We start from the raw sequence: 72,089 nt of genomic DNA on the forward strand, positions 1-72,089 counted from the left end.
AACCACCGCACACCCTTATTGCGATGGTCACTTCACAAGTATAATTGCTTGTGGGGTGTGGAGGGTAAGGGCTGGGGTTCAAGTTTCTAGGAGGGAGATTTATACATATATACACTTAAATTATGTTAGAGTAAAATTTTTATCTTGTATATATAAAAAAAAAAGTTTATATACCTAGGGTCTAAAGGGTATATTGGTAAAATATCATTTAATTAAATGGGTTAGATGGGTAAGATAGGTTCCATGAATTAGACACTAATGCTACTTGTTTATTAAACGGGTCAGTCATGTCAATCCAAATATGACACAAACCCATTAAATCTCAACCCATAATCTACTAATTTTGTATTGAGTTGCGTCGTGTTCACAGGTCATGTTAAATTTTGCCACCCCTAGTTCCTATTATTTGTAAATAAATATCTATCCCAATTCCCAACTAATATTTTGATTTTGACAATGATTTTGGATGGTACGGTAAACATTGCAACTTAAAACATTAGTATTACTATTTTTATGTGTGTTCTAATAAGTATTACTGTTTACTAAAAAAAAATATGGATGTTTATCCCACAATGGTTTTGTGTATCTAGTGTTTGCTGTTTATAATCCTAGTCTACAACTATAAAGGCCCTTTTGTAGTTATACTCTGATTATGTAATGTATTATAAACTCAGTGTAAAACATTAGTATTACTATTTTCGTGTGTGTTCTAATAAGTATTACTGTTTACTTTAAAAAAAAAAAAAATCTCAAATTAAGATATTGATTGCAAAAATTAATAGTTTAGCATGCATATTAAATGATCCATAGTTTCGGGCAGATAGTTATAATACACCATTTTTTATAACCATGAAATCTCTACTATTAGAGGTTGCTGTTCATAACATATGAATGACAACTATGAATGGTTTTTATTTTAACAACCATTAGGCTTCGATTGGAAGACTTAACAATAATATACCTACAAGATGTTTGTAAAAAATAATATACCTAAAATAATGGCAATGCGTAATGGAAGGAGTATGTTTCGGATGATGATTTTGCATGACCATTGGGAATAACCATTGGGATTGCACGGATAAGACGTGTTGCTAACTATAAATTTTTTAGATAGATACAACATGTTGTAAATTTCGCAGTTCAAAGTGCTAGCACTTTGTGCATGGAGAGGTGCCAATTAAGTTATAAACTAGGAAGTACAGACACTTGATTTAAGGTGCTGTACCCATGTCAACACTTGACATTTCTTGGACACTGCTAGCTGTGTCATTTTAAAAAAAAAAAAAAAATGTAGGACATAGTTGGGATACAAAAACAAGAGGAATCGAATACCTCTTCACAAAACAAAGAGAACATTCACGCTTTGAATAACAATATTGCATTTCTTTATTTTTTATTTGTATTATAATTGATGAACATCATTTAATAGTAATAAATATGCTTTATATCAATTATTACTCATATTTTATAAAAACAATAAATGATTTTTTTAGATAGTTACAATATGTAACTAATCTTGCAGTTCAAACCTTTTCGCCCTAGCACTTTGTGCATGGAGAGGTGCCAATTAAGGTACAAGTTAGGAATCACAGATACTTTATTTGAGGTGCCGTACCTATGTTGGACACTTGACGCTTCTTAGACACTTCTACATGCGTATTCTAGCTATGTCATTTTTAAAAAATTAAAAAAATGCAGGATAGTTGGGATACGAGAACAAGAAGAATCAAATACCTCTTCACAAAACAAAGAGAACATTCACACTCTGAATAATAATATTGCATTTTTGAAAATTAATAAATATCTTTATTTTTTATTTGTATTATAATTGATGAACATCATTTAATAGTAATAAATATGCTTTATTATCAATTATTACTTATATTTTATAAAAAAAGTAAATGATTTCTTTTTGGTGTACTCCAAATTTATTTATTTTGGATAGTTACACTATGCTGTTAATTTCGCAATTCAAACCCTTTTGCCTTGGCACTTTGTGCATGGAGAGTTGTCAATTAAGTTACAAACTAAGAAATACAAACACTTTATTTGAGGTGTCGTACCCATGTTAGACACTTCTACATATGTGTCTCAGCTGTGTCATTTTTTTAACAATTTAAAAAAATGCAGGACATATTTGGGATATGAGAACAAGAGGAATTGAATACTGTAAGGTTGAACTTATTCAACCATCTAATTGGCTTTATTCCGTGCCAAATTTGCTTGTAATTCAGCATTTAGTAACCCTGTATTTAGGTGGGTTTGATGTAAGGGTAGTGAGTGAGATAGAGTGAAGATTGCTCAAGAGTGTGCAAGAAAACAGAGACTCGCGGTTGGGACTCGCGGGTGACTCGCGGCTGCAAGCCGCCAGAAGCAGCATACGTGCCAAGCATGCTGGAAGATGAACAGTCATGCTAGCTGGAGCACTACAAGACAAAACAGGACAACTGGCCATATGGTTATCTCGCGACTGGATCTTGCGACTTAGTCAAGCCGCGAGGTCAAGCCGCGAGCCACCCCTGTTTTTGTAAAACCTGACGTTTCACATTCCTCTCCCACTCCAGTATAAATACCCCTTTTACCCACGATTGAAAGAGAGCTTCCAGAGAGAATTTTGAGAGAGAAACTCTAAAGAAAAACCAGATTGTTTCACCTACAATCTCTACCTTAGAGACTCTTCAAATTCCTTAACTCTCTTCCTCTCCATTGTCAAATCCTTAAGAGGTATTATATCAAACCTGGTTCTCACCATCATCATCACTGTGAGACAGTTGTTTGGATTTCTGGGAAGCAGTTAGGAAGGAACCAATTTTTATTGGTTGATGCTATGGTCTAGTAGCGGAATCCGGGAAGCTAGAAAAGAAAAAGGTTCGGCGCAACCTCGTTGGAGCAAGAAGCTTGGAGGGCTTAGGTGCACTGGGTAGATTAGGCTTGGAGGGTCTATTGTTGTCCTTGTATCCCAACTGTATTTTCTAGTGGATTGTTTACTACTTGGAGGGCGGCAGAGAGGTTTTACGCCGAGGGCTTCGGTTTCCTCTTCGATAACACATCACGTGTTGTCTTTGCGTTTGCATCTTCCTTCCTCTCTATCTTTGCTTTTTTATTATCTGCTGTGGATTTTATTTTGTTATGGCTTAGATAGTTTTTAACCAATTTCATATTATAGCATATGTTAAGTTTCCGCACACTAATTGTTTGACATATTGCTTGAATTGGTTAAGTTGTAATTTGGGGGTCTAAACGTTCAAAGGTGTTTTTTACACGTTTTTGAACATTCAATTGGTATCAGAGCGGGTACATTGCTATTGGTTTCATTACCATTGTGTGATCCTTGACTCCCTTTTGAGATGGATAGGTCTCAATCCCTAAATGCACCTCCATATTTTGATGGTAGTAATTATGCTTTTTGGAAGGTTCGCATGAGAGCTTTTTTGTGTTCTATTGATGAATCCGTTTGGGATGCTGTTGAGATATGTTGGACCAAACCTGAGGCAGCCAAATCCACATGGGATAAGGCAGCACTTGCTGCATCTAATGTTAACAGTAAAGCACTCAATGCTATTTTCTGTGGTGTGTCTCCAGATGAATTTCACAGGATTTCTCATATTACCGTTGCCAAAGAAGCATGAGAGATTTTGGAAACCACCTATGAAGGCACGAAGAAAGTGAAAGACACCAAGTTACAAATGCTGACCACTCAGTTTGAGGAGCTCAAAATGAGTGAGGATGAGTCTTTTGACTCTTTCTATGGGAAGCTAAATGAAGTGGTTGTCAGCAAGTTCAACTTGGGGGAGAAAACGGAGGACTCAAAGATTGTAAGGAAGATCCTTCGATCATTGCCGGAAAGTTTTCGTGCTAAAGTGACATCAATTGAAGAGAGCAAGGACCTTGATGACATCAAAGTACAGGAGCTGGTTGGTTCTCTGCAGACTTATGAGATGTCGCTGCCCAATCAACGGAAGAGTAAATCTCTTGTTCTTAAGACCATTAATGAGAAGGTGGAAGATCAAGACTCATCGGAAGAAGATGTGGTTGACAAAGATGTTGCTTACCTTGTCAAAAATTTCAGAAAGTTCTTGAAATTCAAAAATAATGGCAAATTTGATGATAAAAGAAAATTCCAAAGTTCAGGAAGGGAGAAAAGGGGTTTCAAAAAGAAAGATGGAAAAGAATCTCAACCTACACAAGGTGTCACTTGTTTCGAATGTAACGGGCATGGACACTTTAAGAAGGAATGTCCAAATTATTTGAAATTGAAAGGTAAAGTGTATGCCACGACCTTGAGTGACTCGGATTCGTCTAACTCAGAATCTGAAGAGAGCTGCGATGGAGAGGGGAACTATTCGGCTTTTATGACTATTGCTCATGTTGAGTTTTCAGATGAGTTGAATTTGCTTGTACGAGACCTTGGAGAACATAGTGATGATGAATCACTAGGAATTGTTGAAGAATCAGATGCTGAAGAGGAAGAAAGCACAACAAATCTTCAAGAGAATTATAACTCACTCTTGGAGAAGTCGGGTGAGTACACAAGGGTGGCCAAGACTGTTGTGAGAAAAATGAAGAAGGCTGAGGAGGACTACAAAAGTCTCCTAATCCGATATAGGGAGGCCAAATGTGAGATAGAAACCCTGAATGGTGAGTTGTCCGAAGCTTACACAAAAGTAAGATTTCTTGAGAATGAGGTTGTGCAAGCAAATGCTAAAGTAGAGAGGGTCACCACCAAGAAGCTAGATGATGTTATCTCATCTCAAAAGAGCTTTTCAGACAAATCCGGATTGGGATATATCGGAGGAAGTAGTTCATCTGGAAATGTCACTAAAGAAGTGAAGTTTGTAAAGGCCAAAGATCCAGTTGTAGCTAACCTTACTGGTGAGAAGCTCGAGGTGGAGGAGAAGAAGAATGTGGTGAACCAACGGATGTTAAATCCCCGTAATCAGTCTGCAGGTCTGAATCTCGTGCCAAGTCACGTCCACGACCACAAAGAGGTCCTAGAGGAACTTATGTGTGCCATTATTGCGGACTTCAAGGGCATACTCGACCAAATTGCCAAAAGCTGAGAGTAAAGAACAGTGCAACTCCTCAAAGGTCAGGAGGACCCAGAAATGATAGGAGAATTTGGGCAGGTGATCAATCTAGAGATCAAAATGAAGATCCCGGAATGATGAACGTGATGAAGATGATTGGTGCATTCACCAACTGCTTGGAAAGCTTCTCACGAAGGTTTGAAAGCCCTAACTCTCGTACCCAATCCTATATGGAAATCACCCCAAACGCAAGTGACGTGTGGGTGAAAAAGGGTACTCATGCATAAGCATTACAACATGTCCATGCATTAATACTTCCTATGCTTTGTGACAATGTTTGTTTGTTTTGCTTGCTGTTTTTTATGTTGGTTGTTTGCTTGTCTTCTTGTGAATATCTTTAATTTTGTCTTATCAATCTTTTTGTTTCTTGTGTCAAAAATCCAAAAATCACATAAAAAATTAGAAAATCAAAAAGCTTGATTGACTTTGTTGAGTTTTTGTCTCAAAACTTGTTTTGCCTTGTACCTTTGTGCTAATGGCTTTGTGCATTTTCGAGCATTGCTTGTTTTCATGCACTCATATCACTGTGGGAAAAATTTTGAAATCGGTGTGATTGTTGTAAATAGATCTTCAAACTTGTCATGAATGATTAGTGAATGGTTTTGTTGATCTTGAGACATGCATAGACTTGTGTCTATATATCTTCCCACTCTTTATTTGTGTTTTTGCTAAAAAGAGCTCACCAAATGTAAATCTCCAAATGAAAAGAGATATTGAGCTGCAAAAGCCTGTCGCACATTCTAGTATTCGACTAGGAAAAAGGGTAAGCGACCTTATATTAAAGTGAATGTTTATTCAAAAAGGGCAAAGGCCTGTTCTTTAAAGTGAAATGTCAAATATCACTCTCACAATGAGAGGTGATTGCCTCAAAAGATCAAAAAGATCAAATGTTATGATTGAAAATGGAGTCAAATGTAAAGCTCCAAATCATGTTATCAAGTTTTGTGGGAGGTCATATATACATATTTCTATAATTGAGATGGGTCACATGATCTAGTGCTAATTGTGTATGCCTTGGTTGAATTGATCATTGAAGTTTCACATTAGACGAATGACTATCTCATTGTTGATATCCACACACAACACACAAGTTTATGTTCAATAAATGCCATATTCATTTGTGTGATTGTACTTGATGAAATGTGTTTTCACATGCTCAATCTTTGTTAATTCAAGCACAAAAAGATTTTTGAGTATTTTAAGTGTTTTTGGAAAGTATTTTGTTTGAAAAATCTGAAAATTTCAAAAATCCAGTTTTGCCCTGTTTTGGCGGCTCAGTCGTGGGTATGACAAGTCGCGAGCCGCAGTCGCATCTTCGCTGGTCATTTTTGGCGACTTGTTCGCGAGTGGAAGGTCCAGTTGCGAGGTTCACTCAGAGATTTTCGCGGCTCAGCTCGCGACTCACTCGCGGGTAGACCTTCCAGTCGCGAAAAACACTTAGAAAAATTTCTCAAATTTTTGTTCTTGAGTGCTTTGGCGGCTTGAGCTGGCGACTGTGTGGCGACTTAATCAAGTCGCAAAATTCGCGTGTTTGGCAGAAACAGGAGCAGTTTTTAAACATTTTTCAGTTTTCCCTCGAACATTTGTAACTGTTCATCTTCTCTCTAAACTTCCTCCTTTCAAAACACTTCGTGAATCCATTTCCAACCCTCATTGGTGCCTCATTTCTTATCCAAATCATCAAGAAAAGGTATGGGCTTTGCTTTCTCAATCTCATTTTCCTTTTCCTGGATATTTTTGTTAATGCTTGGATTGATGTTGTGTTCGAAATACTTCTCTCTTTGTGTAATGGGTATGGCGTGTCTTGTTTGATATTGTTCTCATCTGTTTTCGTGTTGAGCGGTCACAATGTGTTTTTCATTGTTCTGGTTTTTGCCTATTGTTGAGTATGAAAATCTTTTCTTAAATGGGTTTGGTGTTTATTTGACTTACACATTTCACTTGCCTGAGTATTGATGTTGGTTTTCAGTATTGGTTACTGAGTTTTATGATAACATTATGTGTGTCTCTCAACCATGTGCTCTAGTGTGGATGATTTGTTCTTCATGCTGAAATATTTTCCCATCTTCATATCTCTTGTGGAGTACTTTATGTTATCTGCTCTAAATGATCGAATACTGTATCTGTTTGCATATCATGGTCATGATAAACTGTCTCACTGACAGTTGTTAGTTGTTTTATCCATATATATCTTTGTGCACTATCACCATATTGCTGCACCTATCATTTTGTGCTCCTTTGTATTGTTGATAGTTTGGTTGGGACAGCACTATCTTCAGTTTGTGTTTATATATTGAAATTTTGTTTACACTGAATCTTGTTGACAGTTATCTTGTATGGTATTGTTGTTTGGTTCTTTGCTGTGGGCCTGTTCTCTTGCAGATGTCTCGTCGATCTTCCAGGGGTAAAGACATTGTTGCTAACGAACCAGCAACACCAGTTGCTAAAAGGACTCGACTATCATCTCAGGCATCTCAAGATCCCAATGAGGATAGGTTCAGACTTCCGCTTAACTCACACGTCTACTCAAACGTGTTTGACAAGTCAACCACTATAGTGGAACGGGTGGTAGAATTCAACACCTTAGGGACCACTTTCATCCCTCGAATCTTTGAGAAATGAGATTGGGCAAACTTGTTCGGGAACTTTGATGATCCAATGGATGAGCTGGTCAAAGAATGCTTCTCCAATGCAACTGATCTTGGACCTGAACTCGTTTTCTGGGTCAGAGGAACAGAGTTTAGTGTTACCCCAGACTCCATCGCAGATCTTCTCAGCATCACCAATTCAGTATTTAGTAACCCTGTATTTAGGTGGGTTTGATGTAAGGGTAGTGAGTGAGATAGAGTGAAGTTTGCTCAAGAGTGTGCAAGAAAACAGAGACTCGCGGCTGGGACTCGCGGGTGACTCGCGACTGCAAGCCACTAGACGCAGCACACGTGCCAAGCATGCTGGAAGATGAACAGTCATGCTAGCTGGAGCACTACAAGACAAAACAGGACAACTGGCCATACGGTTATCTCGCGACTGGATCTCGCGACTTAGTCAAGCCGCGAGGTCAAGCCGCGAGCCACCCCTGTTTTGTAAAACCTGACGTTTCACATTCCTCTCCCACTCTAGTATAAATACCCCTATTACCCACAATTGAAAGAGAGCTTCCAGAGAGAATTTTGAGAGAGAAACCCTAAAGAAAAATAAGATTGATTCACACACAATCTATACCTTAGAGACTCTTCAAATTCCTCAACTCTCTTCCTCTGCATTGTCAAATCCTTGAGAGGCATTATACCAAACCTGGTTCTCACCATCATCATCACTGTGAGACAGTTGTTTGGGTTTCTGGGAAGCAGTTAGGAAGGAACCAATCTTCATTGGTTGATGCTACGGTCTAGTAGCGGAATCCGGGAAGCTAGAAAAGAAAAAGGTTCGGCGCAACCTCGTTGGAGCAAGAAGCTTGGAGGGCTTAGGTGCACTGGGTAGATTAGGCTTGGAGGGTCTATTGCTGTCCTTGTATCCCAACTGTATTTTCTAGTGGATTGATTACCGCTTGGAGGGCGGCGGAGAGGTTTTACGCCGAGGGCTTCGGTTTCCTCTTCGATAACACATCGCGTGTTGTCTTTGTGTTTGCATCTTCCTTCCTCTCTATCTTTGCCTATTTATTATCTGCTGTGGTTTTATTTTGTTATGGCTTAGATAGTTTTTAACCAATTTCATATTATAGCATATGTTAAGTTTCCGCACACTAGTTGTTTGACATATTGCTTAAATTGGTTAAGTTGTATTTTGGGGGTCTAAACGTTCAAAGGTGTTTTTACACGTTTTTGAACTTTCAATATCTTTGAGATGTTGCCAGCCCAAACACTTAACACACCTATACTGAGTGTAAAGTGAGATTTTGGTATTGCTGGGTAGTATTGTAAGGTGCTATTCATTGGCGGATACAATCTGGTTGAATTGTGGGATCCAAAAAGTTAGAGAAGATATGGTTTCAAGAAGTCAATTGGTAGCAGAAGCTTGGAGGGTTCAAGTACAGGGGGTAGACTAGGCTTGAAGGGTTTTTTGTTATTCATGTACTCCAACTTATTCTCTAGTGGATTGATTTCTACTTGGAGGATCGCGGAGAGGTTTTTCGCCGAGTTCTTCGGTTTTCTCTTCGATAACATGTCTCGGTATTATCTTGTGTTTGTTTGCATCTTTCTTCCCTACCCTTTAAGCTTTCATTTTATTGTTGATAATAGATGAATATGGCTTAGGGTAGAGTTATCAGTTTATTGCGCTTATTTACTCTTGTTCCGCACTTAGTTTAAGTTAGAGTAAAAGCAATCTAGCTGTAGCTTTTAATTGGGAGTCTGAACAAGCTCTTATGTATTAACAAAATCCAAGCTTTCAATTGGTATCAGAGCGGGTACACTTGTTTTGGTTTCATTACCTAAGTGTGATCCTTAACCCCTTGTGTTTATTGCCATGGATAGTGCTTTGTATGCTTTTATAGATGTTTTGAATGTTGTTAAGTGTAACATGCCATGTGTTTGTGAAAATGCCTCTATGAGTGTTAATCCTCATGATTGTGATCACATGTTACATGAAGATCTATGGGTGTTGTTAATATTTCAAATGTCAAACTTTTGAAGAAAAAGTTTAAGAAGCTTCATGAGAATTTGAGCAAGTGTACTAGTGAAAAGGATGATTTGATTACTAAGCTCAATGAATCCAACAAATTAGTTGAGAAGTATAAGAAATTTGTTGACAATTCTTTTGAAAAGATAAAAGGGTTTGAATTTTTTTAATATGGACTTAGATGCTAAACTTGTTTTATCTAACAAACTTGTTAATGATCTTAAATGTGAAAATGAATCTCTTAAGATGCATGCCAAGTGTTTGTTTGCTGAACATATCACTAAAAAGGAAGAAAACCTTTGTTGCAATCATGTTGTATTGCCCAATTTTGTGCCTATTGTGAGTTCTACCTCTAAAGACAGATTGGTGTACATTCCTCCACACAAAAGAAACCAAAAAGTGGAGAGAAAAGCTCTTAAGCCTAAGAGCATCTCCAGCAGTGTATGTATCCGGGTATGTTAGCTAAAATTTGGAGAGTCTGTGCACTATTCATGCTCTAGTAGATTCAGTAAACCTGGATTTTTTTTTTGGCTCATGAACAGTAGCCCATCAGGTCTGATGGGCTACGGTACATTAGCAATCGAATTTCTTGGATTAAAAAAATTATACCAGCTATTATTATATCAATTCTTTCTCTCTCCTCCGGATTTTTTTTTTCTCTCATTCTCTCTGTTTCTCACATAATCCAAACACAAAACAAAAAACACAAAACAAAATCCAATTCTTAAAATAAAGTTGAATTAGAACAAGCAAATATGAAAAAAAAAAAAAAAAGCCGATCTGACATTGTTTCTCACATAATCCAAACACAAAACACAAAACAAATTCTAATTCTTATAAAATAAAGTTGAATCAGAACAAGCAAATATGAAAAAAAAAAAAAGAAGAAGAAAAGAACAAGCTGATCTGACCCAGCCTAGTGGTGGGGAGGAGGACGAGCAGCGGTGGGACGGCGGACGTGGTAGTGCATGGTGAATGCTGATCTCCGACAGCATGGTGAACCTCGATCTCTGACGGCATGGTGAACGCCGATCTCCCAGTCTTTCTCCTCTCTCTCTGTCTCTGTCTCTCTCTTTTCTCTAATGAGAAAAGAAAATGATGTTGCTGGAAGGTTCTGTGGAGGAGAAAAAGAAATAAAAGAAGGGGATAGAGAACACGTGTGTGGAGGAGAATGAAATGAAAGAATAAAAAATAATATAAAGAATAAAAAATCCTAATTGAGAAATTCTACCACAATATTTTCAGAATATTTTCACAATAAATTTTAAATAACAAATTGTTATTAGTTAATATTGGCGAGAAAAAAAAATAATTTCAGTGGTGAGTTCAAATTAGAACTAGTAACAACTTTCCACATAAATTTTTTTATGAAAGTATTTTGAAAAATATTGTAAATATAACACTTTTCATTAAAAAATATAATTGTTGGGAATAAATATAGGAAGAATAAATTATAATAAAGAATGAATGAAGAAATAATATTTATATGAGATAGAGAATGAGATAGAGAATTTGTTGGAAGTATATTTGGAAAAGTGGGTATGTAAAAGCTAAATGTCACTGTTAATTCTCCAAAAAGTACAAAAATTTGCTGAAGCTACTGGAGATGCTCTAAGCCTTCATTTAGGTCTCATCCTAGGGTTTTGAATGGATCAAATTATCCAATTGCAAAATTTAAATAATAAAATTAATCTTTTTGGTTTCAAAATGACAAATGCAATAAGGATATCTAACTCATATCAACAAAATCCACAGTTGTCTTTTCTTATAAAAAAACTAGTCACTAACCCATGCGATGCACGGGATAATCAGTTAAATAACTATTACAAATGGTTTAAAAAAAAAAAAAAAAACATATTCTTTGATTACAAATGTAGGATATTCCACATAACACATAAAGGCCACACCTTGGTTGCTTTATGGCAATGAAAACATTATTACCAACATTCCAATAGCTCATAAGTCATAGCTTTAAACACAGATTTGGGCACAAGATGACAGTAGGACCTATAAAGTAAGTATTATTAAGTTATTAATATGTAAAGGGAATAATTTATAACAATAATAGTTTTATACTGATTTTTTTTTTCTTTTGGTTTAGCAATTATTAGTATAATGTAATTGGTTTAAATTTCTTTATTAGTTCTATCATTTCAGTCAAAAAAAAAAAAAAAAAAGCTTTATTAGTTGATTTAAATTTCTTTATTAGATAAGAAAAGAAAAGCGAGAGTTATATATTAATCTAAACTCTGTGATTGGTTTTATATAGAATAGTGATTTTAAATTTCTTTATTAGATAAGAAAAGAGAGAGTTATGTATTAATCCAAACTTTGTGTTCAGGTTAAACTTATCTAATACAGTATACTTTAAAATTGGATAGATTGGATTGTTATAAAAAATTTAAAGTTATTTTGTTAAATTTATTTTGGTAATAGGTGGGATAAGAATAAGATGATCCCAGAAAAAAGGTGGAGTAAAATTGAAAGCAAATTTTTACATTGCAAATACTTTGAAGAGATAAGCATAAGTTTAAACGTGATAACTGATAAGCTTGAATAGAACAAAATTTAAAATAATAACAATAGTATAAGCCTTAATATTGTTCACATTTTTTCTTTTCCGGTACAATTCCAGCAACAAATGAAGCATCAAATTAATAACCTTTCCACACATTTTTTACTATTTAGTTTGATCCTAAAAAAAGGTGGAGTAACATTGAGAGCAAATTTTTACATTGCAAATACTTTGAAGGGATAAGCATAAGTTTAAACATGATAACTGATAAGCTTACCAAGCATAAAATATAAAATAAGAACAATAGTAAAAGCCTTAATATTGTTCACATTTATTTCTTTTTCAGTACAATTCCAGCAACAATGAAGCATCAAATTAATAAGGTTAACAGTTTTATTGATCAGTATAGGGCTAAACTTGTTGCAACGTAGTTTGATCAGGTCAGTGACCTTGTTCATGATAAGAATGGCTACTATCCGAAGCCAAAATAAAATAAACTCATCATTGCATCATCACATCATGTTCACAATAAAAATTACTACTACCCTAAGCTAAAATAAAGATACTGATCACCTATCATGACATTATCATAAAGATGAGGATGATGTCATGCATTTTGAAATGAAAGGGGAAAGACTTTCCAAGCACAACAGATAAGTGAATAGAAGGAAAAAAGAATAATTGTTTATAATTTTTTTTCTACATCAAATAGGGAAATAAACACCAAACATCAAATTTATTTTAGAAAACAACAAAACCTTTTGCATCAAATAGGGAAATTAACACCAAACAACAAATTTATTTTAGAAAACAACAAAAGTAATGTGAAAAATGTTAAGGAAACTTATATATGTTATTAAAAAAAAAAAAAAAAAAAACACAACAGCAACAACAACAACAACAACAACAACTCACATAAACAAAGAGGGAAAGGCTTACCTAACACCAATATGCAGGATTTGTTACAGAAAGAAGACTCTCATTGGAGTTCTCTTTGAGAAATCTTCTCTTAAGGTATTCTTTACTTGATATTCAAGATGCAGAACTTACATGAGGTTTGTTTGAAGCAGCAACAGTAATAGCAAAATTTCAAAATTGTCTAAATGCTTATATAACTTAATAAGGATAACAATATGTTTAAGTGCTTACATGCCAGATTGGTATAGCTTATTTTTTAGCTTTTGGAAAATGGGATTATTTCAAAAGGCTGTTCCTAAAGAAAAAGTATTCTGAAAAGGTTACCGCACAGGCACATGGCTTAATAATGATAAGAATATATCTAAGCATATCAAAAAGTGGTAGACCCTCTGACCTCATTGATCATTTGAATATCCAATATATATTATATGTCGCTCTCATTTAAATTCACACAATCACCATTGCAACTTTCTTTGGCTGACTACAAAGGCAAGAAACATAACTTTGATTTAGAGTGATTTAATTCAAATTAAAAGATGATCAATATGCTAGCTTAGATATGTGTAGTAGAATGAATAGAACAAATGAAGCAAGATGAGACGTGGCATACCTTATGGAGTTCATCTAATATAAGTATCAACTGGTCGAATGAGATTCTTGAATTATCATTAACAAAATCATCCTTTGGGTTCCCAGGTGCGTCCTTGATAAAATGTTGAAATGCACATCTTTAATTTGAATACAAATAGAAATCTAAAAACATTAAGATTAGAAGATTGCATTTTCCTTTGCCTATTCTGAGACCTAACAGAACAAATAAATTTCTACCGCAAACCTTAACAATAAATGTAGAAGGTTTACAAATTAGTGTATATGTGATTTGATAGACCTACTACGAGGTATTCATTTAGTTTTCATGTTTTTGTTTCAGGTGCTAATGAAGATAAGTTAAAGAAAGTGAAGCATGCGGTTCAGTATGGAGTTTCATCATGTATTACTTGGCTGTAGAGACTTATTTTCTTTAGTGAACCGTGAAGATCCAAAAAATGTCCCTATTTTAGAGTTTCCTTCATCACTCAGCTATACAGAAACTTGCTTACAAAATGGTTTCTAAAAATAAATAAATAAATTGTTGACTGAATTATACCCTCATATTCAAATTCAACTCCAGCTTCATTACCTGCATCAAAACCAATCTTGGCTCAATAGATAGATAACATAATATATTACACATTGACTGAAGGAACTTTTTGAAAGTTCAAATAGTGTATAAAACACCCTTGAACGTTTAGACCCCCAATAACAAAAATACCAATTTAAGCTTTATGACAAACAATAAGTGTGCAGAAAATGAACACAAGCTATAAACAGAATTGGTAAATAATCTAAGCCAATTAAAATCACATCCACAGCAGAAAATAAAAGGCAAAGATTAAGGGAAGAGAGATGCAAACACAAGGACAACACAATGATGTGTTATCAAAGAGGAAACTGAAGCCCTCGGCGTAAAACCTCTCCGCCGCCCTCCAAGCAGTAAGTAATTCACTAGAAAATGTAGTTGGGCTACATGAACAGCAATAGACCCTCCAAGCCTAATCTACCCAGTGTACCTAAGCCCTCCAAGCTTCTTGCTCTAACGAGGTTGCGCGGAAACTATTTTTTTTCTAGCTTCCCGGATTCCGCTACTTGACCATAGCATCAACCAATGTGAAATTGGTTCCTTCCTAACTGCTTCCCAGTACACCAAACAACCCTCTCACAGAAATGGATATGGTGAGAAATGGTTTTGGTAAAAGGCCTCTCAAGGATTTAACAACGGAGAGGAAGAGAGTAAAGGAATTTGAAGAGTCTCTTATGTGAAGATTGTGGATGAATCAATCTTGTTTTACTTTAGGGTTTCTCTCTCAAAATTCTCTCTGGAAGCTCTCTTTCTTTCATGGGTATAAGGGGTATTAATACTTGGGTGAGAATAGAACGTGAAGAGTTAGGTTTTTTAAAATAGGGCTAGCTCGTGGCTTAACTGAGTCGCGAGATCCAGCCGTGAGATAATTGAACGGCTAGTTGTCCTATTTTGTCCTGTAGTGCTCCAGCTAGCATGACTCTTCAACTTCTGGCATGCCTGGCATGTGCGTAGCTTTTGTCGGCTTGAAGCTGTGAGTCACCCACGAGATCCAGTCGCGAGTCTCTGTTTTTCTTATACACTCTTGAGCATTTTTTCACACTATCTCACTCACTACCCTTACAAAAATCTCACCTAAATACAGGGTTACTAATTGCTAAAATACAAGCAAATTTGGCACGGAATAAAGCCAACAAGATGGTTGATTAAATTCAACTTTACAATCTCTCCCTTTGGCTATTTTGTGACAAAATCCTAAATAGACTCTAGACTTAACATGTGAGTTAGGAACAGTTGAACATAACTCACTCACACCTAACTCTAGAAACTGTGAAGCTCTTGAATCATATGAACATGAATCTCTTGAAACACAACAATACACCATGATCATTGTATGCAGAAAAACATGAAATGTATATGAAGCAGGCATGATGTGATCAAGCAAAGAGGGAGTTAAGAAACAAACCATGGCTTGATCAAACAATTCATCACTACAAGGTAGTGACCACAATGCTCATTCACACTTGGAATGAACACTTGGACATACAAACTAACAAGAACAATGCAAGTCACTTGTATGCCCAACACTCAATCATTGCATAATACACTAAGTATATGCATCTAGGAACAATCCTACAAGGGCACAACAGTGACAGTACTTAAAAAGAAAATGCATGACATTTAGTTAGAAGTACTGATTTAACAAAGCATAAAGACTGCATAAAGCATGGTACAAACCATAAAGCCTACAGATAATGAAAACAAACCCTAAAAGCTTACAAAAGCAACATGGGTACAAAAAACATTATATACTGAAAAACATCATCAATATATAAAAAGTAAACCATCCATGAGTTATGAGTTAGAACCAAACATAAACCATAACCACAGTGTATCAAATCTATGGTAACAACAATTATCCAAACCATAATACTATAACCATAAACATTAACCAAGTAAACAAGATAAACACAGTTTTTGACTGCTCCCCTTCAAATTAGTACTCCCCCTAAGGGCTACTTTAAAAAAAACTTCTCCCCCTTTTTGACCAAAATGGCCAAAGGGTCACTACTCATGATGTGTGGTGATGTTGTCAAATTTTGCTGTGAGTACATTAAGTTGGTCCTGCATGGCTGCTATCCTCTCAGATTGCTCGGTCTGGACCTCTCTGTGCCCATCAAGTCTATCCAGGATGACCTGAAATGCATCTGGAGGTATATCTGAAGAAGTTGATGCTCTAGTCCTTTTGCCTCTCCTTTTGGGTGTTGAAGTTGATGCCTGACCTGCTGCCTCTGCCTCAGTCTCCATTGGGACACCCTCTCCTTCATCACCTTCATCTTCTTCACCTGGAAGACGAACACTTATCCTTTTGAAGGTTTGCTTGTTAATTGCTGAAGGTGTAGACATGGGACTGTTGTCTCGAGGGATTACAACACCCTTCTTTCTGAAAATCCTCATGAGTAGGCTAGGAAAGATCAGTTTAGGCCTAAAAGTGGTTCTAGTTTCATCCACAATAGCATCAAATATGTGGGAGCTGATATCAATGAATGCCTTTTCCTTGAGCTCCATCAGAAAAATAGCTCTGGCATTGTTAATTGTAGTCAACTTCTTTATAGGATACAGGTTAAACATCATGATAATAGTGAGACACCTCATGTCCACTGGAAAGGCTGTGGTATTAAGATATTTCCCTTCTGTCTGTCCACCAATCCTCTGCTGTACAGTTTCTATAGAAAGCATCCTATCCTTATAGTTGATGAACTCATGATCTTCTAACCCCTCAAAACCTAGCACATCATCAATGTCATATGCATCTAAGGTGAATTCTGTTCCTCTAACCCAGTAGCTCAACTCTTAACTCCTTAATTAGGGGTTTACACACAACTGGTAAATCACTTAGCAACTTTTCCCATCCTCTCCCCTCAAAACAACTAGGGATAAAGGTGTCTCTCAAATCCTCCAAATCCACATACCTTTCTTGTATGATTCCTGCCTTTAAGAAAAAATTCTTGTATCTCTAAAAATGGGAAATAAACCTAAACAGATTATGGTCCATTTTCATTCTTTTATCTGCTTTCTTGGCAGGTGTTTTCTTCTTTGGGGATGAAGGAGCCATCTGCAGACAAGTAGAAAAGGCCACAACAACAAAGCACAGTACATGTATATTAAAAAAATTAGTACTCTGTTAGTGTCATAAAGAGATAAGAGTAGAGCAACAAGACCAAAAATGACTTAAAGTCAAGTAAAGAAGTGAAAGTTCAAATATGTGTATAAACACCCTTGAACGTTTAGACCCCCAATTTACAAATTATCCAATTCAAGCTATATGTCAAACAACTAGTGTGCAGAAAATGAACATAAGCTATAATATAGAATTGAAAAAACTATCTAAGCCAAATTAAAATCACAACCCACAGCAGATAATAAAAAGGAAAAGATAAAAGGGAAGGAAGATGCAAACACAAAGACAACACGCGATGTGTTAACGAAGAGGAAACCGAAGCCCTCGGCGTAAAGCCTTTCCGCCACCCTCCAAGCGGTAAACAATCCACTAGAAAATGTAGTTGGGATACAAGGATAGCAATAGACCCTCCAAGCCTAATCTACCCAGTGCACCTAAGCCCTCCAAGCTTCTTGCTCCAACGAGGTTGCGCCGAACCTTTTTCTTTTCTAGCTTCCCGGATTCCGTTACTAGACCATATCATCAACCAATGTAGATTGGTTCCTTCCTAACTGCTCCCCAGAACACCAAGCAGCCCTCTCACAGTGATGAATATGGTGAGAACAAGGTTTTGGTAAAATGCCTCTTAAGGATTTGACAATGGAGAGGAAGAGAGTTAAGGAATTTGAAGAGATTCTAATGTATAGATTGTTGGTGAATTAATCTTGTTTTTCTCTAGGGTTTCTCTCTCAAAATTCTCTCTGGAAGCTCTTTTTCATTTGTGGGTATAAGGGGTATTTATACTAAGGTGAGAGGAGAATGTGAAACGTCAAGTTTTTCAAAACAGGGGTGGCTCGTGGCTTGGCCTCGCGACTTGACTAAGTCGCGAGATCCAGTCGCGAGATAACCGTATGGCCAGTTGTCCTGTTTTGTCCCGTAGTGCTCCAGCTAGCATGACTGTTCACCTTCTGGCATGCTTGGCACGTGTGCTGCGTCTGGCGGCTTGCAGCCATGAGCCACCCTCGAGATCAAGCCGCGAGTCTCTGTTTTCTTACACACTCTTGAGCAATCAACACTCTATCTCACTCACTACTCTTACAACAAAACCCACCTAACTACAGGGTTATTAAATACTGAAATACAAGCAAATTTGGCACGGAATAAAGCCAATAAAATGGTTGATTAAATTCAACCTTACAATCTTCCCCTTTGGCTATTCCGTGACAAAACCCTAAAACAGACTTTAGACTTAACGTGTGAGTTGGAAACAGTTGAGCAAAACTCACTCACACCTAACTCTAGAAGCTGTGAAGCACTTGAATCATAAGAACATGAAACTCCTGAAACACAACAATACACCATGATCATTGTATGCAGAAAAGTATGAAATGCATATGAAACAGGCTTAAGGTGATCAAGCAAAGATGAAGTGAAGTTTCAAATCATGGCTTGATCAACCAAGTAATCACCACAAGGTAGTGATCACAGTGCTTATTCACACTTGGAATGAACACTTGAATATACAAGTTAACAAGAACAAAGCAAGTTACATGTATGCCCAACACTCAACCAATGCATAATACACTAAGTATATGCATCTAGGAACAATCCTACAAGGGCACAAGAGTGACAGTACTTAAAACAAAATGCAAGACATTTAGATAGAAGTACTGATTAGAACAAAGCATAAAAGGCTGCATAAAGCATGGTCCAAACCATAAAGCCTACAAATATACATAAAACATAACCCTAAAAGCTTACAAAAGCAACATGGGTACAAACACAACATAACAACTTGATATAACAACTTAGACTGAAGAAGAATGCAGAAACACTCCCCCTTAGGTAATATCCTCCCCCTTTGATCAGGCTATCACTCCCCCTTTTTGTCATGGAATAGGCCATACATTCTCTTCTAGCCTTCGCTGAATCTGATCCAATTGAGTTTGAAGTGAGGTAAACTTCATATCCCATCGAGTGCTATGATGGTGTAGAGTAGATGTGAGTCCAGACATCTTTGTATTCCACTCGTGTACAGAGGATACAATGTGATCAAGTTTTTCATCAAGGGAGAGAGTGCTGAAATGAGGGCCACTGTGAGATGTGGAAGTTTCCGGTTTGGCTCTCTTCCGGCTATGACCAATGCTTGCGTTGAGTGTACGCATGTTGATTGGACTCGGTTTTGGGCAAGGAGATTCATCTGCCGTTGGATAAATTCCTTTGAGCTTCAAGATCCTTGAAATGAGACAGCAGAAGGGAATACATGTTCGAGACTCAGTTTGTAGAACCGTTTTGCGCAGAACATGAAAGATATGAGCACAGATGTCAATTTCTACATCAGAGATTAGGTCATGAGGAAACAAAGCACGTCTGAGGTTCATATATCCAGTGCTTGATAAGGGGTACAAATTGTGAAACATCACAATTGTAAGCACTCTCAATTTTGCAGGAAGAGGGGAAACATTGACGGAGTTTCCATTGGATGAGAATTCCAAGTCTTGTCCCAAACCCTCCTTAAGAAGTTCCTCATCTGGACAAAGATCATCATAAACCGGTGAGTGTCGAAGCATTGGTCGGTTGATGTGAAGGATCTCTGCCAAATATGCAGGAGAGACTGAAAAACTCTTTTTCCTAACCCAGCACTTAAGTTCATCTTCTTCCACAATTGCGTTGGCATAAAATTCCTTTACCAAATCTTCATACGCATCATCCAGATCAGAGAGAAGGTAATTCCAATCCTTGTGAGCAAACCATTTCGGAATGTCAATGTCATGAAGTGATGATTGATCAACAGGTCTTTCTAGTAATAGTGTAGCATTTTGGAAATAATTCTCATGAGACTGAAAGGCAGCATAGGATCTGAATTTGTTGGGATCAAATCTTTTTTATGAAGAACAAGTCCCTTTTGTTTGAGGTGAGTAGTCATCAACATCAATGACATGTTCCTTCCCTTTTGAACTGCCTCCTTTCACAGCTGCTTTCTTGAATGGTGACATTCCCAGTCTGAATCATGAATAGAGGAAAAGAAAGAACACAATCCAACAAACATTATTAGCAGTGGGTTAGTGTCAATTTAGGGATAATGAAGAAACCCTAAAAGCTAGATGGAAATGTCCAGAAAATAACAATGAGGGTCAAAAATGACCCAAATGTAGCTACACATTAGAGTGGGTCAGATTAAAACCACACAAAAATGAGAACATCATACACTCAAGTGATCAAACACAGGTAAGAGAAATATAAATACCAAGGAGAACACAAAAACATGAGGAAAAGGCAAAATAAAGAGTAGAGAACAAGACCCATACCTTTCCTTGAAGATAGATTGAATGGTAACAAAATGTTGAAAGAATTTGAAGATTACCACAGTGATGATGCATAAGTGAAAGTAAGATCAAAAAATGAATAGACATAAAGTGCAAGACAGGCAAATGAGAACCCCTTTTTGAGAAAAGTGTTGAAAATGAGCTCATTCTGCAAAACACACAATTTTCACGACTTAAGTGAGTCGCCAGATCAAGCTGCCAAAACACTCAAAAAGAAAATTTTGAAAAATTTTCTAAGTGTTTTTCGCGATTGGAAGGTCTACCCGCGAGAGAGTCACAAGCTGAGCAGCGAAAATCTCTGAGTAACCCTCGTGACTAGACCTTCCACTCGCAAACAATTCGCCAAAATAGACTCGCGAACTCGCGACTGAGGCCCGCGACTGAGTCACCAAAACAGGGCAAAAATGAATTTTTGAAATTTTCAGATTTTAAGAACAGAATACTTTCCAAAAACACCTAAAACATTCAAAAATCTTTTTGTGCTTGACTCAACAAAGATTGAGCATGTGAAAACACATTTCAATAAGTACAATCACACAAATGAATATGGAATTTTTGAACATAAACTTGTGTGTTGTGTGTGGATATCAACAATGAGATAGTCCTTAGTCTAATGTGAAGCTTCAATGATCAATTCAACCAAGGCATACACAATTAGCACTAGATCAAGTGACCCATCTCAATTATAGAAATATGTATATATGACCTCCCACAAAACTTGATAACATATCTTGGAGCTTTACATTTGACTCCACTTTCAATCATAACATTTGATCTTTTTGATCCTTTCGAGAAAATCACCTCTCATTGTGAGAGTGATAATTGATATTTCACCTTGATGAGATAGCCTTTGGCTTTTTGAATAAACATTCACTTTAATCTTTGGTCGCTTACCCTTTTTTCTAGTCAAATACTAGTATGTGCGACAGGCTTTTGCAGCTCAATATCTCTTTTCATTTGGAGATTTACAATTGGTGAGCTCTTTTTAGTAAAACAACACAAATAAAGAGTGGGAAGATATATAGACACAAGTCTATGCATGTCTCAAGATCAACATAACCATTCGCTAATCATTCATGACAAGTTTGAAGATCTATTTACAACAATCACATAGATTTCAAGATTTCTCCCACAGTGATAAGAGTGCAAAGAAACAAGCTGTGCAAAGAAACAAGCTATGCTCGAAAATGCACAAACCCATTAGCACAAAGGTACAATGCAAAACAAGTTTTGAGACAAAACTTAACAATGTCAATCAAACTTTTTGATTTTCTAATTTTTATGTGATTTTTGGATTTTTGACATAAAAGAAGAAAAAGATTGATCAAGAATAAAAAGAACAAAAGTATGCACAAATAGACAAACAAACAAAATCATGCTACACAAAAATCCAACAAAGTAGTGTGTGCCCCAACACAAACAAACTTATCATATTATAAATATGTGAAGCACACATCACATAAGAGAGTCAAGGAATTGTACCAACACCAATGGTCTTACGGAGTGATTCAAACCATGGACCATCGAGAGGCTTGGTGAAGATGTCCGCCTTTTGATTGTCGGTGTGTATGAACTCAAGACACATAACTCTTTCCTCTACCAAATCTCGAATGAAATGGTAACGTATCTCTATGTGTTTAGATTTTGAATGCTGCACAGGATTCTTGGAAAGATTGATGGCACTGGTGTTGTCGCAAAAAACACACATCGTCTCTTGAGGAATTCCATAATCATGAAGTAATTTCTTCATCCAAAGAAGCTGAGTGCAACAACTTCCAGCGGCGATGTATTCTGCTTCAGCAGTAGATAGAGACACGGAATTTTGTTTCTTTCTCATCCACGAGACAAGATTGTTACCAAGGTAGAAGCAACCTCCTAAAGTACTCTTCCGATCGTCTACACTACCAGCCCAGTCAGCATCTGAATACTCGGCAAGACAAGCATTTGAGTCTTTTGAATACCACAGACCATAGTTTGAAGTTCTATTAACATATCCAATGATTTGTTTAACTACAGTTAGGTGAGATTCCTTTGGATTAGCTTGATATCTGGCACAAACACCAACACTGAATGCAATGTCTGGTCTACTAGCTGTAAGATAGAGTAAACTCCCAATGATACTCCTATATAAGGTAGGACTTACTTCTACTCCAGAAGAATCAACATTCAGTTTAGTAGATGAGCTCATGGGAGTGAAGGCATGTTTTTTGGAGTCTAGTCCAAACTTCTTGACAATGTTTCTAGCATACTTCTATTGTGAAACAAATATACCCTCCTTCTGTTGTTTGACTTGAAGGCCTAAGAAAAATGTGAGTTCCCCCACCATACTCATCTCAAATTCCTTCTTCATCTCCTCAGAAAATTCAATAGCACGATCTTCAATGGTAGCCCTAAACACTATGTCATCAACATAAACTTGTGCTACAAGGAGATAATCTTCATCATTTTTGACAAACAAAGTTCGGTCGACATATACCCTTTTGAATCCTCTATCTAGGAGGTAATGTGTAAGCCGATCATACCAAGCTCTAGGTGCTTGTTTTAAACCATAAAGGGTTTTCTTCAATCTCAACACATGATCAGGAAAGTAAGGATCTTCAAATCCTTTTGGTTGCTCAACAAACACTTCTTCGTTCAGGTATCCATTCAAAAACGCACATTTTACATCCATTTGATAGAGTTTGAAGTTCATAGTGCATGCAATGGACATGAGAATTCGAATGGATTCAAGTCTTGCCACAGGAGCGAAGGATTCATCAAAGTCTACTCCTTCTACTTGAGTGTATCCTTGGGCTACTAACCGAGATTTGTTTCAAATTATCTCTCCATCTTCATTGGTTTTGTTTTTGAAAATCCATTTTGTGCCTATGACATGAATATTTTCAGGCCTTGGAGCAAGTTCCCACACATCATTCCTCACAAACTAATTCAGCTCTTCATGCATTGACTCAACCTAATTCTCATCTTGAAGGGCCTCTTCTACCCTTTTTGGCTCAAATTGAGCAAGGTAGCAATGATATGTTACATGATTGGCCAACAGGATGTTTCCTTTTCTGAGGCGAAGACCTTCATCTAGAGAGCCTATGATGTTGCTTTCCGGATGGTTCTTAATTACTCTTGAAGATGGCTTCTTTGATGTGGAGACTTCATCACTTCAAGAGATGGGAGGATGGACTTTCGGAGGAGTAAGAGGACTTGATGTTCTAAACATCGATCTCATTTCCATTCTTGGGTTGATGGGAGTCGATTCTTCTTCTGGTGTAGGTTTTTCAACTTCTATATCAAGAGCCTCGGCCTCAACATCGGGTTCTTTGGTGCTCGGCCCTTCTCCATCATCAATCATCTCCACCTTAGATAAGGCATCATCAATCTTGACATTAATGGACTCCATCACTGTTTTAGTTCTCTTGTTAAAAACTCTATACGCCCGACTCGTATTAGAGTACCCAAGAAAAATACCCTCATCACTTCTCGCATCAAACTTCCCAAGATTCTCCCGATCATTTAGGATATAACATTTGCTTCCAAACACCCGAAAATACTTCACTCTAGGCTTCTTTCCATTCCAAATCTCATAGGCGGTCTTCTTTGTTCCTACTCGGAAAAATATTCTATTGCCAATGTGACACGAGGTGTTGATAGCCTCTCCCCAAAACTTTTGAGGTATTTGCTTGTTAAGCAACATGACTCTCGCCATTTCTTGAATCACCCGATTTTTTCTCTCTACCACTCCATTTTGTTGTGGATTTTTGGGGGCTGAAAATTCCCTTTTGATTCCATTCTTTTCACAGAAAGACTCGAATCTTGCATTCTCAAATTCTCTCCCATGATCACTTCTTATTTTGGCAATAGGGACCCCTCTCTCGTTTTGTAATTTCTTGCACAGAATTTCCAACCTCTCACATGCTTCTGATTTTTCTCTAAGAAATTCAACCCAAGTGTATCTTGAGTAATCATCCACAATGACCATAATGTATCTCTTTCCTCCTAGACTTTCAGTTCTAGTAGGCCCCATTAGATCAACATGAAGTAACTCCAAACACCGAGAAGTAGCAATCACATTCACCTTGTGATGACTTGCCTTTGTTTGCTTTCCCATTTGGCATGCACCACAAATAGTCTTCTTCACCTTTCCAAACTTAGGAAGTCCCTCAACTGCTTCAAGTTTGGACACTTTAGCTACTTGTTTGAAATTCGCATGCCTAAATCTGTGATACCAAAGTTCCAACATAACAACACGAGCAGTTCTACATGAAATGGGTGTCGTGGGAACTACTCCATAACAGTTGTCTGTAGTCTGATTTCCCTCCAAGACCTGAATCCCTTCTTCATTGATGATCAAACATCCCTTCTTAGAGAATTGTACCAGGAAATCATCATCACAAATTTGAGTGATGCTCAGCAGATTTGCCTTCAGCCCTTTTATGTATAACACATCTTTCAACAGTGGTAATCCAGGTATCTCGATAGTCCCTTTGCCTAGGACTTGAGCATGACTTCCATCACCAAAAGTCACATAGTCACCAACCTTTTCTTTGAGTGTCTTAAACAGTAACTTATCCCCTGTCATATGTCGAGAACAACCGCTGTCAAGATACCACAAGCATGAATTAAATACCTTCAATGAGGTATGCACAAATAAGCTCACATGAGATAAACATTCTTGACCTTCAAACAAAAACTCATCATCAGTTTTCATGCTTCTGTTAGATTGACCTTTCATTTTTAGACTCTCAATCATCTCACACAACATTCTATTCTTTCTTTTGTATTTCTTAATCAACGATTTAGATTCAGATATGCTACTGTGTAAGATGTGATTCTGATTTTCAAAATATTCCAGCATGTGAACAAATATCCTAGCATGTTTCTTAGTTTTTAACAACTCTACAAGTTCATTGTTAAGACACCCTTCAAACATATGCATAGAATCATTTTCACAAACAATTAAACTACATTTTAGTATGGTATTTTCCATAACAACTAGTGTGCGAAAAATGAACATAAGCTATAATATAGAATTGGAAAAACTATCTAAGCCAAATTAAAATCACAACCCACAGCAGATAATAAAAAGGAAAAGATAAAAGAGAAGGAAGATGCAAACACAAAGACAACACACGATGTGTTAACGAAGAGGAAACTGAAGCCCTTGGCATAAAGCCTCTTCGCCACCCTCCAAGCGGTAAACAATCCACTAGAAAATGTAGTTGGGATACAAGGACAGCAATAGACCCTCCAAGCCTAATCTACCCAGTGCACCTAAGCCCTCCAAGCTTCTTGCTCCAACGAGGTTGCACCGAACCTTTTTCTTTTCTAGCTTTCCGGATTCCGCTACTAGACCATATCATCAACCAATGTAGATTGGTTCCTTCCTAACTGCTCCGCAGAACACCAAACAGCCCTCTCACAGTGATGAATATGGTGAGAACAAGGTTTTGGTAAAATGCCTCTCAAGGATTTGACAATGGAGAGGAAGAGAGTTGAGGAATTTTAAGAGATTCTAATGAATAGATTGTAGGTGAATCAATCTTGTTTTTCTCTAGGGTTTCTCTCTCAAAATTCTCTCTGGAAGCTCTCTTTCATTTGTGGGTATAAGGGGTATTTATACTGAGGTGAGAAGAGAATGTGAAACGTCAGGTTTTTCAAAACAGGGGTGGCTCGCGGCTTGGCCTCGCGACTTGACTGAGTCGCGAGATCCAGTCGCGAGATAACCGTATGGCCAGTTGTCCTATTTTGTCCTGTAGTGCTCCAGCTAGCATGACTGTTCACCTTCTGGCAAGCTTGGCACGTGTGCTGCGTCTGGCGGCTTGCAGCCGCGAGCCACCCACGAGATCAAGCCACGAGTCTCTGTTTTCTTGCACACTCTTGAGCAATCAACACTCTATCTCACTCACTACCCTTACAACAAAACCCACCTAAATACAGGGTTACTAAATACTGAAATACAAGCAAATTTGGCATGAAATAAAGCCAATAAAATGGTTGATTAAATTCAACCTTACAAGAAGAAATGGCTCAAATCATAAACCAACAATTCAAATGAGTGTACCCATTGTTAGACACTCAAGACAAACAACATGTTGGAGGAAAGTTCTAAAGATGCATAGAATAATATCACACAAGGGGCAAACATATGTCGATGAGACATATCTTGATGAGAATGAGATGACACAAAATACTCAAGTCAGAAGCACACATAAGATATACAAACACAGAATCAAATCAATATTACCCAACAAACAAATCTCAATCATTTTGAAACAACAAACCAAAATAAGATCAAACAAAATGGGTATAAGTCAGTCAACAAACCCTAAGTTTAGAGTAATACAAATGATAATGAACAAATCTAGCAACCTAAACAAGTTCATATAAACCAAGATCCTCAACACGCCATTAGTGGACAAAGCTCAACATCGAATCGCCAATCCAACGCAAATTAGAAAATCAGCTCATAGAAACAAGAGGGAAATGCTAAAATCAAGAAATACTGAGTGAGAAAGTGAGAACCCATACCTTTTTCTTGAAGATTTTGAGTTGAAATGAAGCAAAAAATGGAGTTTGTAGAGAGTGACACAGAGTGTTTGGGTTAGTTTCAGTTGAAAGAGAAAGAGAATAGTCATAAAAAGTTTGAGGGAAAACTGAAAAAGGTTTTAAAAATTGCCCTTACTGTGCAAAACATGCATTTTTCACGACTGAGGTAAGTCGCCAACATCACCCGCCAAAACACTTCAATCCAAACATTTTGAAAAATTTGCTAAGTGTTTTTCGCGACTGGAAGTCTCACTTGCGAGGGAGTCGCGAGCTGAGCCGTGAAAATCTCTGTGTACCCCTTATGACTGGACCTTCCACTCTCAAACAAGTCGCCAAAACTGACCCACGAGCTCGTGATTGTGGCATGCGACTTGACTGACTCGCGACTGAGTCGCCAAAACAGGGCAACACTGTTTTTTGAAATTTTCAGTTTTTGTGAGAACAAAATACTTTCCAAAAACAACTAAAACACTCAAAAATCTTTGTGTTTGAATCAACAAAGATTGAGCATGTGAAAATACATTTTATCAAGTACAATCACTCACGAGATCCAGTCACGAGTCTCTGTTTTTCTTGCACACTCTTGAGCATTTCTTCACACTATCTCACTCACTACCCTTACAAAAATTCCACCTAAATACAGAGTTACTAATTGCTGAAATACAAGCAAATTTGGCACAGAATAAAGCCAACAAGATGATTGATTAAATTCAACCTTACACTTTCAAAATAGGCCAACTAACACAATAGAGTTTGGTCAGTATAAGTAAAGCAGCAAATAGTTTTAAGTCCCTACCAAGTGAGCAAAAACAACCTTACCATGTGGCTGAGGACCATTCTAAGCAGTAGGAAGTAAAAAGAAATAAACATACCAAAAATTAATGGTCTTTTTGTAAAAGAATTAAGATGCAAACAAACACCAAAGTTGACATTCATCAGGTTTTAGTTTGTGAATTGTACAAACCTTAACATAACTAACAAATAAAATTCGTAGATTAAAAATCAAGATTAGAATTACCATAACTTACAGTGGTATACCTATTTTCATTTTTGACATTCATTAGGTCTTTTCCATTTATATCCTATGGGTTTTTTAATAAGATTTAAGCTTTCCCGCTCTCCTCTCATTCACCAGGGGCTATTGAACCACTAAGCTATCCTTAGTAATGGGTTTGAAATTATGACCATGATACCCAAGAGTTTTCCCATATATATATATATATTAAAAAGACAGTTTTATATATGATCCCAATTAAGCACTTTAAGATACATGATGCACAAATTATTCTTGATAGTTAAAAACCAATCAAATTAGACCCAAATTCACAAACTCTAATTTCAATGCACAAACTTACCGTGAAATAAATCAATAAAAATTCAAACCCACTTCTCAATATCCCTTAAACTTTCAAATTGATAATCTTAGAGACCATTGTGATTCAATTAATCTCCTTTCTACTATATAAACCTATCTCATCATCAATATCAATCCCAATATCCAACATATAAATCATAAAAAATTCAAATCCATAGCTCAATTTCCACTAAAATTTCAAATACACAATCTCAAAGAATCAGAATTTAAAATTCCTAAAGAATTTCGAATTTATATCTAGAATTAAAAGGCTCATAAATCAATGCCTATAGAGAAACTATACACTAAAATCAAGTTTCTAAGTGGTAGCCACATGAACCCAAAAAAGAATTCACAAAATTAAAAAAAAAAAAAAAAAAAAAAAAAAACCTAGCAATACCCAACAACAGTATTAGCAAAAGAACTGAATAGAAAATCAAAATATTACTTACGCAACAACAGCAATTTAGTATAGGAATCAACAAAAAGAAGCAAAGCCAATGAACATTAAAAAACAAATATTTAGAAAGAGAAAGCAAGAGGGAAAGATTAGATACATGATATTAAGAGCATCTCACCTGCGTAACTAGGCCTGCGACATTGGAGGTTTTGTGATGGCTATGATGGGTAACGGCTCAGTCATGGGTGGGAGAGATGGCTATGGTGGACTATCAAGGATATAGAGAGAACGGTTTAGAAAGGCAGAGAGAAAGGGTGGTTTTAGACTTTTAGGGTTTTGATAATTGAGAGAGGCAAAGGCAAAGAGGCTTATTGGGAAAACATAAGCTTTTTTTTTTTTTTTTTTTTTTAATATGGCTGATGTGAAAAAATGTGGGAGCTTCAAAACCTAACAGAAGTATACAGAGATTGAGAGAACAGTGATGCTCTGCGTTTAAGCCAAAGAGAAACGAATGAGGGGCAGCGTGAAGAGAGAGAAAAGTATTAGGTTAAAAAAAAAAAGAAAAGAAGAGATAAGTATTAGGTTTTGAAAATAGTGTTTATAATTTAATTTTTAATTTTTTAAATATTGTGTTGTGCTGATGTGGAAAATTGTGGTGCTAGCAGAGGTTTCGGTTATATATATATATATATATATATATAGATAATAAAAGAAGTGTTCATGTCTCTAATTATCCAATTGAAAATTAAAAAAATTAAAATTCTTCTTTTTTGAAAATAATTAATGTTTTTTATTTAAAAAATTTATTTATATATTTTTAGGAATATACTATATTTCTTTATGCTTTCGTTTAACGAGATACTAATATTATAAGAGTGATAAAAAAAATCCATTAATCATTTATATAAATTTATTAATTTTTAGAAATATTTTTCTTGAGTACATTGTAGTTTATTGAACCATGCATGATATAAAAGACAAACTGCTAATGGGGGATTTTATTAACCATGCCATCAACGTTTATGTCAAAACATGTGCTTATCTTAAGTTCTCTATAGTCTACTTCAAGAATCAAACTTTAGATACTCACAGATTGAAGAAGACAAACTGCTTCTCGCATGGCCAAACTTCGACCTCTAGAGTTGAGCTTGGGAAAATCTTGGATGCTAATCATGCAATGAATTTTCCACTATGGTCTTTGACTACCTTTTCTCTGGTTCTCACTCCAGTTTTAGCAAGAAAAACTCTATTTTTATTAGCATTTACCTAGTCGTTGATGAAAAGAATGAAGAACGATACAAGAAGAAGAAGAGGAATACAGAGAAAAACAAGAAGAAAATGAAAGAGTTCTTGAAGAAATTCAATTCTTGATTCTTGATTGATTAGCACTGATTATAGACTCCAATATATACAATAACTAATTCCATAGAATGTGGAACCACTCTAACAACTCTAGCTGAAACAACTCTGATGCTAACATGTGGACAAATTCATAAGATGCTGACACCTAGACTCACATCAATAACAGACTCACCTAATCTTAGACTGCCTATAGTTCACAACTCTACGACAAGTCGTTTAGACTCTGCCTTAATCTCCTCTACCTTTACATTCCCCCTCAAACTAAGGGGAGGAACTCCCATCAGTTTGGAAGCAAGGTCTAGAAACTTTGGAGAAGAGAGAGCTTTGGTGAAGATGTCAGCTAACTATTCTAGAGTGGAAATGAGATTGACCTGCAATTCCTTGGACATAACCTTCTCCCTGATGTAATGATAATCAACCTCAATATGCTTGGTTTGAGCATGAAAAACCGGGTTGGAAGCCAATGTTAGAGCAGACACATTATCACACCATAACATGGGAGGCATAGACAAATAAACCCCTAAGTCTTTAAGAATTCGCATAATCCAACATAACTCTGCTGCTATAGTAGACAAGGCCCTATACTTTGCCTCAGTAGTGGATTGAGTGTTAGGGACATAATTTATGTAATTGGCTAATCTTTTGACAAAAAGCACTTTACTTGTAATTGGGTAATCTAGGTTGGTTTAAGACTTCAAGAAACATGTTGTTCAAGTCAAGTGTTAAAGCCATGAAGATCTGGCCAAGAAACAAGTGAAGAAAGTGTTGTTCATTAAAGCTCGATAGAATCTTTTCTATTGAGAATTAGTGTTGAAGCAAGACAGGTTCTTGACATAAGTTGTATCTGTCGAGAATTATGAAATCAGACTTTTCAGATCTAATTACACGCATATTCCTATGTATTTGTGTAGGGTTTCTTTTCTCATAACCCTAGATATATACAAGGATTATTTTAAGGGCCGTCAGATGATGATGCAAAAATAATACATGCAAAAAGTGGCCTACTTCATCATTCTCTTTGAAGAAGCTACTGCATCTTTATGCCAAGGGTTTTGTGACCAAGGAGCTTTCTGATCTTCATTGTTGATGAAGTGAAGAACTTTGCTACCAACATCTTCTTCAAGTTGGTGGAGTTATTCATGTACTGGGATTCATGCATCATTGGTTAGTCATGTACTGGGATCATGCATTGAACGGAAAGATTGCCACTACAATACAAGTCCAATTGGGTATTGGGGTAATGGTTCAATTGTAGGTTGGTATTTGGAGATAGGCCAAAGGGTTTGGTAAGATTCCTTATACTTATAATCGCTTGTGATTGATAATAGTGGATTCTTGGGAGTAGTGACCTTAAACTCACCCTGTGGGGTTTTGTCTCGATGGTTTTCCCTATTCATAAACAAATTATTTGTGTCAAATTTATTTTCACCTGCATTTATTTTAGTTGGTGAGTTGTTTGTGCTATCATGCCATTGCATGTAATTTGACTAATTAATTAACTTGGGTAATTAATTAATTTGTAAGGGGTCAATTCATTTTAACACAACACCAAGTAATAGGTGAGTGGCCTAAAAAGACAACCATGCCTGAGATGGACTTTCTGTCAAGAGGATCACCAGCCCAGTCAGCATCACAATAAGTTGAAAGTGCCAAAGAACCAAGTCAGAAATGGATGCCATTATGCAAAGTACCCTTAAGATACCTAAGATTCCTCTTAACTGCCATCAAATGGTGTTGAGTAGGCTTACTCATGAGCTGACATGCTTGCTGAATAGAAAAAGATAGATCGAACCTAGTGAAAGTCAGATATTCCAATGCACCAACCATACTCCTGTAGGTAGTAGGAATAGAGAGGAAAAGACTAGTCTGGGAGTTCGCATGCACAGTAGGTGAACAAGGAGTGAGACAAGGCTTGCAACCCAACATGTTGAATTTAGTGAGCAAATCCATAGCATACTTAGACTGATGCATAAACAGACCCTGAGATGTGTACTAAATCTGAAGCCCAAGGAAGAATTTAAGAAGGCCAAGATCCTCCAAATCAAAAGCAGCACTAAGACTGGAAATAAGCTGATAAATAAATGGAGGACTATTTCCAATGATAATGATATCATCAACATAAAGAAAAGATAGACCACAAAGGAACCATGATGCAAAAGTAAAAAGATTACTATCAGTAGAAGAGGCATGAAAACCAATGTGAAACAATTGAGAAGTGCATCTCTCAAACCAAGCTTTAGGGGCTTGTTTAAGTCCATAAATGGCTTTATGAAGGAGGTAGACATGAGTGGGATTTGCAGGATCAACATAGCCAGGAGGTTGAGACATAAAGACCTTCTCATGAAGCACCCCATAAAGAAAAGCATTAGATACATCCAATTGCTCTAAAGACCAATTTTGCTGCATAGCCAAGGCCAAAATGATCCTCACAGTCGCTAGTTTTGCAATAGGACTAAAAGTCTCCTCATAGTCCAATCCATATTGCTGTAGAAACCCTTTGGCCACCAATCTAGCCTTATACCTTGCAATAGCTCCATCACTGCCCCTCTTAGTCTCATATACCCATTGACAAGAAGCCACATTCTTACCAGCTAGAAGAGATACCAAAGTCCAAGTATGTTGTTTCAAAAGAGAGGCATACTTAGAATCCATAGCTTTAATCCATTGTGGATGTAGAGAAGCAACACTAAAACTAGGTGGTTTCACTTTAGAGTAATCCCTCACAACTGTGTAAGCTTTAGGCTTGAAAATACCATGTTTGGATTTGGTAAGCATAGGATGGGTATTAGGAATAGAAGGTGGCACAGACTGACCAATAGGAAGAGAGGACTGAGGAATAGGATCAGAAGTAGCACTAGAAGAAGAGGTAGGACTAGGGGAAGGAAAAGAAATAGCAGTAGAAGACTCATTAGGCACAAAAACAGATGTATTAAGGGAAGGAAAGACAGCAGTCACAGCAGATAAGGGATCATATGAATAACTGGGTAAAAGAGTGGACAACCAAAGATCAAAGGAGGGACCAGTAGTCCCAGAATTGCTGGAAGAAGCAGATACAGGATTTGGTAAACCTAGAAAGTCAGTTTCATGAAAAATGACATGAGAGGTGATGTAAACTTTCTGTGTCTGAGGGTTAAGACAAATATAACCTTTGGTTAATGAAGGGTACAACAGGAAAATACATTTAGTAGACCTAGGTTGAAGCTTATGATCAAAATATGGTCTAAGAAGAGGAAAACAAGCACAGCTAAAGGTTTTCAAGGACTATAAAGAAGGTGGAGTGTGAAACAACTTTTCCCAAGGAGATTTAAACTGAAGAACATAAGATGGAACTCTATTGACCAAATATGTGGCAGTGCTAAAAGCATAACCCCAATAGGAAAATGACTGATGGAGCCTAGAAAGACCACTCTCAACAATCTGTTTGTGTTTCCTCTCAGCAACATCATTTTGCTGAGGTGTGTAAGGGCAAGGCCATTGATGTTGAATACCATTATCTAAACAAAAGGACTTAAAATGGTCACTAGTGTATTCAACCCCACCATCAGATTTAAGAGTTTTAATTTTAGACCCAAATTGATTTTCAACAAGAGCTTTAAATTGCAGAAAAATTGTAAACACTTCAGATTTATGTTTAAGAAGAAATAACCAGGTAAATCTAGTGAAATCATCAACAAAAATGACATAGATTCTATAGCCAAGTATAGAAGTCACAGGGGCAGGGCCCCAAACATAATTGTGAACAAGTTGTAAAGGAAAATTACTTGACATAACATGCTTTGAAAAAGGAAGTTAGTGCATTTCAGTACTTATGCAGCATTTACATTGAGAACATTGCTAGGAAAAAAATTAAGGCAGATTGACGAAGCTTGGAACAAGGGTGTCCAAGTCTTTGATACCACAACATTGCCTTATTGGAGATAGCATAACTGATTGAAGAGTTGAAAGCAAGAGAGGAAGGAAAGCTAGGAGTAGCTGAGAGTTGAGAAGAAAGAGGGATTGGGTAGACACCATCTTTACTCAGGCCTTGATAAAGAACCTTCCTCGTAGGTAAATCCACAATTAAGAACTGATTGGCATCAAAATAACAAAATGCATTTTTTTGCAAACAAATTTTATGGATAGACAACAAGTTGGAAGCTAAAGCAGGAACCTTAAGAATAATATCCAAACAAAAATTATGAGAAGGAGTGAGAAGCTTACCATTTCCAACATGAGTCACAGGTAATTCTTGCCCATTACCAACAATAACAGTCTCATTACCTGTAGTAGCCTGAGAATGCAATGAAAGTTGAGAAAAATCAAGGGTCATATGATCAGAACAACTTGTATCAGTGAGCCAATTAGTGATAGATGCTGAAGCAGAATTAGCAGTTGCTACCATTGAACTAGCTGCCATAGAAGTTAGCTTGGTTGGAGCATGTCTGCCTTGATAAGCAAAATTCATGCAATGATAGCAATCCAAGGCAGTGTGACCATTCTTGCCACAAATTTGACAAGTAGGCCTTGAATTGGGAAAATTCTGCCCTTGAAACTGACCTGAGGATTAGATTGACTTCTAGGAAACTGAGTAGGATTAGTGGCATTTCCATAGAAATGACCATTATTGAACCCAAAATTAGGATTGCCAAAAGATTGGCCATTATTAAACCCAAAATTAGGACCAAAATTGTTGAATCCTCTACCACGACCTCTTTGATTACTATTTCTACCTCTACCTCTATTATTGTATTGATTAAATCCACTCTAAAGAATCATAGCAATAGTTGTATCCCTAGGCTCAGATTTCTTCTCAATAGCTCTTTCTTCAGCATTCAATAACGTATTTAATTCTTCTACGGTAAACACATCATTACGAGTCCTTATTGTAGAGCAAAAAGCATCATATTCATGAGGTAAAGCTTCTAAGACTAAATGTATAAGCTCTTCTTCATCAATGAAAACAGCAACGAAACTCTATCTATCCCTAGTTTCTTTAAATCTTTGAAAGAAAGTATCAATTTTTTCAGGACCTTTCTTAATGCTTCGCAATTCATTTCTTGGACTCAACACATAAGATCGAGATATAGAAGCAAACCTCTTTTCAAGCACCTTCCAGACTCCCTTCACAGATTTTTGACCCACAGTGATGGCTAGGATTGAGGGAGATAGAGTGGAGTTGATGAAAGTGAATAATGCCTGCTTTCTATTTTTCCAATTGACAAACTCAGGACTTGGCTTCCTAGTGAAACTTCTAGAACTATCTTTCAGGAATGGATCAGGAGGGTTAGGTTCTAAGACTTTAGGAACTAAATGTATTAGAACTTCATTTTGTATATGTTGGTAAACCATGATCAAAACAATGAGTCTAGGTTTAGTCTTGCTCAAAGTTTGTCTAAGTGTAAGTTTGAATCGAGTGTTTTGTAGGAATTTACTGTGTAAAACTGTAAGGCTTGATCGATCGAAAATAAGGCTTGATTGATTGAGAATCGCAGATCAGAAAATTTGCAAAAATTTCAAACACAACCCAAGCCCATATGGCGTGTAGGGTTAAGTGTTTTACTCCTAGTATAAAAGGAAAAACCCTAACTACATTTTAGAAGTCTTTGTTGAGTTGTGTGTTGAGTCTTTTGTGAGATCTGAGAGGTTTGTACCTTCAAACACACACATAGAGCGATCATGATCAAGATTCACATCAAGAACTGATGGTTGTTTTAGTTGCTACATAAAGAACATTCAAGCAACAACAAAACCTTTGAGTGGAGTCTCAAAGTCACAAGTAGGAGAACTTGTGGTTGCTGCAGATCCAAGAAAGAAGTAGTCCGTGGATTCAGAGCTTGCACATGATTGTGTCAGTAAGTTCTATGTGCACTAGCATAAGGATATTAGTGGTCTAATTCCTATTGTAAACTTCAATCCTTTCTATAGTGGATTTGTTTTTACCTTGAAGATAGCTAGGTCAAATTTTTCCCAGGTTTTTTACCGGTTTGGTTTTCCTGGGTCATCAGTTCTTTGTGTTCTTTATATTTTCCACTTTATGTTTATCTGTGTTTAACCTAATCTTGAACAAAAATTTTGTTAATCAATTTAGTTTAATTTTAGGCTAAACATAATGTGACAAAAGGCCTAAAAACCTAATAATGAGCTTCACACAAATCTTCAACAAAACCAATCATGGAGTAAGCTTCCAGAATAACTACAATCTGATGCTTCCACACCATATAATTGGTAAAATCGAGTTTGATCGTCATCATACTTGCCATATTCAATAGGAGCAGCAACAAAGGATTCACTATAGGAGTGGTGGTAGTAGTTGTAGTGGAAGGGGTTGTGGAAGAACTAGAGCTTGCAGAAGCCATTAATAGATCTCTGATACCATGAAAAGAATGAAGAACAATACAAGAAGAAGAAGAGGAATGCAGAGAAAAACAAGAAGAAAATAAAAGAGTTCTTGAAGAAATTCAATTCTTGATTCTTGATTGATTAGCACTGATTACAGACTTCAATATATACAATAACCAATTCCGTAGAATGTGAAACCACTCTAACAACTCTAGCTGAAACACCTTTGATGCTGACACGTGGACAAATTTATAAGATGCTGACACTTGGACTCACATCAGTAATAGACTCACCTAATCTTAGACTACTTGTATTTCATAACTCTACGATAGGTCGTTTAGACTTTGCCTTAGTCTCCTCTGCCTTTACAGTTGAGAGGTAGAAACCAAGCTTGAGGGCTGTTTTCAACTAGTGCTAAATGTACTAAAGGTTTTATAACATTGAACTTACAAAGTGATGTGTTACCAATTATAAATATTTGCAATTCAAATATTCAGTTGTGAGATAGTTGAAACTCACCAATTATATTTATTATTGCTTCAGTTTGCAAATTTTATGCAATAAAACTTTACTTATTTATTATTTTTCTAATAAAATTTAAGAACATCTAATCTGTTTTATTCCACTGTGGATAATCTAATATGTTTTATATAAAAAAAAAAATTGCATTTCTTGCTTTCCAATTGATCGATCAGCAACAATTGTACGCCAAATGAACTGTCATATTAATCACAACTCTTTGTTTTTCTTTTTTCCAAGTGATTTTTGCATGCAATAACCACTCTTTAATTCAAGTTTTAAGCTTTTAAGTTCTAAAAATAGGGTCTGTTGATAAGTGGCGGAGCCAAGAATTTTCTTTAAGGGGGTCGAATAAAGATTTAACAAAAACAAGCTTTCATGACATAATTCTTGATTATTAAGGTATTCTCATATTAGTTGTTGAAATCTATGATCACAGTCTAAGGAAACAATATTTAATTTTTTTAGTTCACTTTGTACTTTTTAAAGGGTTCAATATAGCACTTTGAGCTAGGTTACATAGCACTTAGATTTCTTTGGGTCCAAAAGCATTATAATTTTTTATTTCTAAATTAGTTTTTTACTTTATGATTGGAAGAAATGTTACTAGACCATTTACATACGCCTGAAATTTTCACTATTTTTTATTCAAACAAAAAAAATTCTCAATTCAGTATTTGTAGCCCTAAAAAATTTCTCTAAAAATTATATCAAATAATTGTGATAAAATTTTGATATATTATACTACATAAAATAAATTTGACATAATTTAGCAGATGTTTCACAATACCACGACACATATTTGGCATAAATCTATTGTTTGAGAAAATAAAATATAAGGCATGCATATATGGCCTTTATTTGTACTTTTGTGGTTTTAAAAAAAGATTAGAGCTACATATTGAGTTTAGAAACTAATGTGTCATTAGTCACAAAGAGGTAATTTAAATATTCATTATAAAGTAGATGAAATCCATTAATCTCATTCATTGCCACATTAACTTTTAAGATTCATACAAAAAATTTGTACTATCTTTAAAATTTCTTTTCCAAAAACTGTTTTCAGGAAGTTTTGAGAAACCAAATCAAACAGAGTGCAAAACGAATTACCATACTACAGAATATTGACTACAATCAGGTCCGGTGCTCCACTGTTTCTACTGTTTGACTCTTTAAAATGATAAATTTATAAATTCATAAAATAAAATAATTAAAAATATAATGATAGATATAGAAGAGTGTTGTACTACACTGCTGCAATACGACACTAGAAGAGAGTCCTTCTATACCAAACGAAAACGTCAGAAAAGTGAAAAACTCGTATACATGTTCCATCCACCGTTTTATTTCTCTCATTTTTGACCAAAGGGATAAAAGGTAAAATAAATTAATGAAGCCATGTCAGAAAAAGATAGAAAAATATTGGAAAAATAGGAGACTTAGTTTTACTTATACAATAAACTGTTGAGGGATTTGCTTTGAGCTGACAACCAATTCAGAGAGATATGGCAGATCTAATGGCAATTTTGGATTATTGAGCGTGAATATTTTAGGTAATCAATTTTAATTTTGGAGAAAGAGAATCTTGTTCATTGTTTTTGTGTGTGTATGAGTCAGATAAATGCACACCTATTCATTTATAGATTTTCATACATTGACTAAATTTTGGAACTTAATTAATACTCTTACAAGAAAATTAATAGCCAAAAATTTTCAACCACCTTTTTGTTCAAATTTCATATGCTTGTGATTTTGTTTTAAAAGAATTTATTGGATTTTTTTTTTCAAAAGAATTTATTGAGTTATATTTGTGAATTTTATTTTTAAAGATTTTATTGATTCATACCTGGACCTTTTTTGATTGGGGGTCTTATGCAATGGCCCAAATTGCCTAGTGGGTTGAGATAGCCCTGACTTGAGTGAGAGAAATTTGTTAGATACATGGTTTAATAAAGCCCCAAACATGTACAGTTGAAATTTCCCCTATTTGGAGAATTGAAAATGAAAGGTTGGAGGGAAAACAAAAATGCCATTTCAATGCCCCCTCAATTCCTTTGGACCCTATAAAAACATATCCAAACGGGGGAATATAAATCCCTATCTCTTTCCCAGTGTTGATCTAAAATTTAATTTGAATATAATTTAAATTTTTTGAAGTTTAAATGTATAAAATATTGATAATAAACCTTTAATTGGAGTAGAAGTCAAAATGTGAGGTTTTTTTTTTTTCTTTCTTTCTTTAAAGAAAGAAAACGTGGGTTGTTGCTTGGGATTTAAGTTTAGAATTTTTTAGAATTGATTTTTAGTTTGAATATAATTTAATTTTTTTGAATTTTAAATATATAAAATTAATTTACTAATTAGTTGTTCTTAAAATATGATAATAAACTTTTAGTTGGAGTAGAAGTCAAAATGTGAGGGTTTTTTTTTTTAGAAAGAAAATGTGGGTTGTTACTTGGGATTTAAGTTTAGAATTTTTTATAATAGACTTTTTGTTTGAATAGAATTTAAATTTGTTAAAATTTGAAGGATAAACTTTTACCGAATGTAAATAGTTGTTAAATATTATCCCTAAATTTGAGGAAATATATCATAACAAATAATATAAAATTAGTTTACTAATTAGTTGTTCTGAAAATGTTGATAATAGACTTTTAGTTGGAGTAGAAGTCAAAATGTTGGTTTTTGTTTTATAGAAAGAAAACATGGGTTGTTGTTTGGAATTTAAGTTTAGAATTTTTATAATAGACTTTTAATTTGAATAGAATTTAAATTTGTTGAAGATTAAATGTATAAAATTAATTTATTGATTAGCAGTTCTTAAAATGCTGATAATAGACTTTTAGTTGGATTATTAGTCAAAATGCTGGTTTTTTTTTTTTTTTTTTTTTTTGGTTGAGAAAGAAAGCGTGTGCTATTGTCTTGGAGTTAAGATTATAATTTTTTTATAATATACTTTTAATTGGAATTGAATTTAAATTTCTTGAAATATTTTTGTTTAGAAATTTTTGATAATAAACTTTTAGTTTGAATGAAATTTAAATTTGTTGAAGTTTAAATGTAAATTAATTTTCTAATTTGTTGTTCTTAAAATAATAATAAGAGACTTTTAGTTGGAGTAGAAGTCAAAATGTGGGTTTTAAAAAAACAAAAAGAAAAAGTGGGGTTTTTTTTTTTTTTTTGAGATTTAAGCTTAGAATTTTTATAATAAACTTTTAGTTTAAATAAAATTTCAATTAGTTTAAATTCAAATGATAATATTTTACCTAAATTAAACAGTTGTAAATATTATCCCTTATTTCTTCGAGGAAATATATTCTAACAAACAATATAAAATTAATTTACTAATTAAGGAAAGTAGCTTTTTGGCACAACTACGACTTCTAAGCCCTATGATATGAAAATATGATTTTTTATAATAGAATTTTAGTTTGAATAGAATTTAAATTTGTTGAAATTAAAATAATAATTTTTACATAAATTAAAAAATTGTTAAATATTATCCCTTAATTTGAGGAAATATATCCTAACAAATAATATAAAATTAATTTACTTAGGCATTTGGCATAACCACAAGGCTTTTTTTTTTTTTTTTTTTTTGAGGAAGAACCACAGCTTTTTTTTTTTTTTTTTGAAACTGGATTCAAACTTTCATTAAATCAAAGAAGCATCAGAGTTTATAGATTCAAATGCAACTGATGGAACCTCTTCCATCCAAAATAAATTAGAAATTACATGTTGGGCATATCTAGCTAGCACATGTGCCACCCTATTACCATTTCTCTTAGTACAACTCACAAAAATCCACTCCAAAGCTCCCATTAGATGCCTAATGTCACCAACAACATGCCCAATAGCTGACTAGTTGTCCTTGCCTGGAGCAATACTCCTCGTAGCATTGACACTATCGCCTTCCACTATCAGCATCGTGAAGCCAACGTCTATTGCAAATTTCAACGCCTTATGACATGCGAGCAGTTCTGCCTCCTCACTGCACTGGACTGCCGGACCTTTGGCTGTCATCGCTGCCATGACTTCTCCACTAGAGTTTCTGATCACAGCATCGAACCCAGAACTGGCATTATTTGCGAAGACTATTGCATCATAATTTAGCTTATACACGGGTTGTGGTGGAGGTTGCCCGCTCATTCCATCATTCTGCATTACCTGCTGAGTCGCACCCTACACATCATCAACCTGTAAATTGTCCTGTGACTGCTGGAACTCCTCAAGTAAGTCAGCAGCACGCCTATTCAACCAGGTCGGTTCCAGAAATTTGCCTCCATGCACCACTCTGTTTCGTTGGTTCCAAATCCACCAAGCCTGCACTAACAAAACTCTACCTCTAATTTGTCCATTTGATCCAGCAGGTACTCCAACAGAGCTACAAAGTTAGCTTGCCTCGTCCCACACTTTTGCAAGGCCTTAGCACTACCATGCCAAATATCTTGAGTTGCTGTACATTCCCATAAAACATGAATGGTTGATTCCTGAAATCTAGCATAGAACGGACATGACTCATCCAACAAAACCGGTTTCTTCTTGAGGTTCCTTCTAGTTGGGAGAATATCATGACATGACCTCCACCCAAACACCTTTATCTTGTTGGGGATTCGTAGCTTCCCTATAGCAGCCCACACCCTACTACCTCCACTTTCTGATGATGGTTCAGCCCAATCATCCTTCTTCAAGAGAGCCCTTGCAACCTTGTAATCCGATCTTACTGAGAAGTAGCCATCCTTGCTATGCTTCCAATAAACAACGTCAGGTACTTGCCTTTGACTTAGAGGAATATCATATATAGCTTCCCCCTCTTCTCGATTGAAGTTAGCCATAATAAAATCTCTTCGCCACACATGGAGGTCTTGGTTAATCAAGCTTGACACCCATACTTCCTCTTCATCATCACTCACTGACAAGAAAGGTTTATTTGTAGGGTAATTTGGAATCCACCTATCTCGATAGACATTAATAGAAAATCCATCCCCCACTCGCCAACAGTGTCCAGCTCTTAGAATAGGTAGGGCCGCCACTAAACTCCTCCACACAAATGAACAATTGGGTGACTTTGTGGCCTCAAGTATTGTAGTTCTAGGGAAATACCTTGCTTTAAAGCACTGATAGAGAAGAGAATTTGTATCTTTTAATAGCCTCCACCCTTGTTTGGCCAACATGGCTAAATTAAATGATCTAAGGTCCCGAAATCCCATTCCACCATCCTTCTTTGACAAAGCCAGTTTATCCCAACTTTTCCAATGAATTTTTCTTTCATTCCCAACTTGACCCCACCAAAACCTAGCACATAAAGCATCCAACTCGTCACATAATTTCATTGGGAGCTGAAAAACACTCATTGTATACGTCGGTATAGACTGAGCAACCGTCTTGATGAGAACTTCTTTCCCAGCCCTAGAAAGAATCATCCCCTTCCAACCCTATAAATTTTTCCACACCCTATCTTTAATGAAAGAAAAAGTATGGTATTTTTCCCTACCAATTAAAGTAGGCAAGCCCAAATATGATTCAAACCGAGACACTTCCTTCACTCCTAGAATCCCCAAAGCCTCCTGCTTTTGGCGGTCAGCGGTGTTATTACTAAAATACATTAAAGACTATTCCAAATTTATGCACTACCCAGAGGCTTTAGCATAAACTTGAAGGATCTCAACAATAGTATGAATTTCAGCTGGTGAAGCCCTGCTAAAAATCAATGAATCATCTACAAAGAGAAGATTAGTAATCTTTGGTGCATTTTTACAAATAACCACCCTGTGCAAAGTCCCTCCTATCTCTGCCCTATCTAGTAACGAAGTAAACCCTCTGTGCATAACAGAAACAAGTATGGTGAAAGAGGATCACCCTGACAAATTCCCCTAGAAGGCAATACATTAACATACTGTCTCCCATTCACAAGAATAGAGAATGAAGTCGTAGTGACACAACTCATCACCCTTTCTATCCATATTTCAGGAAAACCCAACCGCTGCATAACCCCCTGAAGGAAAGGCCACTCCACCCTATCATATGCTTTACTAACTTCGAGTTTTTTTTTTTTTTTTTGATAAACAACTTCGAGTTTCAAAGCCATATACCCTTTGTTCCCGTTCTTCTTGCAATGCATAGTGTGCAATGTTTCATATGCTAGCAATACATTATCAATAATGAGACGGCCAGGAACAAAAGCACTCTGAGTAGGAGATATGCTATTCGGTAACACCTATTTCAGTCTATTGGCTAACACCTTAGAGATTATTTAGATCACATTACAAAGGCTTATGGGCCTAAAATCAGACATTTTCTCCAGGTTCTTCACTTTAGGAATCAACACAATGTAAGTATAATTTATATCAGGAAACATATGACCATTATTCAGAAAATCCAGAACAGCATCAACTACAGTATCACCCATAACATGCCAAAATCTTTGGTAAAAAAGAGTATTCATACCATCAGGTCCAAGTGCCTTTATTGGTCCCATTTGGAAAAATGCTACTTTAACTTCTTCAGCACTAAACTTATTGGACAGGGTATCATGCATCTCAGGTGTCACTTTCCTTAGGACTGCATTGAGACATTCCTCCATCTGATCACATGTACCTGCACAAAACAAATTGTCAAAATAACCAGTGGCCACATTAGCTACATCTTCCACCTCCTCCACCCAATTCCCTTGTGCACATTGAATCCTCTTAATAAAGTTCTGCCTTCTTCTCTGGGAGGCTTTTGAATGAAAGTATTTAGTGTTCTTATCACCATGTTTAAGCCATGGAATCCGAGACCATTGTGCCTAGCAAATTTCCTGCTTTAAAAGCAAGTCATCTAGCTGTTTGCTAACACTCAAATATTCGGCCTTGAAGTCTTCAATGACCACTTCAGCACTGTTTAGTACCTCCAGCCGATCTTTGAAGAGTTTTTATGGCTACTTCATTCGGCTCTGATTTGAAAGAACCCTATGCTTGCAATTCCTCACCATAGAACTTAATCTTCTCCTTGATTGAATCCAAATCCGACTCCCCCCCTCCCACCATATCCCAAGCATCTTTGACCACTGCCCCACAATCCTCCCATAGTAGCCAAGCTTCTTCAAATTTAAACCCCTTTTTAAATTTTTGCTGAAACCTCTGAACACTCTTTGTAAGGTTGAATTTAATCAACCATTTTATTGGCTTTATTTCGTGCCAAATTTGCTTGTAATTCAGCATTTAGTAACCCTGTATTTAGGTGGGCTTGTTGTAAGGGTAGTGAGTGAGATAGAGTGAAGTTTGCTCAAGAGTGTGCAAGAAAACAGAGACTCGCGGCTTGGCCTCGCGGGTGACTCGCGGCTGCAAGCCGCCAGACGCAGCACACGTGCCAAGCATGCCAGAAGGTGAACAGTCATGCTAGCTGGAGCACTACAAGACAAAACAGGACAACTGGCCATACGGTTATCTCGCGACTAGATCTCGCGACTCAGTCAAGTCGCGAGGTCAAGCCGCAAGCCACCCCTGTTTTGTAAAACCTGACGTTTCACATTCCTCTCTCACTCCAGTATAAATACCCCTTTTACCCACAAATGTAAGAGAGCTTCCAGAGAGAATTTTAAGAGAGAAACCCTAAAGAAAAACAAGATTGATTCACCCACAATCTATACATTAGAGTCTCTTCAAATTCCTCAACTCTCTTCCTCTCCATTGTCAAATCCTTGAGAGGCATTTTACCAAACCTTGTTCTCACCATATTCATCACTGTGAGAGGGCTGTTTGGATTTCTGGGAAGCAGTTAGGAAGGAACCAATCTTCATTGGTTGATGCTACGGTCTAGTAGTGGAATCCGGGAAGCTAGAAAAGAAAAAGGTTTGGCGCAACCTCGTTGGAGCAAGAAGCTTGGAGGGCTTAGGTGCACTGGGTAGATTAGGTTTGGAGGGTCTATTGCTGTCCATGTATCCCAACTACATTTTCTAGTGGATTGTTTACCGCTTGGAGGGCGGCGGAGAGGTTTTACGCCGAGGGCTTCGGTTTCCTCTTTGATAACACATCGCGTGTTGTCTTTGTGTTTGCATCTTCCTTCCCTTTTATCTTTGCCTTTTATTATCTGCTGTGGGTTGTGATTTTAATTTGGCTTAGATAGTTTATCCAATTATATATTATAGCTTATGTTCATTTTCCGCACACTAGTTGTTTGACATAATGCTTGAATTGGTTAAGTTGTAATTTGGAGGTCTAAACGTTCAAGGGTGTTTATATACATATTTGAACTTTCAATTGGTATCAGAGCGGGTACACTTCTATTGGTTTCATTACCATTGTGTGATCCTTGACTCCCTTTTGAGATGGATCGGTCTCAATCCCTAAATGCACCTCCATATTTTGATGGTAGTAATTATGCTTTTTGGAAGGTTTGTATGAGAGCTTTTCTGTGTTCTATTGATGAATCTGTTTGGGATGCTGTTAAGATTGGTTGGACCAGACCTGAGGCAGCCAAATCCACATGGGATAAGGCAGCACTCGCTGCATCTAATGCTAACAGTAAAGCACTCAATGCTATTTTCTGTGGTGTGTCTCCATATAAATTTCACAGGATTTCCCACATTACCGTTGCCAAAGAAGCATGGGAGATATTGGAAACCACCTACGAAGGCACGAAGAAAGTGAAAGACACCAAGTTGCAAATGCTGACCACTCGGTTTGAGGAGCTCAAAATGAGTGAGGATGAGTCCTTTGACTCTTTCTATGGGAAGCTAAATGAGGTGGTTGTCAGCAAGTTCAATTTGGGGGAGAAAACGGAGGATTCTAAAATTGTAAGGAAGATCCTTCAATCATTGCCGGAAAGTTTTCGTGCTAAAGTGACAGCGATTGAAGAGAGCAAGGACCTTGATGACATCAAAGTCCAAGAGCTGGTTGGTTTTCTTCAGACCTATGAGATGTCGCTGCCCAATCAACGGAAGAGTAAATCTCTTGCTCTTAAGACGATTAATGAGAAGGTGGAAGATCATGACTCATCGGGAGAAGATGTGGTTGACAAAGATGTTGCATACCTTGTTAAAAATTTCAGAAAATTCTTGAAATTCAAAAATAATGGCAAATTTGATGATAAAAGAAAATTCCAAAGTTCTGGAAAGGAGAAAAGGGAATTCAAAAAGAAAGATGGAAAAGAATCCCAACCTACACAAGGTGTCACTTGTTTCGAATGTAACGGGCATGGACACTTTAAGAAAGAATGTCCGAATTATTTGAAATCGAAAGGCAAAGTGTATGCCACGACATTGAGTGACTCAGATTCATCTGACTCAGAATCTGAAGAAAGCTGTGATGGAGAGGGGAACTATTCAGTTTTTATGACTATTGCTCATGTTGAGTCTTCAGACGAGTTGAATCTGCTTGTACGAGACCTTGGAGAACATAGTGATGATGAATCACTGGGAATTGTTGAAGAATTAGATGCTGAAGAAGATGAAAGCATAGCTAATCTTCAAGAGAATTATAACTCACTCCTGGAGAAGTCGGGTGAGTACACAAGGGTGGCCAAGGCTGCTGTGAGAAAAATGAAGAAGGCAGAGGAGGACTACAAAAGTCTCCTAATCCGATATAGGGAGGCCAAATGTGAGATAGAAACACTGAATGGTGAGCTGTCCGAAACTTACACAAAAGTGAGATTTCTTGAGCAAGAGGTTGTGCAAGCAAATGCTAAAATAGAGAGGGTCACCACCAAGAAGCTAGATGATGTTATTTCATCTCAAAAGAGTTTTTCAGACAAATCCGGATTGGGATATACCGGAGGAAGCAGCTCATCTGGAACTGTCACTAAAGAAGTGAAGTTTATAAAGGCTAAAGATCCAGTTGAAGTTGACCTTACTGCTGAGAAGCTCAAGATGGAGGAGAAGAAGAATGTGGAGAACCAACGGTTGTTGAATCCCCGCAATCAGTATGTGGGCAGGTCTGAATCTCATGCTAAGTCTCGTCCACGACCATAAAGAGGTCCTAGATCAACTTATGTGTGTCATCATTGCGGACTTCAAGGGCATACTCGACCAAATTGCCAAAAGCTGAGAGCAAAGAATAGTAAAACTCCTCAAAGGTCAGGAGGACCTAGAATGATAGAAGAAATTGGGCAGGTGAACAATGTAGAGATCAAAATGGTGATCCCGGAATGATGAACGTGATGAAGATGATTGGTGCATTCACCAACTACTTGGAAAGCTTCTCACGAAGGTTTGAAAGCCCTAACTCCCGTATCCAATCCTATAAGGAAATCATCCCAAACGCAAGTGACGTGTGGGTGAAAAAGGGTACTCATGCATAAGCATTACAACATGTCCATGCATTAATACTTCCTATGCTTTGCAACGATATTTGTTTGTTTGCTTGTTGTTTTTGCCGATGGTTGTTTGCTTGTCTACTTGTGCATACTTTTAATTCTTTTTTGTTGCTTTTGATCAATATTTTTCTTCTAGTGTCAAAAATCCAAAAATCACATAAAAATTAGAAAATCAAAAAGTTTGATTGACATTGTTGAGCTTTTGTCTCAAAACCTGTTTTGCCTTGTACCTTTGTGCTAATGGCTTTGTGCATTTTCGAGCATTACTTGTTTCTTTGCACTTATATCACTGTGGGAGAAATCTTGAAATCTATGTGATTGTTGTAAATAGATCTTCAAACTTGTCATGAATGATTAGTGAATGGTTATGATGATCTTGAGACATGCATAGACTTGTGTCTATATATCTTCCCACTCTTTATTTTTGTTTTTGCTAAAAAGAGCACACCAAATGTAAATCTCTAAATGAAAAGAGATATTGAGCTGCAAAAGCCTGTCGCACATTCTAGTATTCGACTAGGAAAAAGGGTAAGCGACCTTCTATTAAAGTGAATGTTTATTCAAAAAGCCAAAGGCTAGTTCATTAAAGTGAAATATCAAATATCACTCTCACAATGAGAGGTGATTGTCTCTAAAAGGATCAAAAAGATCAAATGGTATGATTGAAAGTGGAGTCAAATGTAAAGCTCCAAGATATGTTATCAAGTTTTGTGGGAGGTCATATATACATATTTCTATAATTGAGATGGATCACATGATCTAGTACTAATTGTGTATGCCTTGGTTGAATTGATCATTGAAGCTTCACATTAGACTAAGGATTATCTCATTGTTGATATCCACACACAACACACAAGTTTATGTTCAATAAATGCTATATTCATTTGTGTGATTGTACTTGATGAAATGTGTTTTCACATGCTCAATCTTTGTTAATTCAAGCACAAAAAGATTTTTGAGTGCTTTTAGGTGTTTTTGGAAGTTTTTTGTTTAAAAAAAATCTGAAAATTTCAAAAATCCATTTTTGCTCTGTTTTGGCGACTCAGTCGCGGGTAAGTCAAGTTGCGAGCCTCAGTCACGTCTTCGCGGGTCATTTTTGGCGACTTGTTCGCGAGTGGAATGTCCAGTCGCGAGGGTTACTCAAAGATTTTCGCGGGTCAGCTCGCGACTCCCTCGCGGGTAGACCTTACAGTCGCGAAAAACACTTAGAAAAATTTTTCAAACTTTTATCTTTGAGTGTTTTGGCGGCTTGAATTGGCGACTTTGTGGCGACTCACTTCAGTCGCGAAAAACGCGTGTTTGGCAAAAATAGGGGCAGTTTTTAAATCTTTTTCAGTTTTCCCTCGAACTTTTGTGACTGTTCATCTTCTCTCTCAACTGTCTCCTTCCCAAACACTCCGTGTACCCATTTTCAAACTCCATTGTTACTTCATTTCTTCTCAAAATCATCAAGAAAAGGTATGGGTCTTATTTTCCTCATCTCATATTCTATGTTGAATGGATGTTTCTCGTATCTTTTGGGTAGATACTATTGTAGTAACATTCTTCTCTTGGTTTAATGGGTATGGCTGGTTGTGTTTGTTGTTGCTTTCATCTGTTTTTCATATTGTGGTCACATTGTGTTATTTTTTCCTTTGTTCTATTATTTGCCTGTTGTTGATTTTCAAACTCTTTGATATATGGGTTTGGTACTTTTTGCGACTTGTTCCATCCATTTGTGTGTGTATTGCTGTATGCTTGCGGCATTGGATTACTTATCTCATATTATTGTGTGACTTGTTCCATCCATTTGTCCTTATTTTGGATTATGTGGTATTTTTTTTTTTTTTCTGATATCCATTCCTAATGTTCGAATGTTGTCATTTTCTGCATATCATGGTCATGGTAGACTGTCTCATTGACAGCTATTTCTGAATTTGTGTCTCTCTATGCTCTATTACACTTTCACCATTTTGCTGCACCTGTCGTATTGTGCACTTTAGTATTGATGGTGGTTTGTTTGGGTCTGAACTGTCTTAAGTTAGCATTTGTGTTTAATTTCTCTGGTTTTCACTCTTATCTGCATCGAATCATGTTGATATTTATCTTGTGTGGTGCTGTTTTTGGTTCTTTGCTATGGGCCTATTCTCTTGCAGATGTCTCGTCGGTCCTCTAAGGGTAAAGACATTGTTGCTAACGATCCAGCAACCCCAGTTGCTAAAAGGACTCGACTCTCATCACAGTCATCTCAAGACTCCAATGAGGAGAGGTTTAGAACCCCGCTCACCTCACACATCTGCTCAAACATCTTTAACAAGTCAACTCCTATAGTGGAACGGGTGGTGGAGTTTAACACCTTAGGGACCACTTTTATCCCTCGAATCTTTGAGCAACGAGATTGGGCAAACTTGTTTGGGAACTTTGTCGATCCAATGGATGAATTGGTTAAAGAATGCTTCTCCAATGCAACTGATCTTGGAGTTGAACTTATTTTCTGGGTCAGAGGAAAAGAGTTTGGCATTTCCTCAAACTCCATCGCAGATGTTCTCGGCATCACTAGACCTCAGAATGTGGATCTAACTCCGTACGATGATCGAACTCCAGAGATTCAAGACATTCTACAAATCCTAGGATTCGATCATGAAGTATCCAATACAGGAACATCCATCAGCACCGCAAAGTTTGCACCAGAGCTGACCACACTGAAGTTGATCATGTTCACTAATCTCTACCCACTGTCCAACATTACATTCATAAATCTTGGGAGAGCTCAATTCCTTTGTGATCTTATTACAGGAGCCCCCATTGATATTTGTGTTCACATCTTTTACACCATGAGGAAGACCGCGGTTCGAACTGCAGCTAGAGGAATTATTCCATTTTGCAGTCTCATCATGAAGCTCATTCTTCGTGAAGGCGTTGTTCCTCCCACATATGGAAAAATGTTGACCCGTCAACGTCCTATTTCCATGTACACTCTTCAAGCTAGAAGAAGTCACTCCTCTAAAACACCAAAGAGTGCACACATCTCTCTGGTTACTCCATCTGCTCCTGAGTCAGAGACACCTGTACATACCACACTTTCTTCGCGTGTTATCCCTGAAGTTTCACAAGCCAACATTCCGCAAGCCCAAACTGATCCTCAAACTGATAGAATGGGTAATTTGCTTGAAAATATTTAGAAACGCATTGATGAGATGGTGACACTTCTCTACTCCACGAACAACCATGTTCAAATGTGACTCGAGACAATGGAAAATCAGCTTGACGCTATTCAACAGAAGTTGGACGACAGCCTTTAGCTATTCGTGCCAAAAAGGGGGAGATATAGCATTCAGTAAGGGGGAGAAAGCTCAAAGGGAAGTGTGCATAGTGATAGGGGGAGTACACACATACCCACATACTCTTGTTTTAAGTCTTAACCTTTAAACTTATAGGTTTATGTTTTTGGTTTTTGTTTATATGGGTTGATACACTGTGGTTTTGGTGTGTTCTTGTTTCTAACTCATAACTTATTGTAAGGTTGAACTTATTCAACCATCTAATTGGCTTTATTCCGTGCCAAATTTGCTTGTAATTCAGCATTTAGTAACCCTGTATTTAGGTGGGTTTGATGTAAGGGTAGTGAGTGAGATAGAGTGAAGTTTGCTCAAGAGTGTGCAAGAAAACAGAGTGTCGCGGCTGGGTCTCGCGGGTGACTCGCGGCTTCAAGCCGCCAGAAGCAACCTCACGTGCCAAGCATGCTGGAAGGTGAACAGTCTGCTAGCTGGAGCACTACAGGACAAAACAGGACAACTGGCCATACGGTTATCTCGCGACTGGATCTCGCGACTTAGTCAAGCCGCGAGGTCAAGCCGCGAGCCACCCCTGTTTTGTAGAATTCTGACGTTTCACATTCCTCTCCACTCCAGTATAAATACCCCTATTACCCACGATTGAAAGAGAGCTTCCAGAGAGAATTTTGAGAGAGAAACCCTAAAGAAAAACCAGATTGTTTCACCCACAATCTCTACCTTAGAATCTCTTCAAATTCCTCAACTCTCTTCCTCTCCATTGTTAAATCCTTGAGAGGCTTTATACCAAACCAGGTTCTCACCATTATCATCATTGTGAGTCTGCTGTTTGGATTTCTGGGAAGCAGTTAGGAAGGAACCAATCTTCATTGGTTGATGCTATGGTCTAGTAGCGGAATCCGGAAAGCTAGAAAAGAAAAAGGTTCGGCGCAACCTCGTTGGAGCAAGAAGCTTGGAGGGCTTAGGTGCACTGGGTAGATTAGGCTTGGAGGGTCTATTGCTGTCCTTGTATCCCAACTATATTTTCTAGTGGATTGATTACCGCTTGGAGGGCGGCGGAGAGGTTTTTCGCCGAGGACTTCGGTTTCCTCTTCGATAACACATCGCGTGTTGTCTTTGTGTTTGCATCTTCCTTCCTCTATCTTTGCCTTTAAATTATCTGATGTGGATTTTATTTTGTTATGGCTTAGATAGTATTTAATCAATTTCGTATGATAGCATATGTTAAGTTTCCGCACACTAGTTGTTTGACATATTGCTTGAATTGATTAAGTTGTTATTTGGGGGTCTAAACGTTCAAAGGTGTTTTATACACGTTTTTGAACTTTCAATTGGTATCAGAGCGGGTACACTGATATTGGTTTCATTACCATTGTGTGATCCTTGACTCCCTTTTGAGATGGATAGGTCTCAATCCCTAAATGCACCTCCATATTTTGATGGTAGTAATTATGCTTTTTGGAAGGTTCGAATGAGAGCTTTTCTGTGTTCTATTGATGAATCCGTTTGGGATGCTGTTGAGATTGGTTGGACCAAACCAGAGGCAGCAAAATCCACATGGGATAAGGCAGCACTTGCTGCATCTAATGCTAACAGTAAAGCACTTAATGCTATTTTCTGTGGTGTGTCTCCAGATGAATTTCACAGGATTTCTCATATTACCGTGGCCAAAGAAGCATGGGAGATTTTGGAAACTACCTATGAAGGCACGAAGAAAGTGAAAGACACCAAGTTACAAATGCTGACCACTCGGTTTGAGGAGCTCAAAATGAGTGAGGATGAGTCATTTGACTCTTTCTATGGGAAGTTAAATGAAGTGGTTGTCAGCAAGTTCAACTTGGGGGAGAAAACGGAGGACTCGAAGATTGTAAGAAAGATCCTTCGATCATTGCCGGAAAGCTTTCGAGCTAAAGTGACAGCAATAGAAGAGAGCAAGGACCTCGATGACATCAAAGTGCAAGAGCTGGTGGGTTCTCTGCAGACTTATGAGATGTCGCTGCCCAATCAACGGAAGAGTAAATCTCTTGCTCTAAAGACCATTAATGAGAAGGTAGAAGATCAAGACTCATCGGGAGAAGATGTGGTTGACAAAGATGTTGCATACCTTGTCAAGAATTTCAAAAAATTTTTGAAATTCAAAAATAATGGCAAATTTGATGATAAAAGAAAATTCCAAAGTTTTGGAAGGGAGAAAAGGGAATTCAAAAGGAAAGATGGAAAAGAATCCCAACCTACACAAGGTGTCACGTGTTTCGAATGTAACGGGCATGGACACTTCAAAAAGGAATGTCCGAATTATTTGAAATCGAAAGGTAAAGTGTATGCCACGACCTTAAGTGACTCGGATTCGTCTGACTCAGAGTCTAAAGAGAGCTGTGATGGAGAGGGGAACTATTCGGCTTTTATGACTATTGCTCATGTTGAGTCGTCAGATGAACTGAATCTGATTGTGCAAGACCTTGGAGAACATAGTGATGATGAATCACTAGGAATTGTTGAAGAATCGGATGCTGAAGTAGATGGAAGCAACGCGAACCTTCAGGAGAATTATAACTTACTTTTGGAGAAGTCCGGGGAATACACAAGGGTGGCCAAGGCTGCTATGAGAAAAATGAAGAAGACTGAGGAGGACTACAAAAGTCTCCTAATCCGATATAGGGAGGCCAAGTGTGAGATAGAAACTTTGAATGGAGAGTTGTCCGAAGCTTACACAAAAGTAAGGTTTCTTGAGAGTGAGGTTGTGCAAGCTAATGCTAAAGTAGAGAGGGTTACCACCAAGAAGCTAGATGATGTTATATCATCTCAAAAGAGCTTTTCAGACAAATCCGGATTGGGATATACCGGAGGAGGTAGTTCGTCTGGAAATATCACAAAAGAAGTAAAGTTTGTAAAGGCCAAAGATCCAGTTGTAGCTGACTCTACTGGTGAAAAGCTCGAGGTGAAGGAGAAGAAGAATTTGGTGAACCAACGGATGTTAAATCATCACAATCAGTTTGCAGACAGATCTGAATCTCGTGCCAAGTCACGTCCTCGACCACAAAGAGGTCCTAGAGGAACTTATGTGTGCCACTACTGCGGACTTCAAGGGCATACTCGACCAAATTGCCAAAAGCTGAGAGCAAAGAATAGTGCAACCCCTCAAAGGTCAGGAGGACCTAGAAATGAGAGAAGAAGCTGGGCTGGAGATCAATCTAGAGATCAGAATGGTGATCCCGGAATGATGAACGTGATGAAGATGATTGGTGCATTCACCAACTGCTTGGAAAGCTTCTCACGAAGGTTTGAAAGCCCTAACTCCCGTACCCAATCCTATAAGGAAATCACCCCAAACGCAAGTGACGTGAGGGTGAATAAGGGTACTCATGCATAAGCATTACAACATGTCCATGCATCAATACTTCCTATGCTTTGTGACTATGTTTGATTGTTTTGCTTGCTATTTTTGCTGCTGGTTGTTTGTTTGTCTTTTTGTACATTTCTTTAATTTTGTTTTATCAATCTTTTTGTTTCTTGTGTCAAAAATCCAAAAAACACATAAAAATAGAAAATCAAAAGCTTGATTGACTTTGTTGAGTTTTTGTCTCAAAACTTGTTTTGCCTTGTACCTTTGTGCTAATGGCTTTGTGCATTTTCGAGCATTGCTTGTCTTTATGCACTTATATCACAGTGGGAAAAATCTTGAAATCTTTGTGATTGTTGTAAATAGATCTTCAAACTTGTCATGAATGATTAGTGAATGGTTTTGTTGATCTTGAGACTTGCATAGACTTGTGTCTATATATCTTCCCACTCTTTATTTTTGTTTTGCTAAAAAGAGCTCACCAAATGTAAATCTCCAAATGAAAAGAGATATTGAGCTGCAAAAGCCTGTCGCACACTCTAGTATTTGACTAGGAAAAAGGGTAAGCGACCTTATTTTGAAGTGAATGTTTATTCAAAAAAGCCAAAGGCTTATTCATTAAAGTGAAATATCATATATCACTCTCACAATGAGAGGTGATTGACTCAAAAGATCAAAAAAGATCAATTGTTATGATTAAAAGTGGAGTCAAATGTTAAGCTCCAAATCATGTTATCAAGTTTATGTGGGAGGTCATATATACATATTTCTATAATTGAGATGGGTCACATGATCTAGTGCTAATTGTGTATGCCTTGGTTGAATTGATCATTGAAGCTTCACATTAGACGAAGGACTATCTCATTGTTGATATCCACACACAACACACAAGTTTATGTTCAATAAATGCCATATTCATTTGTGTGATTGTACTTGATGAAATGTGTTTTCACATGCTCAATCTTTGTTGATTCAAGCACAAAAAGTTTTTTTGAGTGTTTTAGGTGTTTTTGGAAAGTATTTTGCTTGAAAAATCTGAAAATTTCAAAAATCCTGTTTTGCTCTGTTTTGGCGGCTCAGTCGCGGGTATGTCAAGTCGCGAGCCTCAGTCGCACCTTCGCTGGTAATTTCTGGCGACTTGTTCGCGAGTGGAAGGTCCAGTCGCGAGGTTACTCAGAGATTTTCGCGGCTCAGCTCGCGGGTGACTCGCGGGTAGACCTTCCAGTCGCGAAAAACACTTAGAAAAATTTTTCAAATTTTTGGTCTTGTGTGTTTTGGCGGCTTGAGCTGGCGACTGTGTGGCGACTTAATCCAGTCGCGAAAATCGCGTGTTTTGCAGAAATAAGGGCAGTTTTTAAAACTTGTTTCAGTTTTCCCTCGAATATTTATGACTATTCATCTTCTCTCTAAACTTCCTCCTTTCCAAAAACTCTGTGAACCCATATTCAACCCTCATTGGTGCTTCATTTCTTATCCAAATCATCAAGAAAAGGTAAGGGTTTATGCTTTCTCAATCTCATTTTCTCTTTTCCTGGTTTTTCTTGCTGCTGTTTGGGTTGATATTGTGTACGAACTACTTCTCTCTTATGAAATGGGTATGGCGGATCTTGCTTGATTTTGTTCTCATCTATTCTCATGATTGAACAGTCAAAATGTGATGTTCATTGTTCTGATATTTGCCGATTATTGAGTCTGAAAATCTTTTGCTACATGGGTTTGTTGTCTATTTGACTTACTCATTTCACTTGCTTAAGCATTGTTTCTGATAATGATATTGGTTACTGAATCCTTTTTGGGTGTTTGTATCTCAACCTTGTTCTCTAGTATGGATTATTGGGTTCTTCATGTTGAAATATTTTTCCTTGTTCATATCTCTGGTGGAGTATTTTATGTTATCTGATCTAAATGTTCGAATGCTGTATGTGTTTGCATATCATGGTCTTGATAACCTGTCTCAGCGACAAGTGTTTGTTGTTTTTGTCCTTCTATGTCTTGGTGCACTATCACCATATTGCTGCTCCTATCATTTTGTGCTCCTGTATATTGTTGGTAGTTTGATTGGGTCTGCACTATCTTCAGTTTGTGTTTGTATATTGATATTTTGTTTACACTGAATCATGTTGACATTGGTCTTGTGTGGTATTGTTGTTTGGTTCTTTGCTGTGGGCCTGTCTCTTGCAGATGTCTCGTCGATCTTCCAGGGGTAAAGACATTGTTGCTGACGAACCAGCATCACCAGTTGCCAAAAGGACTCGACTATCATCTCAGGCTTCTCAAGACCCCAATGAGGATAGGTTCAGACTTCCTCTTAACTCACACGTCTACTCAAACGTGTTTGACAAGTCGACTACTATAGTGGAACGGGTGGTAGAGTTTAATACCTTAGGGACCACTTTCATCCCTCGAATCTTTGAGGAACGAGATTGGGCAAACTTGTTTGGGAACTTTGATGATCCAATGGATGAACTGGTTAAGGAATGCTTCTCCAATGCGACTGATCTTGGACCTCAACTCATTTTCTGGGTCAGAGGAACAGAGTTTAGTGTTACCCCAGACTCCATCGCAGATCTTCTCGGCATCACCAGACCTCAGCATGTGAATCTCACTCCTTACGATGAACGAAATCCAGAAGTTGGAGAAATTTTACAAATCCTAGGATACGATCATGAAGTATCCAGTGCAGGAACCTCCATCAGCACCGCAAAGTTTGCACCTGAGTTGACCACACTGAAGTTGATCATGTTCACCAATCTCTACCCACTGTCCAACACTACATTCATCAATCTTGGGAGAGCTCTGTTTCTATGTGACCTTATTACAGGAGCTCCCATTGACATATGTGCTCACATCTACTACATCTTGAGGAAGACCGCATGTCGATCTGCAGCAAGAGGAGTTATTCCATTTTGCAGTCTCATCATGAAGCTCATTCTTCGTGAAGGCATTACTCCTCCTGCAGATGGAAAAATGTTGACTCGTCAACGTCCCATTTCCTTGCTCACTCTTCAAGCTAGCAGAAGTCACTCCTCTAAATTACCAAGGAGTGCTCACATCTCTCCGGTCACTCCGTCTGCCCCTGACTCAGAGACACCAGCACATACCACATCTACATCACGTGCTGTTCCTGAAGCTTCACCAGCTCCTATTCCGCAAGCTCCGACTGCTCCTCATACTGATAGAGCTGGCAGTGTACTCGAGCATATTCAGAAACGCGTTGATGAGCTTGTGCCACTTCTCTACTCCACAAACAACCATGTTCAAATGCGTCTCGAGACTATGGAGAATCAGCTAGATGATATTCAACGAAAGTTGGACGAGAGCCTTTAGCTATTCGTGACAAAAAGGGGGAGAGCTTTCAGTAAGGGGGAGAAAAGTCCAAAGGGAAGTGTGCATAGTGATAGGGGGAGTACACACATACACACATACTTTTGTTTTTAGTCTTATCCTCTAGATTTATGCTTGTTGGGCACTATTTATTTAATGTTTCTATGGGTTTGATACACTGTGTTTTGGTGTATAGTTGTTTCTAACTCTTATCATATACTCTTGGATTAAACTTTAATATATTTTGATGATGTTATTCAGGATGTTTAGTCTGTACCCATGTGCTTATGTAAGCTTTTAGGGTTTATGTCTTATGCATAGTTTGTAGGCTTTATGGTATGTACCTTGCCTAGTGCAGTCTTTATGCTTGTTGAAATCAGTACTTTAATCTAAATGTTATGCATTTTGGTTTATGTACTGTCACTCTTGTGCCCGTGTAGGATTGTTCCTAGATGCATATGCCTTGTGTGATATGCATTGGTTGAGTGTTGTGCATATAAGTGTCTTGCCTTGTGCTTGATAACTTGTATGTTCTTGTGTTCATTCCAAGTGTGAATGAGCACTGTGATCACTACCTTGTGGTGTTCACTTGGTTGATCAAGCCATGGTTTGTTTCATAACTCCATCTTTGCTTGATCAAATATTGCCTGTTTCATATGCATTTTATAATTTTCTGCTTACAATGATCAGGGTGTATTGTTGTGTTTCAGGAGTATTATGTTCATATGATTCAAGTGCTTCACAGCTTCTAGAGTTAGGTGTGAGTGAGTTTTGTTCAACTGTTCCCATCTCACATATTAAGTCTACAGTCTGTTTTAGGGTTTTGTCACAGAATAGCCAAAGGGGGAGATTGTAAGGTTGAATTTATTCAACCATCTAATTGGCTTTATTCCGTGCCAAATTTTCTTGTAATTCAGCATTTAGTAACCCTGTATTTAGGTGGGTTTGATGTAAGGGTAGTGAGTGAGATAGAGTGAAGTTTGCTCAAGAGTGTGCAAGAAAACAGAGTGTCGCGGCTGGGTCTCGCGGGTGACTCGCGGCTTCAAGCCGCCAGAAGCAACCTCACGTGCCAAGCATGCTGGAAGGTGAACAGTCTGCTAGCTGGAGCACTACAGGACAAAACAGGACAACTGGCCATACGGTTATCTCGCGACTGGGTCTCGCGACTTAGTCAAGCCGCGAGGTCAAGCCGCGAGCCACCCCTGTTTTGTAGAATTCTGACGTTTCACATTCCTCTCCACTCCAGTATAAATACCCCTTTTACCCACGATTGAAAGAGAGCTTCCAGAGAGAATTTTGAGAGAGAAACCCTAAAGAAAAACCAGATTGTTTCACCCACAATCTCTACCTTAGAATCTCTTCAAATTCCTCAACTCTCTTCCTCTCCATTGTTAAATCCTTGAGAGGCTTTATACCAAACCAGGTTCTCACCATTATCATCATTGTGAGTCTGCTGTTTGGATTTCTGGGAAGCAGTTAGGAAGGAACCAATCTTCATTGGTTGATGCTATGGTCTAGTAGCGGAATCCGGGAAGCTAGAAAAGAAAAAGGTTCGGCGCAACCTCGTTGGAGTAAGAAGCTTGGAGGGCTTAGGTGCACTGGGTAGATTAGGCTTGGAGGGTCTATTGCTGTCCTTGTATCCCAACTATATTTTCTAGTGGATTGATTACCGCTTGGAGGGCGGCGGAGAGGTTTTTCGCCGAGGACTTCGGTTTCCTCTTCGATAACACATCGCGTGTTGTCTTTGTGTTTGCATCTTCCTTCCTCTATCTTTGCCTTTAAATTATCTGATGTGGATTTTATTTTGTTTTGGCTTAGATAGTATTTAATCAATTTCGTATGATAGCATATGTTAAGTTTCCGCACACTAGTTGTTTGACATATTGCTTGAATTGATTAAGTTGTTATTTGGGGGTCTAAACGTTCAAAGGTGTTTTATACACGTTTTTTGAACTTTCACTTATAATCTTGGTTTAATCTTTTATATATACATTGTTGATGTTTTCTAGTTTAATATTATGGTTTGTACCCATATGCTTATGTAAGCTTTTAGGGTTAATGTTTTTATGCAAAGTCTATAGGCTTTATGGTTTGTACCTTGCTTAATGCAGCCTTTTATGCTATGTTGAAATCAGTACTTCTATCTAAATGTCTTGCATTTTGATTTATGTACTGTCACTCTTGTGTCCTTGTAGGATTGTTCCTAGATGCATATACTTAGTGTATTATGCATTGGTTGAGTGTTGAGCATACAAGTATCTTGCTTTGTTCTTATTAACTTGTATGTTCATGTGTTCATTCCAAGTGTGAATGAGCACTGTGATCACTACCTTTTGGTGTTCACTTGGTTGATCAAGCCATGATTTGATCCTTCACTTCATCTTTGCTTGATCACCTTAAACTTGTTTCATATGCATTTCATGTTTTTCTGCATACAATGATCATGGTGTATTGTTGTGTTTCAGGAGTTTCATGTTCTTATGATTCAAGTGCTTCACAGATTCTAGAGTTAGGTGTGAATGAGTTTTGCTCAACTGTTCCCAACTCACATGTTAAGTCTAGAGTCTGTTTTAGGGTTTTGTCACGGAATAGCCAAAGGGGGAGATTGTAAGGTTAAATTTAATCAACCATTTTATTGGCTTTATTCCGTGCCAAATTTGCTTGTAATTTAGCATTTAGTAACCCTGTATTTAGGTGGGCTTGTTGTAAGGGTAGTGAGTGAGATAGAGTGAAGTTTTCTCAAGAGTGTGCAAGAAAACAGAGACTCGCGGCTTAGCCTCGCGGGTGACTCGCAGCTGCAAGCCGCTAGACGCAGCACACGTGCCAAGCATGCCAGAAGGTGAACAGTCATGCTAGCTGGAGCACTACAGGACAAAACAGGACAACTGGCCATACGGTTATCTCGCGACTGGATCTCGCGACTCAGTTAAGTCGCGAGGTCAAGCCGCAAGCTACCCCTGTTTTGTAAAATCTGACGTTTCACATTCCTCTCTCACTCCAGTATAAATACCCCTTTTACCCAAAAATGTAAGAGAGCTTCCAGAGAGAATTTTAAGAGAGAAACCCTAAAGAAAAACAAGATTGATTCACCCACAATCTATACATTAGAGTCTCTTCAAATTCCTCAACTCTCTTCCTCTCCATTGTCAAATCCTTGAGAGGCATTTTACCAAACCTTGTTCTCACCATATTCATTACTGTGAGAGGGCTGTTTGGATTTCTGGAAAGTAGTTAGGAAGGAACCAATCTTCATTGGTTGATATCCGGTCTAGTAGTGGAATCCGGGAAGCTAGAAAAGAAAAAGGTTCGGCACAACCTCGTTGGAGCAAGAAGCTTGGAGGGCTTAGGTGCACTGGGTAGATTAGGTTTGGAGGGTCTATTGCTGTCCATGTATCCCAACTACATTTTCTAGTGGATTGTTTACCGCTTGGAGGGCGGCGGAGAGGTTTTACGCCGAAGGTTTCGGTTTCCTCTTCGATAACACATCGCGTGTTGTCTTTGTGTTTGCATCTTCCTTCCCTTTTATCTTTGCCTTTTATTATCTGCTGTGGGTTGTGATTTTAATTTCGCTTAGATAGTTTATCCAATTCTATATTATAGCTCATGTTCATTTTCCGCACACTAGTTGTTTGACATAATGCTTGAATTGGTTAAGTTGTAATTTGGGGGTCTAAACGTTCAAGGGTGTTTATACACATATTTGAACTTTCACTCTTCACATGCACCAAAATAGGCAAGTGATCCGAAGCATGGGGTGGAAGATGAGAAACTGTAGATAGGTGAAATTTAGCCCGCCACTCCATAGTTGCCACAGCCCTATCAAGTCTTAATTTAGTATTAGCCTCACCAAGCCTCTTATTAGACCACGTGTAGGTATAACCTCTGTACCCTAAATCCTCAAAATTACAAGAGTCTAAAACACTTCTGAAGGCATCAATCTTAGCTAAATTAGGTGGCTTTAACTTAATTTCTTTGCACTATTTAGAATTGCATTGAAATCTCCCATACAAAGCCATGCCCCATTAACAAAGCTTCTCAAATGTTCTAGTAGCTGCCAAGACTTTTCTTTATGCTGAGACCCAGGCCAACCATAAAATCTAGTAAAAAACCAGATAAAACCATCCTCTTCAATCACCTTCATCAAAATGTGATTCGGCGAATAATTAATCAATTCCATCACCACATCATTCTTCCATAATAAAGCCAATCCACCCACTGCATTTGGCTGTTTTACTATAATTTTATTCTGAAACTGAAAATCTCCATACAAACTATCAATTCCTTCTTTCCCTATCCGTGTTTCCATAAGAAAACACATAGTGGGAGCTTGTTCCCTCACAAGTTTGTGAAGGTTTCGACCTGTCCAAGGGTTCCTAAGCCCTTGGCAATTCCAACATAATAGCCTCATTGCTCCCTGCAAGGGTGGTCATCCACCCTTACCACTTTCTCAACAACAATAGCTTCCTCATTCTCTAATTTCCCCCTCTTACTTCTTCCCTCCTCTCCCTAATTATTTTGGTTGCCTTAAAAATCTTATGGGAGTTGCCTTTTACCTATGGACGACAACAACACCTTTTGCAAGCCCCCCAGCCCAAAATCCATCCTATTGAATCTAGTCCAAGATGACTTGGGCTTTATAGCATTTGGTCCAACTGTAGGTACTTCTCTAATTTCACCAGAAGCACTTAAACCCATCACGTGGCTCACACTTGCCTTACCATCCAACCCATTAGGTAATCCATCCTCTTTTTGTACCGAAATTTCCATTAGCTCAGAAACTGACTTGTGCACATCATTAGGACAGATCACCACATAATCTGCATGGGTGACATCCTCCCTTTCACGTTCCTAAACTTATGGCATGGTTCTTGAAAATTCGGACTGTCCTTCTTCATCAATCCTAGGGTTTCTACACTACTCTTCCTCTGCTGTCACAACCCTATTCCGTTGCAACAATGCTTCAGACCTGATCGAACCCTCCTCAGACCTGTAAAAACCAACACCGGACTGCTTGCCACCACCATCTAAACTGTATTCTGACCCCCCTTGTTTCCCTACAAACGGATCCACTCTTGGTCGTCCCCCCATGGCTTTAAGGAAGTCTCCATATTGGTAATCCACTGTATGTCCATTCTCAGTCACAGCAAAGTGTTCAGCACAGTTCTTGACATCATGACCAAGCATGCCACAATAATGACAAAACAACGACAACCGTTCGTATTTAAACTTCACCTAATGTCTTTCCCCATCAGACCCCGCAATAAAACTTCCCTTGTGAATCGGCTTCGAGATAGGTAAAGCAACTCTAACCCTCATAAAATAGTGTAACTCATCCTGCCCTCTTCTCTACTCTACTTCCTCAATAGCCCTAAGTCTACTCTCCACTTCCTTAGCAACCTGTGGAGAAAACATGTCCAACGGTGCCCCCCAGATCTGAACCCAAAGAGTGGCCATCTCCATTCTAATATTCTCAACTGTCATACCTTTCTTCCAATGCTTAAGCAACAATAATTTATTATCAAAGGACCACAGAACTCCTCTTAAAATTCTATTCAGATCAAATTCAGATGTGACTTTAAACTGAAAAAGATTTGGCCCTACATTTGTGATACGTAGGTTGTCCTCCAAACCCCAAGCCCGTCTCATAGTATTCTTTGCTGCTCTCTTGTTAAAAAATTTGCACGTCAGGAACTTACCCAGCAAACTTAGAGTGCAATCCTCGTTGGCTTCCAATCTTCCTTCATCAGAGATGGTAATCACCTCCTCCTCTTCTTTTTGTAATATAAAAGTTTTATATTTAAGTTTGTTAAGAGCAATGAATCATTTTTAATACTTGTATAATAGAAAAATGGCGACATTTTAGTAAACAAATTCTAAAATTCACACGCATGAAGTCATGCAAAATTGTGAAAAAATACATAATTATTATAATAATCGTGTAAATTTAGCCTAGCTCTATTAATTTGTTATTATTATTTTTATTCTTGCTTTACATATCTTGAGAATGAAATGAATGATTGGATGATATTTATTGTGTGTGTGAAGAAATATAAAAAATTATATGTGGGAATTTCTTGGACACTCGGGGAATTAAAAATATAAAAAATTTTGTGGGAATTATATGTGAGAATTAAAAAATTCTTGGGGAAGCTCTTGGACACTTGGATCTCTTGATAACTTGGACAACATGGATCTCTTGGGGGAGCCCTTGGATTCCTGACATCCAAGACTTTTGGAAATTTTGACATCTTGGCAATTCGGATCTCTTGACAATTTGGACATCATGGGCCTCTTGGCAATTTTGGATCTTGGACCCTCTTGGCCACTTTGACAGCTTATGATCTCTTAAGCTTTTGGACAATCTCTTTGGATCTTTTCTAGGAGAACTCTTGAACTCTGGATGCTTTGGGTTCCTTGACAACCTTGTGGCGGCATTTCCTCCTTGAACGGAGCTTCAGTTACTTGCCACAGATTTTATCTTTGCACAATTAGGTGACGGAACCAATTACTGTATGCATGAGTGCCCTTGTAGGGTTGTAAACCCATAGGGATAAGGTATGATCTAGCATGTACAAGCAACGGGGTTACTTTTCCTAGGGGTTTAATCATGGATACTGTGCAAACAGGATAGAAAGAACCTGGAGTAGAGCACAATTTCTTTGGCACAAGCAAAAAGGGCGCACCTATTACAAGACACTTTTCCCTGACCTCTAGCCCTACAAGGGTATCATTTCCTAGGCTTGAATGTTCACTCTTGAGGTTTCTGGCTTGAATGTTCACTTTTCCCTGACCTCTAGCCCTACAAGGGTATCACTCCTGATGGGCTCTGGCTTGATCTAGTCCTCACGGGTTTGACATAACTAGGCCAACTGTATGCAAAGGCTTAACTGGTAGGTGGTTCTTGTCCTAGGGTACTCAATCACCATACCCCTCCCTTCATGGAAGTTATGGGACAGGAAGGATCATGGGGGCCTTTTCAGCTACTCCTGTCCACCCATGGACCTAGAAGTGCCTACAACAACAACCCTAAACTAACTATAGGTAACATTGCCGATGTTTTCGTCTGGGCATCTACAGATGGGGTGATGAAATCCCCAAAGAGATGTGACTACGCTAGCAGTGCAGAGCCTGGGTTCAGCTCAAAAAGGGTGTATATGTCATGCAATTCTTAATGGAAGGGAAAGACTTTTTCAAAGCATAGCAGATATATATATATATATATATATATATATATATGGAAACCATGAGACTTAGCACTACTCCTATGAACCTCTACAAGAGAACGAATGAAAAGAGTAGGAAAACTAATAGGAGCATCAATGATGAGAGCATACGAGAATGCACATCTCTCAATGGTAATGGTATGTATGTGAGAAATGGGCCAAATTCTATGACAAGAAATCCTAACGAACAAATAATTGAGCTCGGTAAGCTCATGTGTGGTAACCCTAGGATTAGTACCCCAACTAATGGTAGTACCAATAAGAAGAGACATAATGTCGTCAAGAGGAGGAAACTTTGTGTAAGGATACACAGGCTGTTGTACCAAAGGTACACCAAGAGCAGAAGTCACCACCTTAGGGGTAATGACAAACTCTTCACCCCTTATCCAAGTCTTCACATAGTGAATGTTGGAATCATTGGAGTGGATAGAGAAGTTTGAATAAAACTCTCTAATCAAAGTAGTCGGAAGGGGATGCTGTACATCCAGAAGAGGTAACCAACATCGACTCTCAAAGTTCCTATGAATCTTATGGTTAACCTCATCTAGGATAACTTTCCTCTCAGCCCAAACAGGCCTAAAGATAATCAATTTCTCATAAGCTTCTTGATTAGATCTAAACTGAAATCTAGAAGATTGGAAATCAAAAGAGGAGGAGGATGTGTTTTTCTTAGCTCTAGTTTTCCTAACCATGACTCTAAGAGTAGAAAGGAAAAATAAAACAAAAAGAAAACACAAAAATCAAGGGCAGACTGCATTAGAAAGGGTTAAAGCACAATGTATATCACAAATACCAAACTATATGATGCATGTAATGAATGCACATATTATGCATGCTCTAATGCACAAAAAGCTTGTTCAATTTTTCAACATTTACCAATAATTGACTTAAACCAAGAGTTTTAACCCAAGCCCCCAAATTTTGAAAAACCCCATTTTTTAAAACCAATTCAAATTGAGTAATTAGACATTATACTTGTTAGAAAACATCACATAATGAATTAATCCATCAATTTCTCAAGTCAATTTCATCAGTTTAAGCCCAATTGAACAAAAACCCCTATTTCTCAAAATTTCAAGCCCTAGAATTTTCAATTCTTTTCAAATCACAAATTGATCAAATTAATGCATGGGAATCATATGTATATGAACTAAGAACAAAAACCCATTGATCAAAAATGAACAATAACAACCCAAAAAACAAAAAACCCAAATTTCTTTAGTTCGAAAATCAAGAAGAAAATGTATGAAAAATGTAAATAACTTGAAAAGGGAAGGGTATTTAGGTCTTACCTACACTTGAGGACAAAAACCCTTGAAGATTTGAGGAGGAAAATGACAAAAAATCTTGGATTGGATCGGTCAAGAGAGAAAAGGATGATAAGGAGAGAAAAATATTTGAAAAAGTGAAGAACCCATGAGGTGAAAAAGCTTTCTATTTTTCATTCCTTTTGAAATTTGATCAGTTACCAATCGAGCCGGACAGAAGGTTTTCTCTAAAATCATTTAAAACTTCGATCGGTCAAAAATTGGTTTTCATCAATCGAAAAATAGATTCGACTGATCGAGCACCAAACGAGAATCAAACGAACCAACCTAAGGCCAAGCTTAAAAATTAAGGGATTTTTGATCAGTCGAAAAACACATTCGATCGATCGAAATTTTGGAAAACAATATTTTTTGAAAAACAGCAGAATTTTATGTAGAAAACACTAAATCCAAATAATTTCATGAATGAAATGCATGAGAATGAGTTTAAAAGTTTTTCAAAAACATTTGTTTTCAACCTAGAACTTCAAAAACAAGATTTTCACACTTTTTACCCCTAAATTATCAATCCATGAACACATTTTGTATCAAAATCATAGAATATATAATCTTGGATGGCCAAACCAAATTCACACAATTTCATGTACTAAGTTCAGCAAAGAATAACTTGTGAAGTGTGTGAAACTAGTAACAACATGAGATACATGTGAGATGATATGTAGATAGTAATCAATCACAATTCCTAAATCATTCATCACATAAATTTGAAGGTAACTATCACTTAAAGAGTTACATTATATAACTCCCACATCTCCTAAAAAACAAGCTTGCAATCATGCATTTAAAAAAAATATATATATATATATATTTAGCCTTATTGAATACATGCATTTTTTTCTTTTTCTTTTTTTCATCATTTATTTATTTATTATTTTTTTTTAAAGGTTACACCTTATTTTCTTTTTGTGCATGTACTACACTTTCTTGAGCACAAAATCTTACGATATACACTAAGGTGTTCATGATTGGCTAGTAAATAGTGGTGAGATGGTTATTTATGCCTTTCTCTTATGATTTTTTAGTCCTTACAATCAGAAGCATGTGACTTCAAAATCAAAATCATGTGATCAAAAACTGTAAACAACTCACACATAGCATGCACTATAGAGCTAGAACTAGCAAAGTGCAGGAAAAATAAGCTCATCCAAGCTAATCAAGGTACACAGGCATGTTATGTAAAGATAATATGGCCACCTTCAACTACACATTCATGATATGTAATACAAAACACATCCTTCCACATTCCTCTTTCCATTTTTTTTTTTTGTTTTGTTTTTTTAGTTTTTTAATTTTTTTTTTTTTTTTTTTTTTTTTGAAAAACAAACAAAAAACAACCTAATATGAAATGCATGAATGTAATGCAATGCAAATCCTAGACATAAAGAAAACAAAAACATCAAGAAAAATGGAATTTTGAGATGAAACACAAGGACCATATCAGAAAGACTCAATTAGATGGAGCCTTTTGTGTCCATAACCTCTTAGATGCAACTCTAGTTTTGGAGTTTTTATTCATATTAGAATGATGAGCAACTCCAGCATTGGTATAAAGGTTTAAAGCCTTTTACCAATTCACCAATAAGTACCATAGGATCTTGTGCTTGAGGCACAGGTACTTTTTGCTTATTTGCTCGCTTTGCAGCTTGCAACTCTAAACAATTTGGGCGAGTATGCCTAGCTTTTCCACAAAAATGACAAGCTTGCAAAGGTCTATCATGCTTTTTGTCCTTAGGGAGGTTAGAATTCTTAGGTTTAGACTCTTTAAGATCAACCCTAATCTTCCTAGAGACATGAACATCTTCTTTTGGTTTGACAACCTCTATCTTTGATGATTTAGAAGAAGGATCAAAGTTTATGGAATGAGTTTCGGACACAGAGATGCTCTCAACAAAACCTACACCTGATTTGTCTAAGGGAGACTTCTGAATACTCAACATGTGATCAAGTTTAGAACTAGCAAACCTATTTTTTTGTTCGCTAGCTACAGATAATTCTAGTTCTAGGTTCTTAATCTTATCAAACAACATAATATTTTTAGTCTTCACCTTATTAACCAGTTCACTAGCATTAAGCAAATTCAACAACAAGTTTTTCTTTTCATGTTCAAGAGTGGCTATCTTCTTTAGCCCTATATCCACACTCATTGCATCCCTTTGCAGCAACCTTGCATAGCTTATTATAAGATTCTTGCAAGTCAGCACACTTAGAGAGTTCCCCATTAGAAGGGTTTTCTTCAACCAAAACACTTTCATTAACTACAGCAGTAGCTGTGAAAGCAAAGAAGTTTCCATTTGATAGGCCAAGAATGTATTAATCCCTTATAGTAAATTAATCAATTAATTAGCCAAGTTAATTAATTAAGTCAATTAACATGCAATAACGCGTGGTAGTATAAACAAATCACCAAATAATTAAATGCAATGGAAAATAAATTTGACACAGTAATTTGTTTACGGATGGAGAAAACCTCCAATGTAAAAACCCCACCAGGTAAATTTAAGGTCACCATTCCTGAGAATCCATTATTATCAAAATAAGCGGTTATAAGTAAAAGAATCCCAATACCTTATACCAACCTACAGTTGAACCCTTACCCCAATACACAATTGGACTTGTAATGTAGTGACAATCTCCTCTTTTCAATACATGACTCCCTGTACGTGACTGTAAGGTTGAATTTTATCAACCATCTTGTTGGCTTTATTTCGTACCAAATTTGCTTGTAATGTAGGAATTAGTAACCCTATGTTTAGGTGGGAATCATGTAAGGGTAGTGTGTGAGAGAGTGTGAAGAAATGCTCAAGACTGTGTAGTGAAGTAGGGATTCACAGCTAGATCTTGCGGGTGGCTCGTGGCTTGCAAGCCACCAGAAGATGCACACGAGTGAAGCATGCAGAGAAGTTGAACCGTCATGCCAGTTGTAGCACTGCAAGACAAAAAGTCTAGACTGGCCATTCAATTAGCTCGCGGCTTGGACTCGGATTCAGTCAAGTCGCAAGGCCAAGTCGCCAGTCCACTCTGTTATGGAAAAACTGACTCTTCGCATTCCTTTCTCACTCCAGTATAAATACCCCTTATACCCACGAAATATTGAGAGCTTGTAGAGAGATTTTTTAGAGAGAAACCCTAGAGAGAAACAAGATTGACTCATCCATAATCTTCACATAGTGACTCTTTAAATTCCTCAACTCTCACCCTCTCCATTGTTACATCCTTGAGAGGTTCTTTAACCAAATCCTTTTCTCACCTTACTTATGTCTATGAGAAGGCTTTTTGATGCTTTAGGAAGTAGTTCTGAATGAACCAATTCATATTGGTTGATGCTATAGGTTATAACGGAATCCAGTAAGTTAAAGAAGAAATAGGTTCGGCGTAACCTCGTTGGAGTAGGAGCTTGGAGGACTTAGGTACATTGGGTAGATTAGGCTTGGAGGGTTTTCTACTGTTCATGTATCCCAACTACATTCTTTAGTGGATTATTTACCGCTTGGAGGGTGGCGGAGAGGTTTTACGCATAGGGCTTCGGTTTTCTCTTCGATAACATATCGTTGTGTTGTCCTTGTGTTTGCATCTCTCTTCCCTTAATCTTTGCCATTTAATTTATGTTGTGGATGTGATTTTATTTGCTTTAGATTGTTTATCAATTCTGTTATATGCTTATGTTCATGTTCCGCACATTAATTGTTTGATAATAAGCTTGAATTGATATTTTGGAAATTTGAGGTCTAAACGTTCATAGTGTTTTATACACATATTGAACATTCAGTGAGTAAGCAGTCGATGCTCGGATCCAAGTATGTGACTAACACACCAACTTGAGAAAGATGATGGTTGTAAAGTTCTTCAGTTCATCTATATGATGAAAATCATGAAGCTCCTTAGTCACAAAACCCTACAGTGTATTGGGAAATAAGGGAAAAATTATAGTTTTTGTGATTGTAATTTTTTTTGATAATGTGATTAACCCTTTGGGAGAGTTAGAAATATGAGAAATAGTAGGGCACCATTGGAGGATTGAAATACCAGAGAAGGAAACGTCGGCAAAGGATTTTTTGGTTGCTCTCTATTCGTCTCCCCTAGCCCATGCCAAAAGCCCCACAATTAGCCCCTTTTATGTTTACAATTCTCTGTTCCTTTCACTTTTTAAATTTTATTTCATGTGGCATAATTGATTAAGCCCTATATTTAAAATTTAGGAGTCTAAAGGATTGCCTAGTTTAATTAGGTAATTTCTCAAGTTGAATAAAATTTGGCATTTGAATTTAATTGGATAACCCGATATATTTCACCTGAGGTACTATAAGTGAGTTTTATCCTAAAATTTAGTGTTTTGCCATCTTTAGGGTTTTTTTTTTTTTTTTTTTTTTTAATTTTCTTAATTTTTTTTAAATTTTATAGTGTTTTTCCATCTTTAGGGTTTCTTTTATAATTTTTTCGTGTATTGCTTTTTACTATTATTATTATTTTTAAATATTTGAGAAGTACTACATTCACAATATTTTCACAACAAATCCTTGGTATTAAGTTGTTATTGGTTTTAATTTGAATTCACCATTGAAATTAATTTTTTTCATTAATAACAGCCTATAACAACCTACCACTTAGGATTTATTGTGAAAGTGTTGTGAAAAATGTTGTGGACGTAGCATTTCTCCATTTTTTTTAAAAATATTATTTATTTATTGGCTAATATTTGAGCTTAATTAATAATGTTATAATGAAAAAAAAATCACTATTTGTTAAAATTTGGGGGCATTTTTTCTTCTTGGGGCCTTTGGAGACCCCAACATTTGCTTCTAGTATAGAGCTGACTTTGTATGTATGTACGGTTCATATATATGTGTGTGTGTGTGTGTGTGTGTGTGTGTGTGTTTGTGTGTACATGTTACTGTCCATATAAATGATCAAGATAAGTGGTAAAGATCATGAAAATTTGACTACTAATTTTGACTGTATCTATTGTCAAAATTTTAGTTTGAAAACCAAATTCATTCTTGGTTTTTTATTTATATTGATTACATTAGTTTAGTTTAGTTTTTTTTTTTTTTTTTTTTCTAAGGGGGAAATTGATTACGTTAGTTGGTTTACATAATACACATGTTTTAAATTATAAAAGAAAAAACAAATTGCATACCAAATACCAGAAAACATTCTCAAGCTCATTTTCAATGTCGTTACCAAACATTGAAAAATAAAATAGTTTTCTAGAAAATACTCTTTTGAAAATGAACTATTTTTCAGAAAACGTTAATGCTGAAACAAATAGAGCGTTAATTGAAACCAATACAAACAATACCTCAATTAAAAATTTTAAGAACTCCTAGTCGTTCTCTAGGAATCATTTCCAAAAATTCATCCTTGAAATTATTTGGGTTCAAAGAGCCAAGAATTGGCCTAAATAAATTATATATAAAAAAAAGGCAAATTCCCCAATTAAGTACCTTGGTATTCGATTTTTATAGAAAATAAAAGAATGGGATTCCTCATCAGTAAAAGGGAAAAAAAGTAGTAGCTTTTTTTTGTGTTAAATTAAAATTACTCTAGCCATTTGTAAATTGGTGATGGAAATAGGGTAATGTAATTCAAAATTGTAAAATTGTGTATTTTTATGTTACGGGGGTTAAAAACTTAAAATGAAGTGAGTATTTTGTAAAAAATTTAAAATTTAAAATACGTTAGTTTTTTTTTTTTTTTTTTTTTTTTGTGAAATAAAGAATTAAAAAAATCTGTAAAAGAACTATGGAAATAAATTAGGATGTTCTTTCGAACATGCGTTATTGTTTTTATGGGCCCTCTATCTATTGGAAAACTTAAATTATTCTTTGTACTGCATTATTGTTTGTATGGTCAGAAAATTATTGTTTCTAGTCTTTACTTTCCAGAGAAAAAGCGTGGCACTGCTAGTGCTTGATCGAATAATTGCATTTGAACCAAGGAAATTTCGTGGAAGAAGGATATACAGCTAGCCAACCTGCCTCAGCCTTTTGCTAAAAAATATTTACCTTAAAAGTGTGCTAAAATATATTTTTACACTATGAGAAAAAAGTAGGGGAAATTACACTTTACCAACTTAAAC

This window comes from Quercus lobata, chromosome 3 (assembly GCF_001633185.2).
Source record: "Quercus lobata isolate SW786 chromosome 3, ValleyOak3.0 Primary Assembly, whole genome shotgun sequence".
Classification (NCBI taxonomy): domain Eukaryota; kingdom Viridiplantae; phylum Streptophyta; class Magnoliopsida; order Fagales; family Fagaceae; genus Quercus; species Quercus lobata.